Below are 72,089 nucleotides of genomic sequence, written 5' to 3'. Positions count from 1 at the left end.
AGTGTTTTTGTATTTTGGGGGGTGAACCCCCAATAGTGTGATTACTGTATCAGTTTCTCAAATTCCACATAGGCGTGAAATCATATGACATCTGTCTTTCTCTGACTGACTTATTTCACTTAGCGGAAGACCCTCCGGTTCTGGATCTCAGACATTTATTGATGCCTTCGCTGTGCAAAGCACCTGTGCCAGATTCTAAGAAGGTATTGAATTTCTTTTAACAAACAATCCTCCGTCAGCAACTGAACACTTGAGTCAAAGACTAATGGAGCCAGAAAGTGGCCTCAGGATAGTAGGGTGGCCCAGGCTTTATGCAGTCTGTGGCTCCATGTGACAGACTGGATTCTTACCAAACCCAGCCTGCATTCAAGACGGCAGAGGACGCGAGTCAGGGTAGTTTGTGCACAGCCGCGTTCGGGACTTAGCTCGTGAAAGCTCACAGGAACCAATGGTTAGCATCTCGTCCCCACTCTGCGTTCGGCGACGTCACTTTGGTGGCTTGACATCAGCCATGGTGGGAGTATTTGACACCATGGAAATCAGCAAATTACAAATCGGGGTTTGGTTTTGTTTCATCTGGAGATCCAGTCGCTAAGCGTTGACCGGCACGCAACTGGTTATATGAACTACCGTTCAAGACCATCTCAGTATCTCAGTTGACTTGATGTAATGGATTTTTCTTACTCACATCCCGTGTAATACCAGCTGATGGGGGACTCTGCTCCACGTAATAATTCAAGACTTCAACTCCTTTCGCTGTGGGGCTCCGCCATCTATATACGGCTTCATAGTTATCCTGGGACATTTGCTTACAGGCAGAGGGTGGGTAGTGAGAACACAGAGAAGGCCCCCCGCCTCTTAATGCCTCAACCCGAAAGTGACGCCTCACTTGCGTGCACTTCCAGTAATGAGAACTAGTCACAAAGGCCACACCTAGATGCGAGGGAGACGGCAAATTCTTGACAGTCGAGGGTAGCAAAGGAAGTGACACCTTAAAACATTTGGAGTCTGAGCTAATTACTTTTTTTTGGCGGGGCGGGGGGGAGGTGGGAGATTCAGGAAGACCTGAAGTACTCGTTACGTTAAACAAGTCCTGCTCATGTGATGTAAATTTGAAAGAAGTGTCAGCTCTTAAAAGGAAAGGGGACCAAGTCACATCGCAAAGGGGTGTGGACACATGTAGGCGCGGTTTTTAACAACTTGCCACAACACCCTGCCAGCAGGATCCCAGCCTGCTCTCTGTTCCGGAAGCCATTTTGTGACTTTGGCTCTCTGCGATGGTGGCCTTAGGGCTCACTTTAAACTAATTTGCCTGGTGCCTGTATAACACGGGGAGAACCCCCAGTCCTTCCCCAGCTTAAACCTGCCAACCCAGCCTTAGGTCTCTACTTTAACTCTGTTTTGTGTTCCAGCCATTTGCCTACTGGTCATTTCGTCTTTAATAGGCTACTTACTGACCTCCTGAAAGCAGGGCCTGGGGCTTACCCTCTGGGATATCTCCGATGGCACCAAGCACAACTTTATACCCACCAGACTTCAGTAAGTGTTGATTCAAATCGCCCATCCCAATTTTGGTCAACCTTTTCTGCATGATCTGCCCTGATAATTATTTCTGATGGTCATTCTGATCATGTTTCCAGAAAAGAAAGCAAATGAAGCAATTCTGAGGTCTCAGGGAGAATTTCTGAAACTTTGGTTTCCCGCCACCCTGTTTCTCACAGGCAAATGCCATCCTTCTTCTGCTATCTGTGCCTGTGATCGGGCTTCCAGGAGCATCCCACGGGAGGCCAAATACTAGGACCACAGAGAAAATGAGAATCAAAATTTGCCACAACTGGTCTTCGAAAAAGACACAACGAATGGAACCTCCATATTGTAAAGGGCTGTGAGGCCTGTGTGGGAAAGCGCCATACGAAACAACGAAAGGAAAAATAAGTTGCCTAGCATTGCCCAACCCCACACATACCTCTGTCCCCCTACTCCAGCCCGAAGTGATCGGAGATTATGGGGAAGCCACTGGGAAAATTATAGTAATTCCAATTATACTCTGCTTGATTCCAGTGTTCCTTCACGCCCCTGCCGGCCTAAAAATGGGAGTGAATAGACTCACTGTTAATTCTGCCGCCATCTTGGTCCTTGAAACGTGTTCATAGATCCTCCCTCCATTCTGGTGAGCACCTGTAAAAAACACAGATTTTTTTTTTTTTCCAGTGATTACCCAGCTTGAGTCAGATTTTGGGCCTTGCCCGTTCCTGCCAGCTGAGTGATGAGATGTTCCTGGAGGGGCTGCTCCCTCTACCCCAAGGTTCTCTCTGAGACAGAAGTGGCTCACTTTCCATCCTCCTCCCAGTGTATATTGTCTCGCTGACCTATGTTTTACTTTGTTATGTAATTTTTGTTTCTCTTTTTTTAAAAATATTTTTAAGTTTATTAATTAATTTATTTTTAAATTTTTAAAAATGTTTTTATTTATTTTTGAGAGAGAGAGAGAGAGAGAGAGAGACAGAGTCCAAAGCAGGCTCCAGGCTCTAAGCTGTCAGCACAGAGCCCGATGCGGGGCTTGCTTGAACCCACGAACCGTGAGATCATGACCTGAGCTGAACACAGACTACTGACTGACTGAGTCCTCCACGTGCCCCAGATTGCTGTATTTTTAATAGCTCTATTGAGGTATAATTCATATTAAATACGCTGCACGTATTTAAAGTACACATTTTGATAAGTTTTCGCGTATGTATAAACGTGTGAAGCCATCTTCACAGTCAAGATAATCAACATGTCCATCACCTCCAAAAATTTCCTCATGACCTTTTATAATCTCTCCCTCCCGTTCCTTATAGCTCTGCCTCCCCACACCCACTCCCAGACTGGGGAGACCAGGCACTATTCACTATTCCTGGCTCTGTAGGGACACGGGACACTGTTCTTTTCTGTATCTCTTGGGTGATTCTTTCCCCAGCCTCGTCTAGGTTCCTCATATGCTCATGTGGATTAGTAGTACTCTGTTCAGTACTCAAGGGGGACCTTCTGCCGCTCTACTGAGTTTTTTCTCTGTATGCTCTCTTCTCTATACACTGTCACCTCTAGTTGCCTTGATCTCCCCAGATTCTCAACTCTTTTACTTCAGCTCAAAGGGTCTTCTCCTCCCCTCTCTGGACTCCCCCTTCTTGCACTGTGGCCGAGACACCTTCTCCAGGCAGTAAGCAGAAGCAATCACGGGACTCACCTCCCTCGTTTCTTATCTTTTAGGGGTCACTGTCTTTGCTATCCAACGCCTTGATAACCGTTTTGTAGATTTTGTCCAATTCCTTCTTTGTCCAATTCCAATTCCTTGTCCAACTATTTTGTAGATTTTTGTCCAATTCCTTCTTTGTTTAAGAGGAGAGGATACATCTTCTACCTGTTATTCCATCTTGACCAGAGGAGGAAGTTGCTCAGAGTGCTGTCAGCACAGAGCCCGAGACGGGGCTCGAACTCGCGAGGTCATGACCTGAGCCAAAGTCGGAGCTTAACTGACAGAGCTACCCAGGGCTCCGTTGAAAATGGTTTTCATGGATTTAGTAAGCAGAGTTAGAAACCAAATTTAATCTCCCAGCTTCTTAGATTGTATTTAAGGGCAGGGGACATTAAGAAGATCAATATTCATTTTAACTGTGTTTGAAGGAAAAAGATGAGTTGGCTAAAAGATTAGAAGTGAATGAATGAATGAGGAGGCATGATTTCTGGTTTCCTTTCCCTTTTCTCCATTTTCTTACTGTACCTTCCCTCCAATGTCAGCCCAGGCTCCTACTACTCAACCCATCCATCTACCCACTAATTCATTTATCAGATGCTATTGAGTAGTACCAAGGATAAAATGAATTACAAGACAGGGACCCTTTTGCAAAGCAGTAAGTGAATTGTAAGCAGCTCTCTTCTACGGGGACCTTTTTACAAAGCACTCACGTAGAGCGGGTGAGAATTTCATTATTGCAGAGTGAACAAAATCCTGAGGCAACGTGAAGAGTAGGGTCATGACCTTCGGGTAGATCTGAGGAACCGGTCAAGGAAGGCCCTCTCCTGGGAGGACACATTTGAAATGGGTATTGAAGAATGAGTAGCATTTGGCTAGGCCAAGATGGGACGGGGGTGGCATTCGAGGGGGGGGGGGTGACCGAGCCAGAGAAAGCATGGAAAACAGGTTCGTTTTATTTTTAGGGCGGTGAAAAGCTGGCTACAGTCTGTGAGTACTGAGCCGAGGAGCCTGAGTTTTGATCTTCCAACAGCCTGAAGTTTCAGTTTCAGAGCAAGGAAGGTAGCATCCAAAAAAGGATAGGAGTCCCTGAACGCAGGCCGAGGGGATGTAGACTAGTCCGGGAGACATTCTTGCAAGAGACTCTGTAGTATATTGCACACTAAGCATGAATAAGAGGGAGACATCGAGAGCAAATAAATACACGCCTCTCCAATTTAGGAGAATTGACCATTATTGTGTCACTAGCTAAGACGGAGACAGAAGGCAGGCGAGGCTTGAATTCTCGTTCAGCCTCGCGGAGTCTGGGGTGGCTAAGAACCATTCCGTGTGAAAAGTTACAGCAGCCAGTTGGACCTTAAGAGAGGTCTGAGGGGCAATGGCATTATATCATAGTCAGAATGATCAAAATGGCTTTGACCATCATACATCAACGGACAAGAAAATAATCTGGCATTCTGGTTATCTGAAGAGTTTTGTACTTCAGATATCTATCAATCAAAAACATACATGCAGGTCCATTTCTGAGGATCTCAGTGCAGGGGATAAAATTCAGTGCAACCACCGGATCCAAAATTAACATACAGAAATCAGTTGCATTTCTATATGCTAATAACAAGCTTTCAGAAGGAGGAATTAAGAAAACGATCCCATTTACAATTACACCGGAAAGAATAAAATGCCTGGCGGTACTTACTTTAATCGAGGAAGTGAAAGGCCTGTAGTCTGAAAATGATAAGACCTTGATAAAATAAACTGGAGGCAATGCCAGATAGGACCATGAGCTCCTGGATTGGAAGAATTAATAGTTTTAAAGTCTTCATAGTGGCCAAAGCGATCTACAGATTCACTGCAATCCCCATCAAAATACCAACAGCACTGTCTGCAGAACTAGAACAAAGAATCCTAAAATCTGTATGGAACCACAAAAGACCCTGAGTAGCCAACGCAATCCTGAAACAGAAGAACAGGGCTGGCTTCAAACTCTACTACAAAGCTATAGTAATCAAAACAATATGCACAGATCAAGAGAACAGGACAGCGAGCCCAGAAATAACCCCACACATATATGGCCGATTGATCAATGACACAGGAGGCAATGGAGAACAATCTCTTCAATAAATGGTTAGGAAAACTGGACAGCTATGTGCAAAAGAATGAAACCGGACCTCTATCTTATACCCCATGCAAAACTTAATTCAAAATGGGCTGAAGACTTGAATGTGAGACACAAAGCTATGATAGTCCTAGGGAAAAAGAAAAAAACAAAACAAAACAAAAACACAGGCAGTAAGCTCTTTGACATTGGTCCTAGAAGAAAAAAATTTGGACCAGTCTCCTCAGGCAAGGATAACAAAAGCTAAAATAAATAAATGGGATTACATCGGACTAAAAATCTTTGGCATGGTAAAGGAAACCATTAACCAAATGAAAAGGCAACCTACTGAATGATCACACGTCTGAAAAAGGGTTAATATCCAAAATATATAAAGAGCTTACACAACTTACTATAAAAAAAACCCAAACAACCTGATTCAAAACTGGGCAGAGGACTTGAACAGACATTTTTCCAAAGAAGAAACAGAGTTGGCTAATAGGTACATGAAAAGATGCTCACCGTCACTAATCATCTGGGAAGTGCAAATCAAAGCCACAGTGAAATACCATCTCTCTCTCTCTCTCTCTCTCTTTCTCTCCTCTCTCCTTCTGACCCTCTCCCCCACTTGCATGTGTACCCTTTCTTTCTCAAGAAACAAAGACAGGTGTTGGCGAGGGTGTGGAGAAAAGGGAATCCTTGTACACTGTTGGAAGGAACGTAAATTGGTGCAGCCGCTACCGAAAACAGTATGGAGGTTCCTCAAAAAGCTAAAAATAGAGCTACCCTAGGATCCAGCACTTCTGGGTATCTATCTGAAGAAAACATCAACACCAATTCAAAGAGATATATGCCACCACTGCACTCATTGCAGCATTATTTACAATAGTCAAGGCATGGAAACAACCAGGGCGCCTGGGTGGCTCAGTCCATTGAGCGTCTGACTCTTGGTTTCAACTCCGGTCATGATCACAGGGTTTGTGACCTCGAGCCCCACGTGAGGCTGACGGTGCGGAGCCTGCTTGGGGGTCTCTTTCTCCCTCTCTCTGCCCCTTCCCTGCTTGTGCTGTCTCTCTCAAAATAAATAAACATTAAAAGAAAAAAGACATGGAAAAAAGACAAGTGTCCGTCAATAGATGAATGGATAAAGGAGATGCGGCATATATATACACAATGGAATATTTCTGAGCCATAAGAGAATGAAATCTTGCGTTTGCAACAACATGGATAGACCTAGAGGGTGTTATGCTAAGTGGAATAAATCAGAGAAAGAAAAGTACTTATATGTGGAGTATATAAAAATTCACTTATACGTGGAATCTGAAAAAGAAAACAAATGAACAAACAGAAGAGAAACAGACTCGTAGATACAGGAAGGAAACTGTTTGTTACCAGAGGAGGGAGGAGTTGGGGATGGGCAAAATAGGTGAAGGGAATTAAGAGGTACAAACCTCCGCTAATAAACTAAATAAGTCACAGGGATGTAATGTACAGCATAAGGAATATATCGCAATCTTGCAATAACGTTTATGGTGGCAGATGATAACTAGACTTATCGAGGAGATAATTTTGTAATTTATGAGAATATCAAATCACCATGATGTATACCTGAAACTTATAGGACATTGTATATCAATTATCCCTCAATAAAGTAGTTTCTTTCTTTCCTTTTTTTAAAAAAGTAAGCTCTACACCCAACATGGGGCTTGAATTCACGACCCCAAGGTCAAGAGTCATGTGCTCTACTGACTGAGCCAGCCAGGTGCCCCTGAATAAAATAATTTTTAAGATTTTATTATTTTTATTTTTTTAATGTTTATTTTCGAGACAGACAGAGTGTGAGTTGGGGAGGCGCAGAGAGGGAGAGGGAGGCACAAAACCCGAAGCAGGCTCCAGGCTCTGAGCTGTCAGCACAGAGCCCGATGTGGGGCTCGAACCCACGAACGGTGAGATGATGACCTGAGCCGAAGTTGGACGCTCAACCGAGCCACCCAGGCGCCCCCTGAATAAAATAATTTTTAGAAACTGAATCCCTTCAACCAAGAAAAAAAAAATCCTCCATTAACATTCTCTCAGTGAGCAAAAGGACTTAAGGTATTCTCATTAGCCCTCATGAATTTTAGCATTTGATGTAGCATAATGTTCATCAACGAAAATGAAAAGATCAGCCACAAGGGATATATCATCACGGACTTTCTAAGCAGCGATCGCGGGAATAGAAAAGTCAGAAGGGAGGCTACAGGAGGCCCTCAGGAGTCAGCACTGAGCCCTTTTTCAAAAAAGTTGCTATTTTAAGGTCAGCTCGGATTTAGATATTTCTGCTACTGAATAAACAGGGGAACTCGGGTAGGCCTGAGCCAGCTTCACACCCTCCACTGACTTCATCCACCGAGACACGTTCTAACCCGGCCATTTTATGAGACTGTGAAAGTGAGATCTATTTGAGGAAGAAGTGATTTGGTGTGACCTTCAAGCAGTGGAAAAGAAAACACTTGTCGCTTCAGGAGGACTTCCTCAGAGGAGGCTCTGCCTCAGACAGCAGAAAGCCACTGGAATTTCCCAGCCTCCTGAAATGTCAGAAATATTGGCTGTAAGGTTCGCATTCAGTTAGTCTGAAGCTCTTACCAAGCTCTTTCTGTCCTTAACTCTCACGGTCCAAAACGAGCATGTCGTGAGGAGGTTCCTGGACACTCCCGTCTCCAAAGCTCCAAGAGGTGGGCGAAGAGAATGAAGAACCCAGGTTTCCTCAGGCTTAGGCTAGTCACCCGGATGTGGCATGGCCCTATTACCCTATTCCAAAATCAGATATCCCACAGCAAAGTCACTCAGTCTTCAAACTGAGGCAAGATTTGGTGGTTTTGTGTCTTTCGGGGAAGTAGAACATCAAGAAACTTCTTGCTAGTCTAGTCCCACCTGGTATGAGTGATTCTTAGCCACGTCATAGATTCAAAATGGGCAAGATTCGCAAACAGGTACTTTTAAATACGTTCTCTTCTTCCTGTTACTGAAAGTAGCATCAGCAGATATAAAATACGCGACAGTAAAGGCATTTTGGGAACCTCTAGACTTGCGCACACGATCCCGAAAAGAGATCGTGCTGTCACCCATTCCAGAATAAGTGGAAGGTGTTTGATAAGGTAGAAGTTGATCTGCTAAGAGCTTAAAAACCTTTGGTAAGTGGAACCTGGCCTCGAATCCACGGCTTTCTGGCTTCAGGGAAAAGAATGCTTTAAAAAGATGGCGGGTGGGTAGCGATAAGACGTGAAAGATGCGCGGCTTATCGCTACCCATCCGCCATCTTTTACAATCACCTCTGACTGAAATGCACACAGTGCTCAATGGAGTAAAAGCCTTGAGTCATTTGTATCCAAATACACGCTGGGTGATGACGACTCACCTTAAGGATATGGTGCAAGAGGTTAGGGACCAAGAGTTTACACTCAAAAGTTCATCACCCTTGTCCCCAGCTGCTACTGATCCTTAATCTTCTACCACCAGTCACTCCCCACCTTCCCTCCTCTTGGGGTCTATGGAAGAAAAACAAGTGCCTGCTACCAGGAAGTGAATTAATTAACGGAACCGGTTCCCTAGTTAATGTCAGGACCGTTGGTCTCGTCTATGGCAAGTAAGCAAAACCTCTATGGTTTTGCCTACTTCTTATGTGGCTATCTTTGGGGGATCCCTGATGAGCGATTGCCTTAGAAGTGGGTGTACCCCATAATACACTGCTTTTCGTGGGCACTTGCTTAGGCGTTGACTATGTGCCACGTTTTGTGCTAAGCATTTAACGAACATTATTCTTATAAAAAATCTCGAGAAGTAGGTACGCCTATTTTACAGATAAGAAAACAGAGTCCCTGAGGTTAAGCGACGAAACCAAGGTCCCCGAGACTCAAACCTAGGTCTGTGTGACTCCTCTGCCCTGTTCTTCCTGGACTTTGTTACATCTCCAAGCAGCCCTAATGACGGTTTTCTCCATATTTAAGGGTAAAACTATGACCCCTCCTCAAATAGCGTTTAAATGGTTTTCCACTCCTCCATTATCAGCGCTCGACTCAGTTTCTGTCGAGGCCAACTCGTGCCCTTGTTCACCCGGACCTGCCTTTTGCTCAAGCCAAGTTAAAACATTTCATATCCTCACATACCCCCCCCCCCCCCCCCCCCCCCCCCCCCGCTTTCCAGTGTGTATTCTTTTGTAAGCGCAGAAAGAAGGGGATGGTGGGTAGAAGGAGCTGCACGGTGTCCATCGTCTGCTCAGGGTTGGGACAGGTAGAAGCTGAAGGTTTCGAGGATCCTGTGTCAGACATGAGGCACGTCTGTGTATGACCCTAGAAGGCAACAGGCCGCTCTCCCCATTTCTCCGTAGAATTAATACATCTTCAATGCCAAGAGTCAGAAGTGACTGTGATGCCTTCGCGGCCTCCACTGTGGCGGCTGTGGGGGCACGAGAGAAAAGCCTGGGCACATACCCCATGCTCACAGAGGGGGCGGTGGCTCCGCACAGTGGGCACGGCTGGGGGGCTTCCCCTTTTAGAGCACTGGCTAAAGGACAGAATGGAAGAATAAGAGAGGACAGTGCGCGAGCACATGTAAAACACCCCTTAAGGTCCTAGAGGTGACCGAAATGACTAAGAGGGGAGACAGTTCTGGGGCTGAGGCCCAATGTCGTCTAGAGTCCTAAAAAATACATATAGGTGACCACCATTTTGTGATCTCGCCCCGATTTGTACCGTCCAGGTGGCGGGGCTTGGACAAGGCTGAGGTATCGTTCACTCATTTGGGAAACACGTATCAAATGCCTAATACGTGCCAGACATTGTGCAAAGGTCTGAGGGTCCAAAACAAAGAAGACCAGGTCCCCGCTCTCTGAGGACTTACGTCACGATGGCAAGTCTACTCCACAAGAGGTTTTGTGCTGCATTTCTCTTAGACTTTTGCCCTAGGGTTGCCACCATGGCCACACAGATTGTGTTCTGCAGAGAGAATGTGACAGGAATTGTAACCCCTTGAATTGTCTATCACACGACCTCACGTGGCGGCCCGGTTGGCCCACATAATCCCCAGCTGACATGTCTTCCCCTGCAACTTTGCCCTCCCACTCCTTCCAGACGCATCTCGGATCTGAATTCTCCTCTCCATCCTCGAATCCTCTCTTGACCACGACCCCCAAGGTGTTCCCCTCACCTCAGGCCCCTTTTGGCGTGTTCTTTCTGTGATGGAACCTGAAAAGGAAACAGGGCGTCCATGGGCACTTTCTCAGCCGTAAGGGTAGAAAATGTATCATATCCTTCTTCGTCCCTCCCTACAGGACTTGCACAGAATTGGAATTCAATAGGACAAAAGAAGAAAGTGTTATGTAAAACGAGAGACCTTTTAAAGAGTGAAAGATGCCAGCTGAAATAGAGTGTCTGTGACAAAAATCTTCAGTCAATACGTTTTTCAAATTCCTTCAGTTGTTGACTCTCAAATATTTATGCTAATGACAACCAGGAAAAGCACAGATTTTGGAAATGGACCAAACCCAGGGCTAATTCTAGCCAACTAATTCCTCTCACCAAACTTTCTGCAAGAACATCTAACAAGAAGAGGCTCAGACACCACGGACCCCCTGCAAGTGTCCCCTGGGGGAGTCAAGCTTGATTTTTCTCAGGTTCGGACCATTAGTGGGAGGTCCGAAGTACGGTGATCTGAGGGTACAGGAGAAAGAGAGGAAGAAAAAAAAAAACCCCACAAAGGACCTGAAAATTAAAACATATAATTGTGGATGCAGAGCTTGGATTTAGAAATTTAGAAAAGATCAGTTAGAAGAGACCTTTAGAAAAGATCATTTAGAAATAAGGTTATTTCCCATTCATTACTCAAGTAATTTTATTCTTACAAAGAACAGCTGCTTTATCTATAGAAGACAGGAAGAAAGGAAGGGAGGGAGGGAAAAGAGAGAGAGAAAGAGAGGGAGAACGAAAGCAAGGGAGCAAGAGAACGAGAGAGAAAGAGAGAGAGAGAGAGATCGAGAGAGAGCAAAGCAGTAGGGGGAAAGGAGGACTGAATCTCCAAACAGACCATGTTTGCCTTTTGGTATTTTATTCAAGCTCTGTGTGCTTTACTTGACATAAGAATCTGGAAGGTGCTGAAACTCTGACTAAGGGGATGGCCTTCCTGGGTCATTTAAACTTCCTTTCTCATTCATAACCTCAACCACAAGGTTCAACTGGCACCCTGTTCCTTTTTAATTTCATGACTAAAAAATGCACTGAAAGCCATTACTCTAGCCAGGATGAGTGATATTTCCTCCAGATCGACTTTCTGACGAATAGCACATCCTAGACCAGGTAGCTGACTAAGTCCTTAGTCACAGAAACAGAAGTTTTTCATCTGAAGTCAGTATTTTTGTTCTCTGAGTTGGCCAGTCTGCCCCACCTGCTCTGGGACGCTGGAACCCCGTGAGTAAATTAGAAACCTAACTTGAGGGGAGTGGGATACTCAGAGAAAAACCCCAGCATCCTGTACACTCTGAACGTAGCCCCACACAAGGACATTTAAGAAAGAAAATGCAAATAGGTTTGACGTAAACTAAGAATCAGTAGCCTCTGTGGTCTGACGCTAGGGAGCCTGGGAAGACCCTAATGCCACCTCCCCCCCCCCCCCAACAGGGCTGTGGCCTTCTGAGGTTAAGGCTCTATCTGATCCCTCCTCAAAGGTCAAGTGATAAAGGCCCCTACAATGTTGTTAGTCACATCTGCGTGTGAATGTACAGCCTCAAAGAAGGTTTGGAGAGAAAGAGGAGAGAACGAGACGAAGAGTGTCGGTCAGTGGGTACACATAAGGTTCTAGAGCAGAATCTTGGAGGGCTGGGTGCCTTTGGCAAAGTTATTTTGCTTCTTCTCTGAGCACCGTATGTATGCACACGGCAGCGATCCAATTCAGTGATTTTAACCCCCCTCTGCCCTTCCTTCCTTCCTTCCTTTCTTCCGTTCTCCCTTTCCTTCCCTTCTCTTCTGCAAGTATCCGTTGAGCCCCCACTATGGCTTTGTTGTAGGCATCAGGAATAAAACTGTCAACAAAATAGGCTAAGTCACCATTCCTGTGTCGCTCACATTCTAGCGGGGGAAACAGAACCAGCAAATGGTCCTCCCTTTGCCTCGTTCTAACATGCATGAGTTTCAGTCACCGTGGTTTGGTTAATAACACTCCGCCAACAACCCAATTCAAATTTCGGTCACCGCCATGTATTAATTATGAGTTATTGCACAAGGTACAAATTTCACGGCCAGCTCTCCAGTCCACAAATTGTGACGATCCACAAACGACAGGTGCATGTTATGGTCGGTGACCGGTCACGTCTCTCCTCTTCAGAAGCAACCGGTGACCGGTCACCGCTCGTCTATTGTTCGGGTCACACAAAGGCAGTAAAGCGTGTAGCTCTAATGCCTTCTCATCTCCCAGTGGTGGAAAGGTACTACAGGCAAAAGAACTTAACTTTTATTCTTTTTTTTTTGAGATAGAGAACGCGAGTGGGGGGGAGGGGCAGAAGGGGAGACAGAGAAAATCCCAAGCAGGCTCCATGCTGAGTGTGGAGCCCAACATGGGGCTTGATCCCACAACCCTGGGATCAGGACTCGAGCGGAAATCAAGACTCGGATGCCACCAAGAATTTAACTTTTAAAGGACTTCTGCTGTTGGATAATGCTTTAGGTCACCCTGATTCTCTTGAATGAAAGTGTGAAAATTTGCCTTTTCTCACCCAACACAACTTCATCAGCCCATTCAACGGACCATGGAGTTATTTCAACTCTTAAACCCTATTGGATGGTCTTTCAGACAGGTTATCGATACTACAGCTTGGTGGCAACAGGCGGGGCAGGGGGGGAGGGAGAGAGAGGACAGGGAGGGAAGGAGGGCGAATTTCACGCAATTCCTTTAGCTGAGTTTTGAAAGAAATATGACATAAGGAATGCAATTGAAAGCATTCAAGAATACGGCAAGGAGCACGCACGCAGCATGTCAGGAGCCTTTACTGTGCTGTGTAAGTATATTTACAGGTTTCTAGTCAGAGGTAAATGGAGTTATAGACTTGCAGCCAGAGGAACTTAGCAAAGGCAAATACATGGGCACGCATGAAGAAAGGGCTGTGACGTGCGATGAGAACGATGACGATGTCCCGGAGGAAGGCACACCAGCGAAAAAATTCACATTTAGCGAATGCTTAGTGATTTTTCATGACATTGAAACTGCAAAGGGCAAACGGTTGGAAGCGGATCCAAACTTAGAAGGTACACCAAGGGATATAATTAATGTTGTCTCCATGTTAGGACAAAAACTTAGGAGTTTTACCATGAGAAGAAGGAGGCAAGCCCTGCTCAAACTACTCTTTATAAGTTTTTAAAGTGTAAAATGCGCATACCATAAAATTTATCATTGTAATTATAAAAAAAACTTTTTTAAAGTGTATTTATTTATTTTGAGAGAGAGAGAGAGACTGAGAGCGTGAGCGGGGGAAAGGGCAGAGAGAGAAGGAGAGAGAGAATCCCAAGCAGGCTCCAAGCTGTCAAGGCAGAGCCTGACAATGGGGCTCGAACCCACGGACCGTGAGATCATGACCTGAGCCAAAACCAAGAGTCGGACGCTTAACTGACTGAGCCACCCAGGCGCCCCTTCTTTTTAAAGGCTGAATAATATTCCACTGTATGTGCAGACCACAGTTTGTTTATCCACCTTGGGTCATTTCCACCTTTTGGTTATTATGAATAATGCTACTATGAGTACTGCTGTGGAAATATCTGCTTCTAATTCTCCTTGGTGTGCACCCTGGATGTGGAAGTGGAATTGTTGGGCTATAGGAAAATTCTATGCTTAGTTTTTTGAGGAACTGCTATGCTGTCTCCCTCGTGGTGGTCCCATTTTACACTCCTACCAACAATGCGCAAGAGTTCCGATTTCTCCACGTCCTCTCCAACACTTGTTATTTTCTATTTGTTTGGGGTTTTTTTTTTTTTTGACAATAGCCCTCCTGACGGATTTGAAACGGTATCTCATTGTGTGTTGATTTGTATTTCCACAATGGTTAGTGACGTTGGGCATCTCTTCGTGCACCTTTTGGCAATCTGTACATCTTCTTATGAGAAATACCCATTCAGCTGATGAGTTTTCTACCAAATAATAGAACATTTTATTTTTAACATCTTTTTATTTATTTATTTATTTTATTAAAAAAATTTTTTTTCAACGTTTATTCATTTTTGAGAGACAGAGAGACAGAGCGCAAGCGAGGGAGGGGCAGAGAGAGAGAGGGAGACACAAGAGCCGAAGCAGGCTCCAGGCTCTGAGCTGTCAGCACAGAGCCCGACATGGGCCTCGAACTCACGAACCATGAGATCATGACCTGAGCCGAAGTTGGTGCTCAACCGACTGAGCCAGCCAGGCGCCCCTTAACATCTTTTTAAAATAAACTCTACGCCGAACCTGGGGCTTGAACTCACGACCCCGAGGTCCAATCCCATGCTCTACCAACTGAGCCAGCCAGGTGCCCCAAGAATAAAACTCTGTTGTGCAAAGGGAAAAATTCTCAATATTATTAATGTGCAAAATTCTCAATATTATTCATGTGCAAAGGGTTTTAATTCTCAATATTATTGTTTTCAATCAACGTTCGTTTTGCAAGTTTTTTTTTTATTTTTAATTTTCCTATATGCGGATAACCAACAAGAGAAGAGTTTCTAATGGTTTGACCAAACCTTTTTAATGGTCATTCGTGGAGCAGTCATAATTTTCCTCATTTATTATTAAGGATGCTTTGCATGGTTTCAGCTCGCATGGCGGCTTTTATGGTCCCCCGCTATCATGCAAAATGCGGATTTCCTCTAGAGTGTTAGATTAGTGATAAGAAATAGGAGAATGAAGCAGGATGAGGGGCCAGAGAGAGGTGGCGTGTGATGGGAGAGTGGGCTATTTGTGCCAGTTGCCAGGAAATGCCGCTCCGGGAAAGTGAAATCTGAGCAAAAACAGACAGCATTTTGATGAAGGATTAACGTACATTTTCTTCGAGTTGACCTTTCCAAAAAGATCTACGGAAATTTTTGTGAGACTTAGAAATTGTACACGCGCAGAGCTTTCTTGCACGCCTAGGAAAGCTCCGTATTGACACCAATGTTTTAGTTTCACTTTCCTCTTTCTCATTTGTTTCAAAGAAAAGAGAAGTTTAAATGAGATTTGGTCATTCGGGGTTACGGTACGAGAGAAGGGAACACGGTATCAGCCGTGCGGTGTTGTCCTTTTAAGAGATTTTTGTGTAACCGATAAAGGCAATTGAGTCCATCGTTTCACTTGAAAACACAAAGTTTCGTATCTTAAAAAGAAACCCCCATGGTTGTTACTCTACTAAACTCGAAACGCCTGAAGAAGAACTTTTTTTTTTCTTTTTTTTACAGTACCTTAAACCAGTCTGTTACTCAGTGTTTGGTTAGAAGGAAATCTGCAGTGTATGTTTCTTCCAGAATCTTCGTTTGATGTAGATAATTACTCTCAAATTAAGTGGTCTCTTCTACGAATATCAGCATCGCGTCTGTTTGGTTGGCTTCTATAGCAATCAATGATGGCAAAGCTCAAGCTAATGATAAATAAAACCCATGTCCAGCCTCAGAAGTTGGGCAGCCCAGCTTCTCTTACAGGAATGGACCAAGAGGCCTACTTCTCACTTCTTCAGAGTAGCGCCAGGAAGGGACCTTGCTGTGTTTATTTTAGGGACACTTGAGAATCTACAGGGACCCGGAGAGGATCCGCTGTAATTTATCCAAGGACTCATGCCCACTTACATCCCGTTTCTGAGACGTTTGCTCCAGTGACAGGTTGAATTAACTGATCTTTAAGATCCCTCTTAAACCGAAGAGGCCACAACTCCACCTTTGAAACCCTCGCAGCTGTCGTTGTATTTAGTCGATGAATGAGTGCTGTGAGATGTTTTGTGCTTTCACAGAATTCTACTCACCGGGTAAAGGGAAAGGTGGTCATCTGTGCCACACCCTTCACAGAAGAGACATGGTGCTAGCATATGGCACCTTTCTTTCTTTCTTTCCTTCTTTCTTTCTTTCTTAAATATAATTTATTGTCAAGTTAGCTAACATACAGTGTATACAGTGTGCTCTCGGTTTTGGGGGGTAGATTCCCGTGATTCATCACTTATGGACAACACCCACTTACAGCACGTTTCTTTAGAAGAAAACTCCGGGGCGCCTGGGTGGCTCAGTCGGTTGGGTGCCGGACTTCGGCTCAGGTCACGATCTCACGGTCTGTGGGTTCGAGCCCAAAGTCGGGCTCTGTGCTGACGGCTCGGAGCCTGGAGCCTGCTTCCGATCCTGTGTCTCCCACTCTCTGTCTGCCCCTCCCCGACTCTCACTTTGTCTCACTCTGTCTCTCAAAAAATAAATAAATGTAAAAAAATTAAAAATAAACAAATAAAGAACTCAGATACCTTTGCGTACAGCTAGAGTTAGTTTTTGATTTTGTCCTTTTTTCCCTTTGCACAACAGAGTCCTAGGACATTGGAAGTGACAACTACCAACCTGATGTCGTAGAAGAAGTCAAACTAGGAGGAACGAGTGTGTAGGAGAAAAAGATTCTCTACAACATCTGAATGAATCAGTGCGCAACACTGCTTGCCAATTTAAGGAACCAAGTCATGAGGCCAAAGGTCAGGCCAACTGTACGAGTTTCCTATTGCCACAAATTACCGCCAACCTAGTGGCCCCAAACAATATTAATGTCCCGTCTTACAGTATGGGCGGCCAAAAGCCCCAAATCGGTCAAACTGGACTGAAGTTGAGGCGTCAGCAGGGATGGTTTCCTTTGGGGGCTCAGAAGGCAGAATCTATTCCCTTGCCTCTTTTGGTGATTCTAGAGCTGCCTGCATTCCTCGGCTCATGGCCGCTTCCTCCATCTTCAAAGCCAGCAATGGTGGGGTAAGTCCTATTCATATGAATTCACTCGGGCACTAACTCTCCTGCCTGTCTTATAAGGATGCTTGTGACTACATCGGACCCACCTGGATAATCCAGCACGATCTCCCTAACTCCAGATATTAAATTGAATCACATCTGCAGAACCCCTTTTGCCATGTAAGATACCATATTCATAGGTTCCCAGGATCGGGAGGGATGTGGACATCTCTGGGGGCTATCACACTACCCACCAAACTAGCCACACTACAAATTTCAGTGGGCTCTAGAGGATGGCAGTTTAGCAAGTAAACATTATGATTTCCTTTAAAGCATCAAGTTTAGGGGCACCATGGCTGGCTTGGTCAGGGGAACATGCAACTCTTGATCTCAGCATCGTGAGTTTGAACCCCACCTTGGGTGTAGACATTACTTAAAAACAAAATCTTTAACAAAAGGAAGTACCAAAATTGGGGCAACTTCTGGGGACTGCTGAGTTACCTTGGCTTCCTGTTATGCGTCCCCATGTAGGGCCAATCTTGTTTTACATATGAGGAAACAGAAGCCCGAAAAGCAAAACGATTATCTCCAACAGCCCTCCGGTGGGAGCAAGGCAGGAGTAAATCTGGAACATGGGCTCTTGATGCCCGGCTGGCAAATTTCTCACCGGTCTCCAGTGCCTCTGCCAGGAAGTATGTCCTAAAGAAATGTTGGAGTGAGTCTGGCACCATGTTGGGTAGCATCGGGCAGGGTGGGGGTTGAGGTAGGTAAAGGAAGGGAAATGGCGTGCTACCCATTGGAAGTGGACAAAGCCGCCATGCAGCAACTGTATTCCCAGGCACTGCTCTCCACTCTTACTTAGACTTTTAAGGAATGTCCCTTTCATCGTACCTTCTAGACTTCAAGTTGGATGACGATACTAGGCGTGCTTCATTTTATGTGTGTACAACAAGGTATTTGAAGCCACCTGGTTCCTTGGTATATAGCAATGGAGTACAACATTTGAGAATTGGAACTAGTTCTGGGGTCAGACCCGGGGAGGCTCATGCCCCAGCTCTAGCATGAAGCAGCGGCTATGTGCCCACTGGAAATAGCACCAACCTCCTGAAACTAGATGTGATAAGAAGCTAACCCACAGAAAGTGGTTAGCGTGGTGCAAGGGTATAATGATGCTTACTGAGCTATTATTACTATTATTGCATCAGCTGGCCCCTGCCACCTCCCCAGCCTCGTCTCCCACCATTCTCTCCCCTCATCCACTGTGTTCCGATCACACCGGCCTTCTTTCTGACCCTCAAGCAGGCTGTGAGAGTCTTTGCATTTGCTGTTCTTCTAATGTGGAACTCTTCCCCCAGATATTTACAAAGCTACCCGCATCTCATTGTTCAGAACTTAGCTCAGATATCACATCCTAGAAAGTTCTTCTCTGACCACCCCAACTATAGTAGCTGTTTCCATCCTTCCTAGTCATACCCTGTACTACTGTTTTCTTTTATTCCGTTAGGTTTCGACCATGATTAAACTCTGAAATTGCCTTCCTTTCCCCTCTCTGCCGTTCTCTTTCTCCATAGGCTTGATCATCATGAACATCATGTTCATTGATTTATATCCAGCACCTAGAACAGTGCCTGGAACATGACAGGGGTTTTAGTTGGCCAGCTGACTAACTGATAATAGACTACCATCAGAATACAGATCTTAGGTTAGCGTATGAATTTGAAATTTTTGTTTTCTAGAAGAATTTACCTCTTGGGATCCATGCCCCTCCCCCTGCCCCCACCTTGTTACTTTCACCCCCCCCCTCTGATGTTTCTTCATCCCTTCCCAGCTCTTCCTCCTCTTCACCTCATTCCATCAGGGCCATAACGTGAGCTTCTCCTTCCTTCCAAGTACTTTAAAAAATTATGATACAGCACTCTTAAAGTCTGAGAAACTTACAAGACAAAAAAATGAATCATTACAAGGGAAACCTCACAGGCCATTGTCGGTTGATAAGGAGCCATTTTTGATCCCTTTACCTCCTTGATCTACAACACAAGTGCACAGTTGCTCATGGGCTCATGTAGGTCAAGGTCTTGCCCAAGTCTGTCTTGTTCCCAGTGTTTGACATGGTGACTTAAGCATACAACAAGCACTCAAAAATGCATGTGACATGAATGGGGTCTTCGCCTACCTATTCACAAAATCATTTGAAAGAAATGCAAATCAGTAACAATCAGGGAAGAATGCAAGAAACCTACCTTGGGTCCTGGCAGACCTCTTCACCCTTCTCAGAATGAGGCTGGGGCCAGCTGATCTACCAGTGGAGAGAGGGTCCAGTGAGTGGGGTGGATGAGTGCCCTGTTCCCAGGCTCCGTCTCCTACGACTTGGGGCTTGGCAGAGCAACTGGGGTCCCCAGGTCACAGTCAAGAATTGTCAATAAGAACAGGCAATAATACATCTTGGTGTCTCTTTGAAAAGAGGAAGAGAAGCTCCATGGCGGTAGTCAAAAAACTTGGGGCCATAGAATTTCAAACTTGGAAGTGTCTTCAGAAGTCATCTGATCCATTTTCCCATGTTCAATTAAATCACTAGCTTACAACAACCCAGTCGTGGAGCTGGGAATATAACTCAGGACTGACGCCCATTGCCTTATTGCGAGGAATGAAAAAAGAGACAGAACACGTAGGGCAATCGTCTCGTTCTCCATCATGATGCATGAAAACTCTCAGAGAACAAATATAAGGCTATGTAAATAGATAGGCACACCATTCTTTATTTCATACTATATACATATATATATGTGTGTGTGTGTATATATGTATATATACACACATATATGTGTGTATATATATATATATATATATACACACATATATACATAGCATTCATAAAAATTTCACCTTAACATAGCTGGAAAACAGAAAAATATGTTTAAGTTTCTAATCTCAAAATCCTTACCCTCAAAATAAACCCTTATTTACCATACGGGCAAATGTTTATAGCGAATTAATATTCTGGGGGCTTTTTCACTCCAGTAAACAGTATTTTTTTTAATGAGTGCTGGGGTTATACATTGTAATATACAAATTGGTACACATTCATACTTGGGGCTGCTATGGGGCAGCCTAGAGCACCTTTCGGAAAGACAAAATATTACTGGCAATTATACCCTTTCTTCTCTTCATTCTTCCCTCTCCTCTCCTCTCTTCTGCTCCAAATTCGTCCTTTCCACAAACATCTCTTTAGAGACACAGGGAATGCTGTCACCCTGGGCAATGTATCAGCACTGATTTTTAGCTACCTACAAAATGTAAACCTTTTAAGACCACCTTGAGTAATGAGGGGTGCCTGAGTGGCTCACTCGGCTGAGCGTCCGACTTCGGCTCAGGTCATGATCTCACGGTTTGTGAGTTCGAGCCCCGCGTCGGGCTCTGTGCTGACGGCTCAGAGCCTGAAGCCTGTTTTGCATTCTGTGTCTCCCTCTCTCTCTGCCTCTCCCCTGCTGACACTCTGTCTCTCCCTCTCTCTCAAAAATAAATAAACATAAAAAGATTTTTTAAAAAAACCACCTTGAGTAATAAAACATTAGCTTTGCAAAGTTGCTGCACATTTCTTTCCTTCAAAATCTGAACATTTTAAGAAAAACTTTGAGACAAAAATGCTTAAAAAATCAATCCCCTTTTCATAAATCATGTATTTATTTTCCAGAGCTGTGGAGGGTGGGGGTGATGGCATTGTTTCTCTGTCTGGGTATTAATTTTCAGAATTTTCAGTGTGTCATTGTGTGTGTGTGTGTGTGTGTGTGTGTGTGTGTGTGTGTTTCTCCCTTTGGAAAAACAAAAGACGGGTTTCCTTGCCCACCATGGAAAAAAATATGACATATAACTAAATCCCTTCCTGGGAGCACAGACAACCAAAAGCAGGCAGCTTAGATCAGGGTGGTGAGGAAGTGTCGTCATTTCCAGAAGGAAGCATGAGTCATAGTGTGCGACATTTTGGGAGGCCTGAATCAGAGCTGTCGAGGAAGTCAGGTCTCAGACAGTTGAACTTAGAACCACAGTGTAATTCAATTTAACGTCTTCAGTATCTTGTCTTTCTCCAAGATGGCTGTTGACATAGATGTCCTGATGATTTCCCTTCCAGAACGAGAATAATGCAACAGATGAAGAATTCCACTAATCTACTTCTGAGGCAAACAGGTCTGGAAAATATAATTAATATATAACATTTAGGAAGGAGGAAAGAGAGCAGGTAAGAGAGGGAGAGAGGACACTGCTCTAAAATCTATTAATAAACGAAGAAGGGCCAAGTTTATATTGTTAGAAAAAAAATTAATTATTATAGGTAAGCAAGCATTTTAACAAGCATCCTTTTCCTCTTTGAGCCAAAATGTACTCGAGAAAAAAAATCTTTCCACATATTCACATTTCATACTCTATAAGAATCTGATCTTTTTTGCAAAGACTTAATACCCAGAAAGGTTCCAGAATGCTAAAGAACACCCCATATAAGCATTCCAAAGATGATCGTGGGTGGGGTTTAGGATGAGAAGAAATGTTGCTCTTTGGGGCGGGGAGAGGAGTGGTCCTGGGATTGGGGTGAGAGCAAGCAAGCGAAGAAGTATAGAGACAGCAAGATGGGCTGCCTTTCCAAGATTGGTTTGCAACCATTACTAAGAGGTTTGGGGTACAATAAACAAGCGTTTTTAAATTAGAGGTGAAGAGCACAGAGTAATCTTGCTATGTTATGGTGTCAGGGTCCTGATGATTCAGAGGCCCAATAATATTAATTATAACATGCTTATAATCGAATAGATTTGGAGTGAATTCAGATAGACAATTTGGAGTTCTGCCCTGCTCCCAATCTCCGCCATTATCTCCTTGAGGCCCGAGAGCCGAGAAGGGCGTAACTTTAGTATGATAACTTCCTGTGGTTGGTTTCACTCTCAGCTAACCACTTAGCGGTCGCCAGCTGCTGTTAGGCCTGGGAAAATTTGCTTGGGGGCAATTACAGCTTCTAGCAACCCAATGAACATGAGCATAGATGGGAAAAGAAGAAAGAGAACATATGTTACATAATCTAGTAATTAGGACACACACACACACACACACACACACACAAAGGCATGTGGCCCTGAGATCCATTTGGGATATCAAATGATGGCAAGAACACTAAACTTGATAGTAGCAGAAAACCTGTCCTCCTGATCTCTATATATAGGTTGAAAAGAGACATTATTAATATCAGAACCTAAAAGACCTTTATAAAAGTTTCCCTCTGAGTCAGGCTTAAACTGGGCTGGTGTAATTAAATATTCTAGTGTGTGGATAGATAGATATCGATAGATAGATATAGATATATCTTCTTTATCCATTCATCCATCGATGGATACAATTTGACTTCTTCCTTTCTGATTTGGATGCCATTTATTTCTTTTTCTAGCTTGTCTTGTTCCTGATCTTACAGGAAAAGCTTTCAGTTTTTCACTAGTGAGTATGATGTTAACTGTGGTCTTGTCATATATGGCCTTTATTATGTTGAGGTACATCATTCCTTCTGTACCTAGTTTGCTGAGAGCTTTTATTATGAAAGGAGATTGCATTTTATCAAGCGCTTTTTCTGCATCTATTGAAATAATCATATGATTTTTATCCTTCATTCTGTGAATGCGATATGTCATATTGAATGATTTACAGATGTTGAGACATTTTTGCATCCCAGGGATAAATTTCACTCGATTGTGGTGTATAATTCTTTTAATGTGCTGTTGAATTCACTTTGCTAATATATTTGTTGAGGACTTTTGCACCTATACTCATGAAAGATACTGCTGGCCTGTAATTTTCCTTTCTTGTAGTGTTCTTTTCTTGTTTGGCTATCAGGGTAATGCTGGCTTTAGAGTGTTTCTTACTTTTCAATTTTTTAGGAAGAGTTTGAGAAGGATTCATATTAATCCTTCTTTAAATGGTTGGTAGAATTTACCAGCAAAGCCACTTGGTGTGGGTTTTACTTTATTGGGAGGTTTTTGATTACTGATTCAATCTCCTTACTCATTATTGGTCTATTTCTTCATGATTCAGTCTTGGTAAATTATATGTTTCTAGGAATTTATCTATGTCTTCTAGGTTATCCGATTAGTTGACATGTAATTATTCATAGTAGTCTCTTCTGATCCTTCGTATTTCTGTGGTGTCGGTTGTAATGTCACCTTTTTCATTTCTGATTTTAATATGTGTAACTCTTTTTTCTGAAGTCCAGCTGTGAGCCAGAGCTAGTAACTTTGCTGACATCTTCAATGACAATCTTTATCAGGCAAACTGGCCAAGATCAGGACTAGCGGCTGACCCAAAAGGCTCTGAGAGTATGCTCTCTCAGTGAACCAAGGACTTATGAGCACACTTTACCTCCACTATCTTCCTCCAGTAGCACTCTTAGACATAGGTAACTTCCACCCTGCTCCATAGAAAGACCTGCTTTGACCCTTCTCTAGCCCAGCCTCTGTCTATGTGATGACAAGTCCATGAATCCAAGGAGATGTGCCCATTCAGAGGCTTGATCCTTCTTTTATATGAGGCTCTGGGTAGCTAGGACCCTGAGATTCCTTGCCCAGATGACCCCAAGCTGGCTTCTAGAACCCATGTAGTCCTCTTCCCTGGCTCTTTCTTCCTGAAGACAGATAAACCACAGGGGTGTTTCTCCTGAGAGTAGTGCTATAGATGGAGGGAGGACATGGAATCTAGAATGTGTTGTGTCTACATAGGTGTGTGCATGGTCCCTCACAGTGTATAGTTGTATTAGAGATGAGAAGAGAAGGACTGGCCACAGGCCTAGGACCTCACTGGTCCTTTTGTCCCAAATCCCACAAATGTTAAGGATGGATCCACTTTTTTCCATCCAAGGCTGAAAGCTAGGTTCATTGGAATCTCGCTCCATTCATAAGAATCTGATCTAAACCTCTGGTTTTGCTTCTCTCTGATCATAAGTTAATAGGTCGGGTCATAAGGTTGGTCACTGTCCGTGGCTGGGTGAGGATAGTATCAAGGGTGCACGAGCTCCCGGTCAAAATGGATTTGGCTCTATCAAGAGACCTCGGCAAGGCCAAATGCGGCCTTGAGCTGCATTGACTGAAGTGAGCCATAGCGAAGCTTCTGCCTTGGTGGAAATTGCTTTCATGAGGATCCTTACACTAGGCCCCCAAACACCTTTCTTTTAACTCTTCAAGGGCAAGGGCTGTGTCTTAGCCTATGTGGCGTCCCTTTCCCTTAGCATCACATCTAGGTCTCAGCAAATACACAACAAATGCATATTGAATCCTAGCGACTCTGCCTAGAAACTACCAAGTGGGACATTATCATGCTCACGTTAGCAGCAAAGAACAGGCTTCCCAGCTCTCAGGTAAAATAAAACAGAAGCTGTGGCCCCATTAACAGAGATACCATTCCTGGAGCACCTGTCAACCGTAACAGGCATTTGACAGAATATATGGAAGGAAAACCAATTCCAACATTAACAGATCTTTGTGATGGCTAGAGCTACAGCAATGCATTCAAGGAGGTCTCCATAGCACTTGTCATTAAGCCATGGTTCTCAAATTTTAGGGTTCATCAAAATTACCTGGAGGGTTTAAAAATTTTTTTTCAACGTGTATTCATTTTTTCGAGAGACAGAGACAGAGCACGAGCGGAGGAGGGGTGGAGAGAGAGGGAGACACAGAATCTGAAGCAGGCTCCAGGCTCTGAGCTGTCAGCCCAGAGCCCAATGCAGGGCTCCAACCCACCAACGGTGAGATCATGACCTGAGCCGAAGTGGGGAGCTTAACTGAGCCACCCAGGCGCCCCTGAAGGTTTTTTTTTTCTTTTTTGAAAAAAAAACAAGTATTCCTTGGCTGCTCTCCCAGAATATGTAATTCGGTAGCCTCTGGTGGGATCTGAAAATCTGCATTTCTAACAAGTTCCCAGGTGATGTTGATGGTGCTGGTCTGGACACCACACTTCAGAACCACTGTTTTAAACAAATGAAGAAAGGTGCTTAAATTAGCAAATAAAGAGCTTAACACAAACCAGTGTGAGCTACAGAACAGTTTGGTAGATGAGCCAAACCAGGATCGTGAAAGTAAAGGAGAATCCAGGTTGAACAAATGAGAGCCATTACACAAGGCTTAGGAACCAACTTCAAAGAGGCTCCTGCTGGCCAAAGGCTGGACAATTCGAGCTTCAAAATGGATAATAATTGCAATTGCAATCCACTAAGTACATTGAAATCCATTTGTTCTTAACATTTAAAAAAATTAATTGGTCACTACCAGAGGATAATAAAGAGAAAATAATCAGGCACTTATCCTGCTTTTCCTACGTGAACTCTCTTACTGAGTCACAGTTATAAATGAGAAGTAATGTCTCTTATAAAAGTATTTTAACTAATAAAAATAGGAAACAATAGAATTAGAAAATCACCATTTTACAGCCTCCAGTGAATTAGTGGATCCAGGCATTAAACGTCGACACTTGATAATATCATAATGGGAGAGACCATCAGATGTTATGAAATCTTATGAATGAAAGAACAGAGCACCCCCTTGCCAAAATGATTGACTACAATTCCGATTGAGACTGTGGATCCAGCTGCCAATTCGCCTGAAGTACAAGGGACAGAGGAATATGCTGTACGTCATTACCACTGCACATGCAATTAACAAAATTCAAACCAGGACAGGAGCCTGGGTGGCTTAATCGGTTGAGCGACCGACTTCGGCTCAGGTCACGATCTCACGGTTCGTGGGTTCGAGACCTGTGTGGGGTTCTGGCCTGACAGCTCAGAGCCTGGAGCCTGCTTGAGATTCTGTGCCTCCCTCTCTCTGCCCCCCCCCCCAATAAATAAACATTAAAAAAATTCAAACTGTGGGAAATTCTGTAGGTCAAATGGTCCCAGTTCTTCAACAGGTAAATAAAAAAAAGAAAGAGATGGAAAAGGAAATTGTTAATTAAGGCTGCATTTTTTAATGGGTAAGATTAAACCAAAATACGTAGAAATGCACCGTTGGGTGAGAAGACTGTAAAGAGAGGCAAATCAGGATAGTGGTTGTTTTGTGGTGAAGGAAGGGGTTGGGATTGAAGGCAGGGAACTGAGAAGTTTCTAGAATGGCTAGCAAAGTTTTCTTTCTTGACCTGGGTGATGATTTCAAAGACCTAACTCCATTGTGTGGTGGGATTTTTTGTATCCCTGTTTTATTTCACAATAAAAAAGTTTTTAAAAAGTCAATTACTATTGGAGACAAAGCAAAAGAGTGAGTACTGTTTGGGGATATGTCCCATGTGAAAATATTTACTTTATAGAGACCAAGATGCTTAAATATATTTTTTTACAGACCTATGTCCGCCTTGTCTTACGAGGTAGGTGGTGGAGAAGGATGAATCATAACCATTCAGGCCAAGCAGAGGGCTTCTTTCCGTTTTGTGCACTGTAGAAACTACTGGCAACATTAGAGCAAAATATCCCGACTTAATCTTTTATACTTGCAAGTAAATGATAAATAAATATGACTTCAGAAGACCAGGTATAGAGAGCTATAAAAACAAAACAAACTCTCGAGGTTGTGTTTCCAATTTGAGAAGGAAAATGTTGAATACTGGTTCGAGTTGCCATATTGTCAGCGAAGGGTATGTATTCTTTGTTGAGCCCCACTCGATACACACTTTGGGACCGCTGATTTGCCTCTGTGCTGTTGATGCTCTGGGAGTTCATCTGACTTTTTGTGCTGCCCAACAAGTTTAAGACAAGTGGATCAGCCCCTTGGTCTGATGGGCTCTAAATTTGGAGAGACCCTCCCACCTTGCTGTACCATTAGTCTTAGTATGGTCCACACACATCACAGAAGCTAAGAGTCTGTCAGTCGAAAATGAATGCCCTTCACGCTGGCCTCATTTCTACTGTTCATAGAAGTTGACTCTCTCGGAAATATTGTCAAGACCATGCTTACAGAATTGTACCACATAATTCATGTCCTAAAATCATCTTGGTTTGTAGCGAAAGGGTAAAAACTCAGTATTTAACAACAGAAATAAAAGAAAAACTGAAGTCCCCAACATAAAACATGATGCACGTTCTGGGGCACCTGGGTGGCTCAGTCGGTTAAGTGTTCGACTTCAGCTTGGGTCATGATCTCACAGTCCGTGAGTTCGAGCCCTGTGTCGGGCTCTGTGCTGATGGCTCAGAGCCAGGAGCCTGCTTCGGATTCTGTGTCTCCCTCTCTCTCTGCCCCTCCCCTACTCATACTTTGTCTCTCTCTCTCTCAAAAATAAGCAAACATTTAAAAAATGGAAAAAATCTATGATGCACTCTCCTATGTGTTCTTTTCTGGAAGCATGGGCATAAATGCCTTAATGATTATAGCTAATGCTTATTGAAAGGCAAATATGTGGCCAGGTAATTCCAGGACGTTGTACATATATTAACCTATTTCACCTTCATCACAGCCCTATGAGGAAGCGACTGTTCATCACCACGTTTCGCCGGTGAAGAAACTGAGACCCACAGAGGATGCATAAGCTGTCCAAGGTCACACATCCTCCCTGGCCCCTCTTCAGGCTCTTCATCAGGTGGCAGCCAGAGTGATTTTTCTAACAACAGAACACAAGCTATCAACGACTTCTGGCTACTTTTAAGGGCAAAGTCCAAACCAAAGCCCTAAAATGGCTGCTGGTGCCCCTTATCTCTCATCAGTATCTTTCAGCCACCCCTGCCTCCTCACTCTCTGTCCTTGAACAACTTCATTCACGTCCTTTAACATGTCTATCCCTCTTGCACCCCCACCCTTTCTCACCGGAACCCCTTTTCTCCATCTCCTTGGGTATCTAATGCCTGCTTTTTGTGGATATTCTCTCTACCATGCCGCAAATACAAACCAGGTTAGGACCCTGTAGTGCGAACTCCTCTTACATATCTGATGCCCCTCGGTTCGTGTGACTGCTTGTTTCCTTATATGGGTTTCCTGCTAGATTGTAAGTTATGTGAGGTCGGGGACCTTGATTATCTTTTATCACTGTCCCTCCAAAATGGAGCCCCGTTTTCTGGTAAGTAGCAGGCACTGTATAAATATCTATTGGACTCTGCTTATGGTCAATGGGTTTTTGAGACTTGGGCCAGAAATGTTAAATTTGTGATGCAATCATAGAAACAAGAGCTTACTCGTGTCAAAGCTACACTACAAATTTGCTTCTGTCCAGATTCTACATGCAGGGCCAACATAGACCAGCCTGGGTTGTATGAGCTGGGCTAGGGATTCAAAGAAGAAAGTCCAGGATAAGGCAGAATAAAATGATCACTAGAATTTTCGTTTGTGTGTGTATTGGAGGGATGGACAAGAGTTGGAAATCATGTACATCAGAATACTGACAGAGAAACGAATTCAATTGCTTTGCTGGTTCTGGGTCTGTTCAAGTTTTCTATTTATTCCTGCTTCAGTGTTGGTAATTTATCTGCTTCTAGGAACTTATTCATTTCTTCTAGGTCATCCAGTTGGTTGGCATATAGTTTTTCACAATATTCTCTTATAACTGTTTGTAAAATAGTGACATAAAAACTAACCACTATATATATATATATATATATATATATATATATATATATACAATGGAGTATTACTCGGGAATCAAAAAGAATGAAATCTTGCCATCTGCAACTACGTGGATGGAACTGGACGGTATTATGCTAAGTGAAATTAGTCAGAGAAAGACAAAAATCATATGACTTCACTCATATGAGGACTCTAAGAGACAAAACAGATGAACATAAGGGAAGGGACACAAAAATAATATGAAAACAGGGAGGGGGACAAAACAGAAGAGACTCATAAATATGGAGAACAAACTGAGGGTTACGGGAGGGGTTGTGGGAGGGGGGACGGGCTAAATGGGTAAGGGGCACTAAGGAATCTACTCCTGAAATCATGGTTTCACTATATGCTAAGTAATTTGAATGTAAATTTTAAAAAATTAAAACATTAAAAAAATAAAAACTAACCACAGGAGAACGGGGAAGGGATCTTGATAAGAAAGAAGATGATGGACGTAGGGAGAAGGAATGGCATAAACTAAGGTTTGGGGACAAGAAAAGGTGTAACTTGTCCAGGGATGCAGGAAAGCTTCATAAACTGTAATGCAACTGAATTCTGAATGCTATAGCATTTTACTTAGCATCTCAGCACAAGACGGTGATCCAAGATGCAGATTAATTGTGGATTAACACACAGAGGTACTCATGGTAGACACCAACTCTGGATGACGAGCATCGAGTGGGTTCTGGTGTTCTCAAAATCAGTCCTGGTTTTACCGGGGAAAAGCTTGCATCAGCATTTATAGCGTCCTTCTCCATAAGAGAGACGACCTGATTAAAGACAGTTGAGCAATTTCTTTGGTGGAGAAGGTGTCTTTAGTCTGAGGGATGCATGAATTTCAGACAAACTTGGCCCAATACCATGCAACCCCGGACTCATCAACGCCCTTTGTCTGGAGTCTATATTATGCTTTGGCTATGGTCCGGCCTCCCATGGAGGGCTGCCTACAGGAAGAGAATACGCTGGTCAGGGAGGCGGAATAATCCCCATTCCTATGATTCTGATATCCAAAAGCACATTAAGGGTTGATGAGAAACTGTCTCGGAGAGACAAACCCACTTTCAGGAGGTTGTTGAGTCCGATTTCTGAGCTGCCAGTGATGAAGTTCAGTCCTCCGACCGCACCGGTGATCCAAGGCACTGAATAAAGGCCCGGTGTTGTCGTGGCTAGGCGTGCTGACCCTCGAGCTGATGGCCCAGTTCCGCCATCGTGGTAGCAACTTCCCCCAGGTCTCAGCTTTCTCGTCTGTGAAATGGGGATAATGACAGAACCTCCCACACAGGATCATCGCGAGGATTGGTAAGTTAATGAAAATGAAACCCCGGCGTCCAAGAGTGTAAGCTATTTGTATTGTTCAGCCAGATCATTGAAAACGGCAGCGTGTCCCCATCTATATATTATTAGCAGGTGTGGGGATAAATATTTTCAGCAGTCATGCTCTGGCTTTCTTGGAGGTAATAAGGTAAAATAGGAGGATGCCTACACCTAAGCATAATTTTTGGAGCCGAGAAAGATGGGGAGGGGGGGCGGGGAAAGAGACATAAGCACTGGGCAGAAATAAGAGTCCTCTGGCTCAAAACAACATGTGTAGAGCTGATCCCATATTCTTGCTCTGAGCGATGCCATCTGCTTTGGGCGCAAGGACGGGGAGGTGCGTAAGACGGGAATAACGGCGTAATGGCAACAGGAAGCCCGGCCACCCCCAGCATCTCATTTGTGTTCTACACATCCTTTTTTTTCCACAGTGGTCTTCCTTTTTCCTCCAGGACAGCCGGCGTCCTCAAGCCTTCTCGCCCCTGCGCAGTTTATCAGAACTCCTTCTCAGCTGCGGAACTTACAGCCTCACCCACACTGGGGAATATATGGCGAATAAGCCGCCCGTGGTGGCTTTGCCAAAAAGCGTGCCTTAAAAAAAGTGATGATTTGCTTTTGTGTTTCGATATGTTGATAATTTCAGATGTACAGAAAAGTTGCAACAATACAGCCCTATGCTTGGAGTCACCGATTGTTTACGTTCTGCCTCATTTGCTTTCTTCTTCTCCTTCTCCCCTCCTCCCTCCTCCCTCTCTTCTTTCTCCCCCTCCTCTTCCTTCTCTTCCTCCTCCTCCCCCTCCTCCTCCTCCTCTTCCTCCTCTTTCTCTTCCTTCTCTTCTTCCTCCTCCTCCTCCCCCTCCTCTTTCTCCCCCTCCTCCTCCCCCTCCTCCTCTTCCTCCTCTTCCTTCTCTTCCTTCTCCTCCTTCTCCCCCTCATCTTCCTCCTTCTCTTCCTCCTCCTCCTCCTCCTCCTCTCTCTCTCTAGCTTATTTGTTAATTTTGGGGGGAAACATTTGAGAGTAAGTTGCTGACATCAACCCCTTTTCCAAATACTTCAGCGTGCATTTCCTAAGAACACAGACACATTCTTACATATCCACCGCACAGCGATCAGAATCGGGAAATTTAACGCCGACACAATGCTATTGTCTAATCCCTGCTCCGCATTCAGATTTCACCATTGTCCCGATGTGCTTTAGACCTATTTTGTCTCTGCTGATTCAGAATTCGATTCAGGATCATGCATTGCCTTTGGTTGTCATGTAACCCCAACCTCCCTTAAACTGGAACGATCTGTCAGCATTTCCTTGTCTCTTTTGGCCTTAGCATTTTTGCAGAGTACAAACTATTTTGTAGAATGTCCCTCGGCTTGGCTCCGGCTGGTGTTGCCACGTGAGCAGATCCTCTGAAAGGACCACCACAGAAGTGAGGTTGCGCTTTCCCAGTGCATCATAGCAGGAGGCACACAGCGTTATTTTGTCATAATATCGGTGATGTTAAATTTGATCCCTTTGTTTAAAAGGGTGTCTGCTGGGCTTCTCCATCATGTAATTATTATTTTCCCATGGTAATTAATAAGTGCTGTGGGGAGATTCTGTGAAACAATGTAAATATGTTCTTCATCCAATTTCTACTCATGAGATTTAGCATCTGTTGATGATTTTCTAACTCCATTATGCCTTCCACATTTATTGGTTGACATTCTACTCTCAGGGAAAGCTTTCCCCTTTCCCCCTGTTTATTGATAACAGTATACATTCCTAAGACTTTATTATATTCGTTGGATGAGAATCTATTACTGTAGTTATTTATTTTAATCTCAAATTATCCAAGATTTTACCAGTGGGAGCTCCTCCAAGCTGGGTTCTGTGAAGTCCCCTCTATTCTTCGAGCACTTCCTTATTTTCCAGCATAACAAGATATTTCAGGATCATCTTCTGCTTTCTATGCCGCAGCCCTGGAATCACACATTTCGCCAAGGAACCCGGGTTCCGTCGAATGGAGAATGGTATTTAGAAAACAAGATATGGCACTAGACATATTCGTTGTTCCTGATGTGTCCGTGTTTCTAGAGCCTCTCAGAGAATAGAGCTAAGACATATAGGCATGTAGGTGGGCATCCAGGCACACGCAAGGACACACACATATGTACACAGAAGATTGCGATTTGGGCTTAAGCCAAAAGGATGAAGCATTAGTTCAAATTTTGTTTTGTACCACGGTGAATGGAAGACGGCATTTTAAGGAGCAGGACAAGCCTTTTGCACCTGGGAAGGAGTTGGAGGCAAGCGTGACAAACGGAGGCTTTGTCTTTGGAAGTAGGAAGAAGGGAAGGAAGGGCAGGCGCCTGTAAAACTCACGGAGCCTAAAGTTAGAAATCTGATCTCAAAGGACGAAGAAAAACGTGGAGGGATGGTATGGAAGTATTTTAGAAACAAGACTGTGCCGACATCAGAGCGAAGCTGCTGATGAGTTGAAGAAGCCACCTGTGTAGAAGTGAGGTCACATTTCTCCTGAGATAGGAGATCACGTATCTTTGTGTGTGTTTATTATTTTCTTTGATTACCTGAGGACAAGTGGTCACCGTGTGTTGCTCAACCCTGTACCCCTGAAGCACTTACTACCTTATAGTTGTTCAAGAAATGTCTGCTAAAAGTTTCTTACTTTGATTTCCATGGAATGTCTAAAGTGTCCTTAATTGGCATGCGTCACTTTTTTCTTTAATGTTTATTTTTGATAGACAGATGGACGGAGACAGAGCATGAACGGGGAAGGAGCAGAGAGAGAGGGAGACACAGAATCCAAAACAGGCTCCAGGCTCTGAGCTTTCAGCACAGAGCCCGATGCGGGTTTGGAACTCAAGAACTGCGAGATCATGACTTGAGCCGAAGTTGGCGCTTAACAGACTGAGCCACCCAGGCGCCCCCGGCCCGTATAACTTTTGAAGCGACAATTGTAATTTAATTTTATTAGAAACCTTTAGTTTTGTTAATGACAATATATCTAGGAAAAAGAATGATTATAATATCTTAGACCCATGGGCTGCCTTTGGAAAAAGAAACGCACTGAGTGAGATAAATATTAAGTTCTACACTCAAAACACCTTCCCACTGGGGCACCTGGGTGGCTCAGTAAGTTGAGCATCCGACTTTTAATTTCAGCTCAGTTGATGATCCCAGGGTTGTAGGGTGAAGCCCTGCACTGGGCTCTGGGCTGAGTATGGAGCCTGCTTAAGATTCCCTCTCTCCCTCTGCCCCTCAACTCCACTGGTGTGCTCTCTCTCTCTCTAAAACAAAAACAAAAACAAAAACAAAAACAAACAACAACAACAAACCCATTTTCCCACTTAAAAATAGTCCAGTTGCAGAGGGAGGCTGCCATGCGATCATCGTGCAAGCTGCACAGTGGAAGTCAATGTCATCTGCCCAGTAGCTCATAACTGCATGATCTTGGATAGATTCCATGACCTCTGGAACTCAACTTCCTTTTCTGTAAAATGGAAGCAACAATACCTGACTACTATAGCCTGAATGTGGCTCCCCAAAATTCATACATTGAAATCCTGCTGCCCACGTTGATGGTATTAGGAGGCGGGGTCTTTGGGAGGTGCATAGTTCATGAGAGTGGAGCCCTCATAAAGGAGAGTAGTGCCTTAGAAAGATTTTATTTTTAAGTAATCTCTGCACCCGATGCGGGGCTCAAACTTACAACCCTGAGATCAGGAGCTGCATGTTCTACTGACTGAGTCAGTCTGGTGCCCCAAGAGTAGTGCCTTATAAAAGAGACCCAAAAGAGATCCCTAGCCCCTTCCCTGTGAAGACACAGGAAAAAGGAGTTTGCTATGAAATAGAAAGAAAGGTCTCATCAGAATGTGACCATGCTGGAGCCTTGATCTTGGAATTCCCAGTCTCAGAACGGTGAGGTATAAATCTCTGTTGTTTATTTTTTATTTTTTTTTAATTTTTTTAAGCTTATTTTTTGAGAGACAGAGAGAGACAGAACATGAGCAGGGGAGGGGCAGAGAGAGAGAGAGAGAGAGAGAGTCACAGAGTCCGAAGCAGGCTCCAGGTTCTGAGCTGGCAGCACAGAGCCTGATGTGGGGCTTGAACTCGTGAACTGTGAGATCATGACCTGAGCCAAAGTCAGACGCTTAACCAACCAAGCCACCCAGGCACCCCTAAATCTCTGTTGTTTAAAAGCTACCCGGCCAGTGCAGTGTTTTGTCATGGCAACTTGGCAGATTGAGACACACTGATTTATAGGGTAGTTATGGGAATTAAGTGGGCTAATGTGTGCTGGAGATATTGCATGTCTCTTTAACGTCCTCCAGGTTCAGTTGGAAGGGGTGCTGAAGGCGATGGGAGGAAAAGGTAGGGGGTAGATTCTTGGGATGGGCTTGGCCATTGCAAAGGAAACTTGCCCGACTATACAGATGTCCCTAGACATGTTGGAGTCTGTATTTTTCATGTTAGAGGGAATTAGTTTTCTAGGGCTGCCATTGTAAAGTGTCACAAACTAGGTTGTTCAGAATAAAAGAAATGTATTGGCTCACAGTTCTGGAATCCAGAAGTCTGAAATCAAGGTATTGGCAGGGCAATGATCCCTTTGAAGGCTCTAGGAAAGGATCTGTCCCAAGTTTTTCTCCTAGCTTCTGGTCACCGCAGACATTCCTTGGTTTGTAGAATGGGTATCTTCTCCCTTTGTCTGTTTACATTGGGCATGTCTGCCTCTGTGTCCAAATTTCCCATTTCTGAAGACACTAGTAACATTGGATTAGGACCCACACTCAACATCTCTAAAGACCTAATTTTAAATAAAGTTACATTCTGAGGCATTAAGAGTTAACACTTTAACATCTATTTGTTGGAGGACACAATTCAACCCATAACAGAGGGGAAATGGAAAGTCAAGTCTGATCCAGGTGGCTGGATATTTAAGGCATTTGGAAGTGTGTTCTACATGAGAGAAAGGGTGAATGAAAGGAGGCATGCAAAGCAATGGGAAGCTTTCCGCAGGGAAGATTCTTGCTGTCAATCCAACGTGCTGGATGAAAAATGGCCACAAATTCTCTGGCAGTTCTTTCATGGAGAAGTGAGGTCTGCTGACTCTTGGCTGAACTGTGATTGCTTTGACTAATAGAATATGGCAGAAGTGATGCTCTGTCACTTCCAGATGTAGCCTTTAAGAGGACTGACATATTTTTTTTTGCTTCCTTCCTTTTGAAGCCCCGAGACATCAGTTAAGAAATCTGACTACCCTGAGGCTACCATGCTGTGAGGAAGCCCAAGCTAGCTTGTGGAGCGTTCATGTGAGAGGAGAGACATAGACAGAGAACAGAAAGATAGCGACTCAGCCGGTCTCCCACCATTGTATCCACTAGATGTACAAATTGAGGGTCCAGACTTTATAGAGCCATAATAAGCTTCCTCTCTGTGTCCTGTCTGGATTCTTGACCCAGTATGAGCTATAACAATAAGTTGTTGTTTAAAGCCACATAAGTTGTGTTTAAAACAACATAAGTTGTTGTTTAAAGTCTGGAATAGTTTGCTGAGTAGGAATAGATAACTGGAGCAGCCAGTCACGGATCTCAGAAATGGAGATATTCAGGGGCGCCTGGGTAGCTCAGTTAAGCGTCGAACTCGGTTTCGGCTCTCACGGTTTCACGAGTTCAAGTCCCGCAATGGGCTGTCAGCACAGAGCCTGTTTGGAGTTCTCTCTCTCTCTCCCTCTCTCTCTGTCCCTCCCCTACTCACACTTTCTCTGTCTCTCTCATAATAAGTAAATAAACTTAAAAAAAGTGTTTTAAAAGAGAAATGGAGATATTCAGTGGATGTGAAAGTAAAGATGGGGGGTCTGGACATTGTTTTTTGAGGAAAGGGTCCTGACAGTGTGAGTTTCTCTTTGGCCTATGGACTGGGAGGCAAGTCTTCGCTGCTCAAAGCTGGAAGGGTGTGGGTGGAGGGATGGAGGGATGTCTACTGGGCTGGGAAATGGAAGGCCGGGGGGTTTCCTGGGACAGGAGGGGGCTGCAGACCTTACTCTTGCACTTCAGGGAAAATAGAAGGAAGGAGATCTAATGGTGCCCCGGAAACACATGCAGAGGAATGGTTCTTCAGCCTGTCATTCAAGCTGTCTTTAACCTGGCACCCACCTGCCTTTTCTACATTGCTCTCCAGGGTTGTCTTCATGCCTGCCGTGTTTTCTGTATATGACACCCACTTCCTTACTTTGATGCTTTCACTCAAAATGGAACTTTCCCCCCCCAGCATCACACGTCTGGACCTTGGATTCCTACAAGAGGCCCTTGGAATGCCACATGAAGACCGTCTCTGATCCCTCAGTGTGGAGGTAACCATGTACTTTCTGAACTTCTAGGATGCGTTGTCTATACACTGTATGGATAAGAAAGTCTTGCCTTGTCCTTCCTTAGAGCCCAGAGACTTGGAAACAGACCTCATATCACTTCTGAGACTGCTCAAATGCTATGACCCTCACATCAATCCAAGGTCAAATAAACCCTCAGAACATTTTATCGAGTTGGTGGTGGGAAGTAAATGTCCCGACATTTAAAAGGCCCTGATATTTTAAAAAATGGAAATATTTTAGAACTCAAACAACTCTCCCATGTCCATACAGCTAGGGAGGATAGTTCTAGGATGCAAACCCAGGGTGTGGGGCTCCAGAGCCAATGCTCTGAAACTCTGTCCTGTCTATCCGGAAAATATCTTATTTTGACCGCGGATGATTAAATTAGCTGAACCAGTTAAAAGCGATCACGCCCATTATAAGTTCTATCTGGTTAACCTTGACTTTCATTCATTTGCAAACTATGTGCAAGATGGGTGGGATGGCTCTGCCCTCAAAGATATTATACTCGAATGTGCCTGCAGAGGCCCATGCTGAATCATAGTTCTAATTTCTGGTGTGGGAAAAAAAAACCCTCATCTGATTCAACCTGCTTTACTGCAGCTGTTAACAGCTTGCCCGTCTCTGAAAATTGGCTGTGTCCATTTTTCCTCTTTGGAGACCCTCTAGACTACCCGGTTTGAGATGCCTGGACCCTATCTCAAGTCTCTCTGCATCACTGTTATTATTGAGGGGTATGGCTGGAAGCAAAAGAGAGACCAGGTAGAGGCTTTAATCTTTCCACAAAACCCATCTGGGGTAGGAGCTCCGCGTCCAGGGGGGAAAGGGAAGATGGAAGTAGACAAGAGCAAGTACAGGTGAGAAGATAAAAGAAAGAGCAGCAAAGACAAATGATTGAAGAAGGGAGCCCAATGAAAGAAAGATTAGAGATGGAGAAAAAATGGAAATAAAACAAAGTAGAGGGTAAGGGAGAAAGCGCTTTGGAAACAAAATGAGAAGACTGAAAGGTAAGCCGACAGGCAACAACAACAACATTGAGAGTCAAGTGTGGTTTATTCATAGCAGTGTTGCCCAAATGTAACTGTCCATTTGTTCACTATCTTGACTTCGTGAGATAATGTGCTTGCATCATCCCCAAAGTGTTTGCACTTAGATGAATGGGTCCTCCCTACAAAATGTTTCCACGTCTCTGGATTTGACTATTCTAGGCACCTCATATAGGTGGAATCATACAGTACTTGTCTTTTTGTGTCCAGGTTATTCACTTCGGATGACATCTTCAAGGTTCATCCACATTTTCACATGTAGCACAATTTTATTCCTTTTTTAAAAGTTTTTTTTAATGTTTATGTATTTCTGAGACAGAGAGAGACAGAGCATGTGTGGGGGAGGGGCAGAGAGAGAGGGAGACACAGAATCCGATGCAGGCTCCGGGCTCCGGGCCATCAGCACAGAGCCCGACGCGGGTCTCGAACTCACGGACCGTGAGATCGTGACCTGAGCTGAAGTTGGTCGCTCAACCGACTGAGCCACCCAGGCGTCCCACAATTTTATTCCTTTTTAAGGCTTCACGATATTTCATGTATGTATAGACCACATGTTGTGTATCTATTCATCCAGTCACGTACACTTGAGTTGTTTCCACTTTTTGGCTGTTGTCAGTAATGCTGCTGTGAACGTTGCTCTACAGGATGGCTTTCTGCCCTAGTGAAGTGGTAACTTGTAAACTTAGGAAAGAGATGCAAAGTGGGCTTTTAGGAAGCTTTGGTTCTAGAACATTGAAGCTAACTTGGCTTGGGTAAATGAGCCATCTGTGGAATCCAGCCTATTATCAGAGCTTCCTTCACATTTGGGTTTGGAAGCAAAATGCTAGTTCGTAATCAAGTTTTACTGAGTCTCACTTTGCAAGTGTTTTTGTTTCTATCTTCTGAGATCCTTGCAAGGATGAAAGACAGATGAGTTGAAACAATGTCCTTGGATCTCTAGCCCAACACCATCGTATCATGCCTTTGTCGTATTCCATCGTAGCCCCAACTGCAGGGTCTTTCTGGAGCCAATAACTGCCCTTCTAGAAAGAAAAAGATGATTTTGACATCTACTCTAATATGTATTTTTTCGTAGAAAACAATGGATCGGACCCCGGCCCACCAAATTGGAATTGTGCGTCTACCAGATTTGGCCATTGTTGTGGGGAAAGGTTCTTTATTGGTGTGTGGGGTTTTCTTGTTGTTGTTGTTCCCAGCGTTTCCTAGGATTTGGGTAATTTATTCAAAAGAAAGGTGGGCCACTCATAATCTAGAGAGCTCCTGTTGAAGTGAATTTTCAAATTTCATCCATCCATAACAACCCAGGAGTGATTCTCTCTTAGGTTGAATTGGGTCTCCCTTCCCGGTACCGCTGCAAATTCTTATGTTGAGGTCTTAACCCCCAGGGGACATCTGACTTTCACCTGGCCAGAGCTATCAGGAGCACCTAGTGCTTGAGGATTCTCAAACATGAGCTTGTATCTCTATGTTTATTGGAAAACGCCTAGCCTGCGCCTTCTCTTAAAAATTTTAATATTCTGGGGGCGCCTGGGTGGCGCAGTCGGTTAAGCGTCCGACTTCAGCCAGGTCACGATCTCGCGGTCCGTGAGTTCGAGCCCCGCGTCAGGCTCTGGGCTGATGGCTCGGAGCCTGGAGCCTGTTTCCGATTCTGTGTCTCCCTCTCTCTCTGCCCCTCCCCTGTTCATGCTCTGTCTCTCTCTGTCCCAAAAATAAATAAACGTTGAAAAAAATTTTTTTTTAATTTTAATATTCTGTGTGACACAGTGAGAAATACGCACAAAGCACTTCTGTCCACTAACATGTGATAGTTGTCTGAAGAACAAGTAGTTGTACAATTGAGTCGTGAGCTGAACTAGCTGCCTTTTTCATGGAGGACCATTTTCACTTGAACAAATAACTGAGAGACAAATCACGGTTATTCGGACTTGGGTATTTGGCAGATACATTTTTTTTTTTTGACAATGAACAAAGTGAGTCTGTTATTTCAAGGAAAACAACTGACGATGTTTGTTGCCAAAGATAAAATTCCAACTTTCAAGAGAAAATTAAAATTTTGGAAAGCTTACATCCATCACCATGTGCCTGGCAGCTTCCCAAACTTTAAAGACGTTTGCTGTTGAGATTAGTGTTGATATTAACAAATACGATTTAAAAGTTTTTGTGTCATGAAATGTGTCAACATTTGCAATATCTGCATAACTTGGTGCACCAATATCTTCTAAATGACCAGTTCATAGTTTTCTAAAAGTATGCACGGGGGAAAAAAATGTATTCCACGCGCGAGACGTCCCGACGAATTTTAATGTGATAGAGAATGAAAAGCTCACTGACGGTGGTCTCAGATTCCATGTTGCAACGAACCTTTACAGGACTCTACACTTTGTTGCATTTTGGTGTAGTATCTAAAACAGCTATGAAAATACTCCCTCCCTTTTCCAACTAACTACATGTCTGCGTGAGCTGGATTTTGTTCATATGTATGCTTCCATCAAAACAACATATTGCAACAGCTAGAATGCAGAAGCAAATATGAGAACCCATCTGTCTTCTATTAAGCCAGATGATAAAGAGATTTGAAAACAAAATAATGCCACTTTTCTCACTGATCTTCTTGGTTTGGGAAGAGAAAAAAAAGTTATTTTTCACGAAAATATTTTACTCGTGTTAAATTGTAAAACGGGTATTGTTGTTATTTCAAAGATGATTTCTAAATAGATATTTACAATATTTCTCGGCTCTAATTTTTAATATGGTAAGAGTCAACAGATATAATCCACATAAGCCAAGGCTCATTGGGGTCCTAAATAATTTTTTGACCCTGTCAGGGGATTCTGGGCTCCAAAAATTTAAGAGGTGTTGGCCTAGGTGACCCAGGACAATGGTTCCCAAAGTAAGGTCAGGGAACTCTTTGTATCAGAGCCATCTTGTCCCAGATTGAATTGGGCTTCTTAAAGGGCCAGCCTGTATTTGTTTTCACATATTTACCTTTCCAAACAAAACGAAACTTGGGTTGAATCAAGTTAGTGTGGCCAGTTTTTCCAAGATCCTATACAACCAAACTGAACACAATACTTGTTCGACCAGAATTCCAAACCTCAGGACTTAACGGCCACCCTTGTGCAAAGGCAGTGATGGGAATTCATTAGGATAATATTTTCTGCAGAGATGACTTAGATATGGAGAGAGAGTGACATATGGCAGTGGCATGCATTTGACACATTTTCTCCAGCTTGTTGTGGAGCCAAATATGTATTCCTTTTCCTTCTTTCTGTTCCAGTATTGAAGCCAACCACTGTGGTGGCCATTGAGATGAGACGGGGCGGGGTGGGGGGGATGTGCAATGAGGCCGAGTTAAGCCCAGAAGAGTGGATCTTGGCAACTAAGACACACAGAAGCCAAGCTAAGGAATGTGTTTTTCTGAAAAGCCACATCTGGACCCCTGGTTAACATCCCGACTAATCTTTTGCCTCAGACAACAGGCCAACCACAGAAAAACAGAATATGGGGATTGGTCCACTCCTTTGATTTGTCACATAGAGTAACATGAATCCAAAGCACTTTGGCCATAGTCATGAAGAAGCGTGTGCATGTATGTGTTGGAAGCTTCAATATTCAACTGGGAAACACGTTTTCTTGTAATCTGCTTCCTGGATCAAACCCAATCTCTTCCTTTATGAACTCTCAAAACAGACAATGCGGCAGGCTCTTGTCGTTGGAATAGCCAAGCAACGGTACCGGCTAGAAGCTAGGGCCTGAAGGTCTGTTGTTGGTCCGTGGTACAGGATTTCTCTTGCTTTTTTCAATGACCGTTTTTGTCATTGCACTGGAGCATGTTTACAGGGCGAAGCTTCTGACATGTGATTCTATCACACTCGATTCACTTGTCCTTTTCCTTTGTCTTACTCGTGGATGTTTATCTCCCAGTCCTTCCTTGACCCTACACTCCTGTCCCTGCGTAGACCTCTAAAGTTGGTTTCATTCTGATCAAGGTTTCTCCTCTCAAAGTTCGCCTGCATCCTGCACAGCACAAAGCGTAAGAGGTTCGGTTGGCTTTATTTTTTCCATAAAGCAAAAAATGTGGCTGGCAAGTCACTTACGTGTTACAGACGCAAGGGACGCGGGCAGGGAACATTGATTTGAGCGAAGAAATCCAGAAAACAGAGTCCATAGCGGCCAAACGTGTTGGAAAGATGAATTAGACTCGTGCAAGCTTAGGATGCGGGTCAGTATAACAGGCTGCGTTTGTGGGTTATTATCATAGTGCTTGCTTCTCCTTTAATACAGTATCCCCTCTGTACTGGCGGGACTGCTGGCCAGAGAATGATATCTCTGGCTGCTCATGGCTTCCTCCTGCCTTCCCACCCTTGTTACCCCTCCTCTGAGAGGTGCTGTGTGGCCACCCCCCATGCCTCTACCACTGCAGAACTGCCTCTGAGCTCCAGAACAGCTTTCCTTCTTCCCTCCAGGTTAAACTTTTACTTAAGGACAATCTCTTCTGGGCCGGACGTTTGGTGTGTGTTACTTGACTTGGTTCTCACCGCAATCCCATTAGTAGCCCCTTTCTACAAGTAGGGAAAAGTGAGGTTACGACACCTAGTGAGTATCAAAGAATTCTGGGTGTTCATTCCACTGGACGACCTTATCCACACCCACCTGGACACCTTCCCCTTTTCTCATCCCCTAAATGGATGCAATGAGCTAGCATGATCTAAGCAGCTAGTGAGTGATGAGTTCTCAATGTGCTTCCCACAAGGGTGACTTTGCATTTTTTTTAAATTTAAATTTAAGTTAGTTAGCATACAGCCTAGTATGTTCTGTGGCTTCAGAAGTAAAACCCAGTGATTCTTCTCGTACATACGACACCCAGTGCTCATCCCCCAGAGTGCTCTCCTTAATGCCCATGATCCATTTAACCCATCTCCCCGCCCACCTCCCCTCCATCCAGCCTCAGTTTGTTCTCTGTATTTAAGAGTCTCTTATTAATGAAGCAGCAAAAAGAGATATCAAGGAATCGATCCCATTTACAACTGCACCAAAAACCATAAGGAACCGAGGAATAAATCTAACCAAAGAGGTAGAAGGTCTCCACACGGAAAGCGACAGAAAGCTTATGAAAGAAATAGAAGAAGACATGAAACAATGGAAAAACATTCCATGCTCCTGGATAGGAAGAACACATATTGTTAAAATGTCGATGCTACCCAAAGCAATGTACACATTCAGTGCAATCCCTATCAAAGTAACACCAGCATTCTTCCCAGAGCTAGAACAAACGATCCTAAAATTTGTATGGAACCAGAAAAGACCCAGAACAAGCAAAGTAATGTTTAAAAAGAAAACCAAAGCTGGAGACATCACAATTCCGGACTTCAAGCTGTATTACAAAGCTGTAATCATCAAGACAGTATGGTACTGGCACAAAAACAGACACATAGATCAATGGGATGGAATAGAGGCCCCAGAATTGGACCCACACACGTATGGCCAACTAATCTTTGACAAAGCAGGGAAGAGTATCCAATGGAAAACAGACAGTCTCTTCAGCAAATGGCGCTGGGAACACCGGACAGCGACATGCAGAAGAATGAACTTGGACCACTTTCTTAGACCGTACGCAAGAATAAACTCAAGATGGATGAAAGACCTCAATGTGAGACAGGAAACCATCCAAACGGAGAAAACAGGCAGAAGCGTCTTTGACCTCAGCCGCAGCAACTTCGTACTTGACACGACTCCAGAGACAAGGGAAATAAAAGCAACAATGAACCCTCGGGACCTCATCAAGACAACAAGCGTCTGCACAATGATGGAAACAATCAGCAAAACTAAAAGACGTCAGATGGAATGGGTGGCTTTGCACCTTGAAAGAAAGGTCGTAGAGCTGGGAAAGACTGCTGCAGACTTCCGGGGGAGTAGCATATGGTAGGGCACACTTTTGGGGTCCGAAGAAACCTCTCCGGGAAACTGAAGTTGTACCATATAGCGGACGGTCCCAATCCTTGGTCCGTGGCTGGCAAACATTTTATTTGACCCACACGGTGTTTTTAAAAACTTGAATATCTGCCAACATTTCAAAACTAGGCGATTCAACCTAGAAAGCTAGCTTTGTACTTTCTCCTGAAAAATCGGAGGACCTAACATCACCGTATCCATATTCTTTGGTGACGGCAACCTCCTGGAGCTGCCCTCTGGTGAGATCCAAGCTCTCCTGTCATCCCAAGCCCTACAGGTTTTCTGGTCTATTTTGCTCACGTCTGGGCTGCCGTAGGCATCTGAGTCGAAGGCCTCTGAAGTACATGACGGTCTCTTCTGCCCATGGGAGGGGCACCATCCTTGAAGGTTAAGTCTATGAAGAGACCTGGAGGCCAAAATACTGTTTGCTTTCTCTTCCATTTTCCTTCCAGAGAGCAGAGAATAAGTACATCAACCCTCATATTCCAAGGCTGGGAAATCTCTGACAAAGTAAGGGCCCCGTGAAATAAAAAGCGCCCCAGACTTGTGGGCAGGGCTCTGCAGTCTGATGAGGCTGTGTTCTCATTAAGAGTCAGACCTTTGTCTCAATCATAATTAAGGTGCTGAGGCCACGGAGAGCTGGCAGCTAGCTACATTCACCACTACAATTTAGCTGAGAGAATTGAAAAGTATCCAGGCCCACGAAAATGGCAATAGGCCCATAAAACTCACAGGACCTTACCCACTTTTGTAGGCATTCTTTCTCCCCTAACTTGGTCGTCGCGATGTCCACTCATGGGGAAACCTACTCCCTCTGTTGATCCTTAACTAATCATAATGCATTTCCAATCGAGGGGGTCACCTAGGAAAAGTCATCAAAATTCATGCTATATTGTAATAATCACAACTGCAATTGTAGCTCAAATTCATCCAACTTCTAGTTTATAACCAGGCGCTGTGCTGAGCTCTTCTAATGCCATATCTCATTTGATCCTTGCAACGATCTCAGAACTAATCATCATTACTATTCCCTGTCTACGGATAAACAAACTGAGACCAAAGGGGTTGAGCCATTTGCCAAAGGTCGCACAGTTAAAAAGTCTTGGAGTCAGAATTCAGGACCAATTACCAGGGATGGGTACCCTTCCCATGGGCAAAGACGGTCTCCATCTACACTATTAACTTTGGAAATCTTTCATTAAAAACCCACACTAACTAGAGAAGACATGAGACCAGGCTAATTCTGTCGGCTTCCTTTCGGCAGCCAGTGCCTGATGCTTCTATCCTACTTTGTATTCTTCTTTGCACATGGCTGGTCATCGAGCCGCCAGAGTCCTAATCATATCTTGGAAATTTCTTTGAGCGCTTTTTGACTGAAGATTGCAAAAGCTGTTCCCATTCTTTTGCTCATTACCACTTGTGCTCAATTTGGCTCTGTGCTCGATCTCAGCGATCAAAGACCTCACCTCACTGCAAGTACACTTCGTTTTATATGCACCACATTAGGAAGCCTTTTCAATCAGAGTTTGATATGTGCTGAGAATTTAGGAGTGAGTGGGAGAACTTGAGCAGATCTGTTGAAGTCGAGACAGTACCAATGATTTCCCCTTTAACGGGAAATGCCTTAAACTTTATATCCATGGAATATGGTGCTCGCGTGTGCCTGGATAATTTTATGTCTCGGAGCGACGTAAACATGGCCATTATTCTACCAGCCACCATTCTTCTGTTTTATGTGGGGCTTCACAGAATGGAGCAGTTCCATTCTCCTATTCTCAGAAGGTTGTTATTTTTTTCTCCCCTGCCCAGAAGAAAAATATGGAGTGTGCTGAGTTATGTTTAGGTGGTAGCAAAGAACAAAGGTGCAAATGACAGTTTGAAAAATTTTGGTGTTGAGTGGGCAGCTCTAAAATGTCATAGAAATAAACTCAGCTAGATCTTTGGCTGGAAACCATCAAAATGGATTATCACTGCTTAGGCTGGCTTCTTATAGCCTGAAACAACGTGGCACAGAAAGGGTATTCAAAGGCATTGGTTGTAGGAAAATTGCTACCCCAAGCAGGGCTTGGGCAGGGTGAGTTTTGGGGATGGAGGAAAAAGAAACCTCTTTGTATATGGGCCAGAAGTTAAAAAGGAGACGGTGATAAAACCGAGACAGCACTTTTCTGTATCAAAGCACAGACTTCACCTCTGAATTAGCAAGCAGGTGCCCTGAGCAGGTGGCCTGTGCGTCCACCATCAATCTCTATTGAGCTCTGCAAAGCGTGAGGGGAGCGCGAAGGGTGCGAGAAGGGCCAAGTTTCAGAGTGAGTTAAGGCATGCGGAAAGCACAAAGAACACAAAAAGGGCTCATTTAGTCATACACAAAAGAAATGCAAGGAAGGGAGCTGTTCACCAAACGGGAGCAGGTCACGGGATAAAAGCAAAATGCCTCAACTTTTTTTTTTTTTTTTTTTTTTGCCTTCACAATTGAGAAAAAGGATCTTCAACCTCCCAAATATATAGTCAACAATACACGGAGGGACAAAGGCGCCAGAGAATTAGAGAGCTATAAAGAGCTCTTACCCAATAAAATAGATTTAAATTATACCCTGGACACTGAAAGAGGGTGTGAGAGGCTCCCGAAGAATGGGGATGGTCCTATGAGTCTAGTTCCCTGGGAAACAGACTCTGAGTCAGAGACTCACATTAGGGTGTGCCTTCAGGACCAACGCTGGTGAAGAAAGAGGGGAAGCAGAACAGGAAAGAGAGAGAGAAACTGAATGGAAATTCAGTTACAACAAAGACCTGGGTTGATCCCACGGTGGGCTCTGAGGCAAGAGAACCAGGTCTTTATAAACTCACTTCCACCAGTTGACAAATATGAAGATTAACCACCCCCTCCCCCCACCCAGGAGCGGGAGGTGGCCTTAGGAGAGGTGGCTTCTCTTTAGCAGGGGGCAGTGCCCAGAGAAGGATGCAGCTATAAGCTGTCAATAACCTAACTCCCAGAGGTTGGAGAAATGAGTTCCTTGGTCTTAATGGGGTATCCAGCCGTGCACCGTCAGAGTATCCCGATTTACGAAAGGAAGAGAAATTTAGATTCCAGAAACTATATACTGGTAGTCTTGATATTGTACCTCAACCAAATTGTAGAAGGATTATCAGATAGATGGTCTTGGGGCCTTTACAAAAGGAAGTGGGGACCACTAAGAACCTAGGTGGGATCGGGGTGCCTGGGTGGCTCAGTCGGTTGAGTGACTGACTCTTGATTTTGGCTCGGGTCATGATCTCATGGTTCATGAGATCAAGCCCCGCATCGGGCTCTGTGCTGAGAGTGTGGTACGTGCTTGGGATTCTCTCTTTCTCATCCTATGCCCCTATCCCTCATGTTCTCTCTCTCTCTCTCTCTCTCTCTCACTCAAAATAAATAAACTAAAAAAAAAAAAAAAGAGAGAACCTAGGTGGGATCATTGGGAACAGTGTTACATGCATGAATTTATTATTGTCCATCATGGTGACAGCCCTCCAGACTCCACTTAGCTTTGCCATTTTCAGCATTTTAAGTCAAATGCCTGGCGGAATACATATAAGACACATTTGTCAAATCTGCAGGTGACCTAGAGTTTGAAGGCTAGCCAAACCCAAAACACGTATAACGTATTTTTTTTAAACCATGTCCAAAACATCAACAGAATGAAATTTAGGAAGAATGAATGTAAAGTAACTCCCTGAGGTCCAAAAGTGCAAGAAGGAACAGATTTGACATAACAGTAGCTCATAATGAAAGGTGACGTTGGCTTTCATATAATTTCAATCAGCGGCGTGACATGATTGCCAAGAAGGTTAATGCGGTATTGGGATTCACCAAGAGAGATATGATGTCCAAAGCAATTGAAGTAAATCCCAATTTATCAGCAGCTCTATTAGAGAGAGTGCTCTATGAGAGATTAAGTATGTGAGGTTTTTCATGTCTTTAGAGAGAGACCTTCTAAGATCATCACCATGGAGGCAGAAGCAAGGAACCTGCCTCAGAAGGAGTGGTGGCCTTGGAATCCCTGAAAGCAAACTTTCTTATCATGGTGGGACTGAGAACCTTAGAAAAAGGGTGCCAGATAGGCTTTAAGGTGGTGCCTATGATCCCAACCTTCTAGGATTCACACCTTTCTATGATCCCCTCCCCTTGAATGTAGGCAGGACCTGAGACTTCCCTCTAACTAATAGAACCCTAGCAAAGGTGATGGAATGCAATTCCTGTGGTTGTATTTGGTTATATACCATTCCATCTTGCTAGCGGACTCACTCCCTTCCTCCGTTTCTGACTCTGGAGAAGCAAACCGCCATGTTGTTGGGGTGCCTAGGGAGAGAGCCACGCGGCCTTCAGGAACGGTGGGAAGTCTCTGGGAGTCCAGGGCTGCCTCCAGCTGGCAGCCAGCAAGAACCAAAGCCTGGAACGGATTCGGACAACTTGAGGGAGCCTCTCAATAATAACAGATCCGAGCCTGACAGAGGATTCAGCTAAGCCAGGCTCAGACTCCTGACTGACCTCCATAAACTGATACTTTAAGCTGCTACACTCACGGCAAATTTGCTTCGCTCAGCAGTCAATAATACAGAAGGGAAAGCAGGGTGGAGGAAAGAAAGAGAGGTTGGGTTGGTCGGCTCTGTGTTTGCGAGGTAACAGATGCCCGATCATGTGCCCATACTTGATCCAATCAGTGTAGCCACAGAAGGTGACACTCGGATTGATCAGGCCTGTGTCCTGTAACTACCCTGAACACAGAGTCTCGGAGGGCAGGTAGCGGGCCCTGTTAATGCCTTTTCCCTCAGCCCATCTTTAGTCCACTGGTAGCTGAAGTTTTTCAACCTCAAATTCCTGAGCCTTTCTGCTTTTTTTTTTTTTTTTTTTTTTTGCCTGAGAGCTTGCTCAGCCTTCCAGTAGGGCAAGCCAGAACTATTAGCCATGTCACACCCCCCCCGGGGCCACCTCCAGCTGCTGAGGGATGGGAGTCAACAGATAAATGCTGCGGCCTCCCTCGCCCTTGATGGAACAATTGTGAGGCATGTTTGACACAATTCCTGTGAGGGTCACAGTGGGATTGAGCAAACTACCCATTAACACACCCTTTATTGACTTTCCTCTCTTCCTGTCTCACGTGTGCTTCTGGGACCATCTCCCAAATCAACTACCTACACCCAAGTCCTTGTTTCACTGCATTTGGAGAAGCCCAAAGTAAGACAGAGGATCAAACCCACTGGCATCACCTAAATTGACGGGAGGTGGTGTTGAAGAAAAGCAGAGAAAACGCATTCAGAGCAAACCTGAATACCAGATTTCATGGCAGGATTGATTTCAGGCATTTTGTTGACTTCTCTGTTCCTATTCCATAGGGAATGCCAGCATCAGTTTCCTGTACTTCTAACCCTGGCCATTCCCTTTACTGGAGAAGGCCACTGGCGACTAGAGAGGCCAAGTTAGAGTGCGGGATGGGTTGGAGAAAGCCCATTTTTTCACCTCAAAATGCAAAAAGTCAAGGGGCGCCTGGGTGGCGCAGTCGGTTAAGCGTCCGACTTCAGCCAGGTCACGATCTCGCGGTCCGTGAGTTCGAGCCCCGCGTCGGGCTCTGGGCTGATGGCTCAGAGCCTGGAGCCTGTTTCCGATTCTGTGTCTCCCTCTCTCTCTGCCCCTCCCCCGTTCATGCTCTGTCTCTCTCTGTCCCAAAAAAAATAAATAAACGTTGAAAAAAAAATTTAAAAAATAAACAAAAATGCAAAAAGTCAAAATACGGGTTTAATAGACAGTAGCTCAATGGTATCATCTTTTTATCCTTAAAGGTGAAATTTACAGTCAGTTTTCTGAGGTTGAGGCAAATTTTAACAAAGTGTGAAGATAATGTTATCTTGCGTACGTATACATACAGATTATCTTATTTTTAATGCTTTTTTATTTGTTTTTGAGAGAGAGAGCACACACAAGCAGGGCAGGGGCAGAGAGAGAGAGAGAGAGGATTGAGAGAGGGAGACACAGAATTCACAGCAGGCTCCCGGCTCCGAGCTGTCAGCACAGATCCTGCCCGATGCGGGGCTTGAACTCACAAGCTGTGAGATCATGACCTGAACCGAAGTCGGATGCTCAACTGACTGAGCCGCCCAGGTGCCCCCAGAATATCTTATTTTGATGCCAATAACAAAATTTAGACAACATGTTCATGTCCCCTTGCTTTTATAAAATAATCCAGTGGGATTTAGAATTCAATACTCAGAAGACTGTACTGTTGATTACTAGGCATATTATAGGAGAGATAATAACCATTCTTGCCTTCTTTTACCTACTGGAACCCTGTATTAATGGAAGCAACTATGTACCTGGCTAAATGCTACCATCTGTTACAGATAGGGGCCGCCGATAAGGGGTGCTGATATAATTGGGAAATGTACCTTTCCCCCTCTTCCCCTTTCCTTCCTTTCTGATGCGAGATTGTTGGAGCTCTAGAACCATCTCTAATGATGAGAGAGTCTTAACAAAGGGAGCCGTGTGTTAGGATGAGTTAGAGCCATGTGTTAGAGTCAAGGGACTAAAGGGACGTTGGTCTCTGACATCTGTAGACCTGTTATACCAGTTCTAGAGAGCTTATCATCACAGTATAATGTGGGCAAGAAATTGGTGTTGGGTCTAAAACATTGTTAGTTGGCTTCCGTGGTACCTTCAACCAACCTTGATCCTAGCTGCTACATATACCCGCACATAAAGTCAGAAGACAACAGTTGAAAGGCTAGTTTAAAATTATCAAGAGGGAAGATGGTTCATTAATATCAGCGATGGGTATGCTTGCACAATGCAAGAATAGTTCCACTGCAAACCGAATTATGATGTGCACAAACATATCCACAAACATAGGCACGGTTGGATAACGCCGTTGTTTGGGAGTATGGTCGAATTCAACAGCAGGATGTTGAGAAAGGGGACCTGTTCTGGACAAAATGTCTGTGTCTCCTCCAAATTCATATGTTGAAGCCCTGGCCCTCAGTGTGATGGCATTCAAAGGTGGGGTCTTTGGCGGGTCATTAGGGTTGGTTGAGGTCATGAGGGTGGGCCCCTCGTGATGGGATTCATGCCTTTGGAAGAGACCAGAGTCAGTTCTTTCTCCTTCTGCCATGAAAGGACACAGCAAGAAGGCAGCTTTCAGTAAGCCAGGAAGGGACTTTCATAGGAACTGATCTGCCAGCACCTCGACCTTGGACTTCCCATCCTCCGAAACTGTGAGAAAATAAATGTCTGTTATTTAAGCCGCCCAGTCTGTGGTCGGGTATAGCAGCCTGAGTTACACCACAAGAACGTGTGTGTTTTCAATTTTTCCCTTCCCCTTGATTATCCGAGACTCAGAGATCTTATATAGCTTCATGTAAACTCAAGCATCTCTTTTAACCCCGTCCCTTTCGAAACGAGAGAGCCAAAGTTGCCCCCTCCAGTCCCTCTGTTACCAAGTTGCGCAAACCTTTCTTTGACACACGGCAGATTTATCTTCTCTTTCTTGTGTCTTCTCCTCACATATCAAACCAGCTCTCACCGCTTCACTTGGGAGAGTCCACTACCCCCTCACTGAACCTCCCTGTCTACGGTCTCCCCTTCCTTCAGTTAATTCTATGCCTTTCTCCTGTGCCAACGATCCTCACAAAACCCTACTTTTGCCCAGCGACTTCCCTTTTAGAGCACCTCCGACGGTCTTCAGTGGGCTAATCAACCCACCACCGTGGGTCCTGCTTTTCCCCAGCTCTAAATTTTATTCTTTCGCATTCGACTGTGCCCAGAGAAAGCGTTTACATCAATCTTTACTGTTTCAATGGGCTCATTCATCAGTCTCAATAACGGATCCATCAGATTTAGCTGCCCCGCTGCACACTCAGGCATTGGTTTGACTTGCAAACAGGCAGAGGCAGGTTGAGACAGAAAGCAAGGACAAGGAACGGAAGCAGTGTGTGCAAGGACTGCCGCGTCCACAGGGAAATGGGATTCACCACCTTGCCTTTGATCGTGCTTTGCCGACCCGGTGCTCCTTTCTTCTCTCCGACCATTCAAATTCTGTGACATCCACCCAGAGGAGTCAAGTCCCCCTCCTCTCTCTACGACTGTTGGAGGCATTTGGCTGGGGATTTTGTTTTATTTTCCAGCTTATTATATAGCCTTGTTTGGCAGTAGCATTGTCTGAGATATGCAAGGCCCATCTCTCCCAAATAATGTTTCCAAATAATGAGAACTAGTGGTATGTTGTCGTAGATAGATAGTAGATGATAGATAGATGATAGATAGATAGATGATAGATGATAGATAGATGATAGATTGATAGATAGACGATGGATTGATAGATAGATGATAGATAGATAGATGATAGATTGATAGATGATAGATAGATACATAGATAGATGATAGATAGGTAGATGATAGATTGATAGATAGATGATAAATAGATAGATAGATGATAGATAGATGATAGATTGATAGATGATAGATGATAGATACATAGATGATAGATATAGATATATAGATATACATATACATATACATATACATATACATATACATATACATATACATATATTATCACAACAGGGCTTGGCATATAGAAAGTACCAAAGAGATTGACTGAGATTATCTGAATGTCGACAAGATATATTTAACATATATAAATATGTACAATTGAGAAAATTTTCTTCAATATAACATATTCTCTTCAATATAATACAAGTAAATTTGATTTGTATAATATTTTACTAATAAAATTGAACATTCTGTAGTCATTAAAGCTCATTAAAGTCATTAAAGCTATACACACCCCGGAGGCACCTGAGTGGCTCAGTTGGTTGAGCGTCCGACTTCGGCTCGGGTCATGATCTTACAGTTCGTGAGTTCGAGCCCCACGTCGGACTCTGTGGTGACAGCTTGGAGCCTGGAGCCTGCTTCGGATTCTGTGTCTCCCTCTCTCTCTCTGTTCCTCCCCCACTCACGCTCTCTCTCTCTCTCAAAAATAAATGAAGATTAAAAACTAAAAAAAAATATGTAGACACCCCAATTCTTTAAATCGGCAGAAATTACATTCAACATGTTTCTCACCGTTAGATTGACAGGGACTTAGGGACTCTGATCACACAGATTTCTTTTTCATGAAAATTTACTATATATACACCAGCAGAGCAATTTCAACCTGGATGGTTAATCAGATCATGAAAATAGGCTCGTTATGTAGTTATGACAGTTCAGTGGTACTCATTAAGATCAGATTCCGCCTATAATATTACATTTTATAACATCAACAATAGAACATTTTCTCTGCACAACAGAGAAATACAACGTCTGTGAAAGCATATTCCATGGACTGATGATGTTAATGGGTCTTACGTTTAAAAAAGAGGTTCCTTAGTCCAACAAGCTCGGGAAAGCTAAACTGACATCTCGGTGCCTTTTAGATAGTAATGTGCTTTTTGAGTCTCCAAAAAGAAATACGTAGCTATGCCAGCTATCCAAGAACAGGCATCAGACGTGTGGATAATGAAGTCATCTGAGACGCCCCAGCTCTAGCAAACGTCATGTGGAGAAGAATCCAGGAACTCGACCAACAGGTAGAGCCGTGATGGCTTTCTCCAGCTATTCAATCTACTCTAGCTAAGACCTTAGTTATTGTGGAGTAGAGGCGAGACCGCCCCACCGTGCCCTGTCTGAATTCCTGGCCCCAAAGGCTGTGAGATGAATACAGTTGCTGTTCTGTGACCCTAAAGTGTAGGCTAATTTGGTAGGCAGCAGCAGATTCCTGGGCAGTTTTGGTGACATGAGTACAAACGTGAGGTTTACCTTGATATTTGGCATAAAATGGATGTTGACTAACATGAGTTTCTTTCCTTTTTTTCCTCCAGAGGCCTTCCATCATGTGGCCCACATGCCCATGGTTGACTCTATTCTTATGTAGGTCGTGATGCTGAAAGAGAATAAAGGTGATGACAGGACAAAAGTCAAGATTCCAGATACCGAAAACACTGAAAATGTGGATATCCGTGGGGGTGAATATCTGGGCGAAAGAAGGTCTGTCTTAAGGTTGACCGGCACTCGGTCATTCTCCACAAGGAATGTAAATTGTCCTCCTCTACTTTCTGGTGTATTTGCAGTGATTTTTAAATATGTCTGCAAATTTTTTGACTCTCACCACATTGAGAGGTTGGATCTAGATCCCCACCCATTGAAAATGGGTGGGATTTTGTGACTGGGTTGACCAAACAGAGTATGACAGAATTAATGTTATGCGACTCTCAAGGCTAGTCATAAAGACGATTCAGTTTCTACCTTGTGAGCTGGAATATTTGCTCTTTTTTTTAATGTTTGTTATTTTTGAGAGAGAGAGAGGGGGAGAGAGAGAGAGAACGTGAGCAGGGGAGGGGCAGAGAGAGAAGGAGACACAGAATCCAGATCAGGCTCCAAGCTCCGAGCTGTCAGCACAGAGCCCAATGCGGGACTCAAACCCATGAACCGTGAGATCATGACCCGAACGGAAGTTGGACGCTTAACCAACTGAGCCACCCAGGAGCCCCTGGAGTATTTGCTGCTGAAGCTTTCGGCAACCATCAAGCAGTCTGATAGTTACAACGAAATCCGAAGTAGCCCGTGTAGAGAGACCACATGGAGAGTCCCAGAGACTCCTGGAAGAGAGATACCTGAACAGCCCCCCCTGTTTCCAATCCAGTCATTGCCCGGCTGCAACCACATGAGAAAACCAGAGCCAGAACCATTCTGATGAGCTCTTTCCCAACTCTCCTCTAAATTCCCGTCATACAGAAACCATTAGCAATAATAAAATAATTGTTCCCTTAGGCGGCTAACTTTTGTGGTGGCATGGGCTAATAGCCAATTGGAACTGTACCCTTTCGGGGCGCCTGGGTGGCTCAGTCGGTTGGGCGTCCGACTTCGGCTCAGGTCACGATCTCACGGCCCGTGGGTTCGAGCCCCGCGTCGGGCTCTGTGCTGACAGCTCAGAGCCTGGAGCCTGTTTCGGATTCTGCGTCTCCCTCTTTCTCTGACCCTCCCCTGTTCATGCTCTCTCTCTGTCTCAAAAATAAATAAATGTTAAAAAAAAATTAAAAAGAAAAAAGAAACTGTATCCTTTCAAATACATTAGTAAAGTGTTAGACTCTTGTTAAATTATGATCACCAGGTGGTGCCCATTTTCCTTTGTGTGTGTGTGATTCTATTAAATTTGGTACTTTTTTTTTTCTAACCACTCAACTATCTGTGAGCAAATGATATATTTACCCGTGAGCGGAAAGCCTCCATTCGTTAAGCTAACTCAAACTGCAAAAAACAGTTCTGACCTATGAAATAAAAAGTTACGGTGCGGGGGTGCCTGGGTGGCTTGGTCGGTTAAGCATCTGACTCTTTTTATGCGTTTTTTTTTTTTTTTTAAATTTTTGAGAGAGAGAGAGAGTGAGAGCGTGCATGTGAGAGATGGGTAGGGGCAGAGAGAGCAGAGGGCAGTGGATCTGAGGCACCCCTGACTCTTGGTTTCAGCTGAGGTCCTGATCTCACGTGGGATCGAGGGATCAAGCCCCCACTCTGGGCTCAGTGCCGACAGTACGGAGCCTGCTTGGGGTTCTCTCTCTCTCTCTCTCTGCCCCTTTCTTGCTCACCAACACGCGTGTGCTCTCCCTTCCTCTCTCTCTCTCTCTCTCACACACACACAATAAATAAATCAGCCTGAAAAAAGTTCAAGCGCATAATTGCTTTTTACATTTTCAAACGCTCCAATCATTCTGTCTTCCAGTGGGCGCATACTTCCCCTGGGTATTAAGATTTCTGGCAGACCAGAGTCCAGAGTTTGTGGACACAAGAAAAAGCATTGAGGACGGTGTTACTCAGACTTCTTTTCTTTGATTCCTATTCAGGAGGACATGAATAAAAGGACTATTTTTACTCCTCTCTGGGCCATCTCTTATCAGTCTACTCTGTATGGCGAGTGAGACGTGAATATTTTAGAGGGGAAGAAATTTCAAGGAAGGATGCACAAACTCTTAAGGGCTCAGCTAACACAGATCTCCCCTCTTACTATCACATTGAAAACTGCATAGCTTCTCCGTAACACTAATCACTGTTTGGCTCATTTGACAGGGACCCCAAGTCCACAGCCTTGGCAAAACTCAGATTTTTAATTGCTTCTGAGCTGTACTTTCAAATGCGCCTCTCCGCTTTCCACATGATTGAAAGTGAAAAGACCGGCTGGCTTCTTTACCTGTTTTCACAGAAAATCACCTCCCAACTACGATGACCAAGAGTTCAGCAACTTTGCTGTAGATCTTAAAGGCCGTGGAGGGTTGTGAAGTCACAGAGGACAAGGTGTTCTTTCTCTCCACTGGCTCTCACCCTCTTTCTCCTTATGTCGCTAGATTATCTTCTCTCCTTTTCACATGTACTGGTTTCTTCTCACCCAAAAGCGCTTTTGGATTTTAATTTTTGAAAGTATGCCTTAAAAACTATAAATGGAGGGGCGCCTGGGTGGCTCAGTCGGTTAGGCGTCCGACTTCGGCTCAGGTCATGAGCTCACAGTCCGTGAGTTCGAGCCCCGCGTCGGGCTCTGTGCTGACAACTCGGAACCTGGAGCCTGCTTCAGATTCTATGTCTCCCTCTCTCTCTGCCCCTTCCCCACTCGGGTTCTGTTTCTCTCTCTGTCTCTCAAAACTAAATAAACATTTAAAAAAATGTAAAACTATAAATCCAACTACAAACTAAAACTTTTGGCGTCTGGAGAGAAATATATAGCCTTAAATGCTTAAGCTGAAAAAGAAGAAAAGAAAAATAATTAACGGGATAAGCATCCGACTTAATAGAGGGTTTATAAAACCAATAGTGAATTCTTTGAAAAGACTCATATATGTGCAAACTTGTGGTAAGATTGATCAAGAAAAAAAGCAAAAATACAAAAATACTAAGAATGACAAAGGATACAGGGGTGCCTGGGTGACTCAGTCGATTAGGCACCTGACTCTTGATTTCAGCTCAGATCATGATCTTACGATTTCTGAGTTCGAGCCCCACATCAGGCTCTGCACTGACAGTGTGGAGCCTGCTTGGGATTCTCTCTCTCCCTCCCTCTCTGCCCCTTTCTCTCTCTCTTTCTCTTTCTTTCTCTCAAATTAAATAAATTAAATAAAAACTTTGAAAAAAAGAATGAGAAAGGATACAGGCATTAAAAAGAACTTTGTCCAGGAACCTATGGGGGAGGGGAAGGAAAAAAAAGAAAAGAGAGAGGTTAGAGTGGGAGGGAGCCAAAGCATAAGAGACTCTTAAAAACTGAGAACAAACTGAGGGCTGATGGGGGTGGGAGGGAGGGGAGGGTGGGTGATGGGTATTGAGGAGGGCACCTTTTGGGATGAGCACTGGGTGTTGTATGGCAACCAATTTGACAATAAATTTCATATATTTAGAACAAAACAAAACAAAACAAAATCAGGAAATTATTCTGAATAAAGTATGCATTTTAATTAATAAAAAAAAAGAACTTTGTCCATACACTAAAAATTTCAGGCAAAAAATTAAAAATATGACCCAGCAATAGCACTGCTAGGAATTTACCCAAGGGATACAGGAGTGCTGATGCATAGGGGCACTTGTACCCCAATGTTTATAGCAGCACTCTCAACAATAGCCAAATTATGGAAAGAGCCTAAATGTCCATCAACTGATGAGTGGATAAAGAAATTGTGGTTTATATACACAATGGAGTACTACGTGGCAATGAGAAAGAACGAAATATGGCCCTTTGTAGCCACGTGGATGGAACTGGAGAGTGTGATGCTAAGTGAAATAAGCCATACAGAGAAAGACAGATACCATATGTTTTCACTCTTATGTGGATCCTGACAAACTTAACAGAAGACCATGGGGGAGGGGAAGGAAAAAAAAGAGAGGGAGGGGGCCAAATCATAAGAGACTCTTAAAAACCGGGAACAAACTGAGGGTTGATGGGGGGGTGGGTGATGGGTATTGAGGAGGGCACCTGTTGGGATGAGCACTGGGTGTTGTATGGGAACCAGTCGGACAATAAATTTCATATTTAAAAAATAAATAAAAATATGTACAAGAAAATTTCAGGAAAATGCTCAAATTCCTAGAAAAATATAAAATTAACTCAAGATGAAATAAAGTGTCTAAAATACTACTTTAAAAACTCCTTTCACAAGGAGGACACGTACAAAGAACATACACATTTCTATAAGTGATCCCAGAGGGGAATTGCCCAACTCTTTTTATGAGACCAGCATAAACTGGATGTCAAAACCCACCTTCGACAGTATGAGAAAGGAGAATCATAGGCTATCTGAATGGTTGATGTAATGCGAAATACTAAATCAAATACTACCCAATAGGACAGTGTAATGTAAAATAAAAGTAATACATCATGACAATATTGGGTTTATCCCGGCAATGGAAGCTTGGATGAAATAGAAAATCATCTGAATACACGCAAATGTGTTTAATGAACTATTAAACAATTCCGAGCAAGATTCATACTTAATGTAAGAACGGTAAAAGCGTTTCCTTAAAGAGCAGGAACAAAAGACAATGGACTGTGTTATCAGAAGTTCTATATCTACAATTGTCATAATGAGCACAGTAAGGAGAGAAATCAAAGATGCGAGGGCTCAAAAACAAGAAATAGTAAACTGCTGTTTTTCAAGAGTGAGATTATTGTCTCTATTGAAAACCCAATTTATTAGAATTTGTAAAAAGTTGAGCCCGATGCGGGGGAGGGGGGAGTCGTATTCAAGAATGGATTGCCCTCGACAATAGTTTCTTAATGGATAAATAATATAAAAAGGTGCGAATGGTGACATCCAAAGCATAAAAAGGTGGAGACTCAAAGGGTAGAGTGATCCAAGTTAAGTTGCTATCAGCTTAAAATAAACCATTATGTCTATAAACAGTGTTATGTAAGCTGCACGGGAACCAAAAAGAAAAAGCCTACAGTAGATACACAGAAGATAAAGAGAAGGGAACTAAAGCATATCACTACAAAAAATCAATTCACAGGAGCGCCTGGGTGGCTCAGTCGGTTGAGCGGTGACTTCGGCTCCCGTCGGGACCTCACGGGTTCGTGAGTTCGAGCCCCATGTCCGGCTCTGTGCTGACAGCTCGGAGCCTGGAGCCTGCTTCGGATTCCCTGTCTCCCTCTCTCTCTGCCCCTCCCCCACTTGCACTCTGTCTCTCTCTCTCTCAAAAATAAAAGAAACATTACAAGATTTTTAAAAAATCAAGTCACAAAAGAAGACATGAAGAGAGGAAGAAAAGAAAAAGCAGGCAGGGAATAATGAATAAGTGGCATTAATAAGTCCTTACCTATCAATAATTACTTTAAATGCACATAAATGCCTTCAGTTCTCCAAACAAAAGACAAAACTCAGCTATATACTGCCTACAAGAGACTCGCTTCTGTTCTAAGGACACATTTGTTAACGTATCTGAAGGGAGAAATCAGCAGTGGTACAACAGTGTAGGACTTCAGTACCTCACTTTCAACAACGAATGAATCTTCCAGAGAGAAAAGCAATGCAAAGATGTTGGACGTGAACTGTACATTAAACCGGAAGGACCTAACAGACATACACAGAACATTCCATCCAACGGCAACAGATACACGCTCTTCTCAGAAGCACACATGAAGTATTCGCCAGGATAGGTCATGTTACATCACAAAACAAGCCTTAGCAAATTTGAGAAGATTAAAATCACACCAAGTATCTTGTCTGACCACAATAATATAAAGCTAGACATAAGTAGCAGGAGGAAGATAAGACAATTGATAAAGATGTGGAAATTAAACACCACGCTCCTAAACAGCCAATGGACCAGGGAAGAAATCAAAAAGAGAATAAAAAAACATCTTGAAAGAAGTGATCACGGAAACAGAGCATACCAATACTTACGGGATGTAGCAAAAGCAGTTCTAAGAAGGAGAGTTATAGTGATAAACACCTACATTAGGAAAAAAGAAAGATCTCAAATCAATAACCTAACGTTACACCTCAAGGAACTAGAAAAAAAGCAAACTAAGCCCAGAGTTAGCAGAAGGTAGGAAATAACAAAGATCAGAGCAGAAATAAATGAAATGGAGACCAGAGGACAATAAAAAAAAAAAAAAAAGATTAACAACATGAAGGGCTTTTTAAAAAACACACACACATACACACAAACCAAATTGACAATGCTCTAGCTAGACTAATTAAAAAAGGGAGAGGACTCCAACATATAAAATCATAAATGAAAGAGGAGAGATTACAACTAAAATAAATGTGTGTGTCTATAATTAACCAAATCGAGGGTTTCCGGGCCATTACTTTGTTGTTATAAATTTGTATTAGATTAAGAATCATTTTAGAAACGAGCAGAGCCAAGGTAGCAAGAAGTCAGCACCTGTGAAGGCAGTCGGGCTCACTGGATGGGCTGAGGACCAAGAAAAGGACAATCCTCCCTGTGAAAAGAAACCTTAACCTCTCATTCCTTAACGACCCCCTAGGCCCCCCCCAGGCCAGTCCCTGAAACAGCTACTCCCCAAAAAAACCCCAGGCCTGATCCCCACCTGTCTTGTCAACAGACCTTAGACCAACCCCTAGCAAAACCCACAACTGCAAATCCCACTGGAGGGCAACGCATTCCAATGCACCTGCAACTTTTTACTCCTTGGAATTCTTGCCACTGACCCCTCTCTTGATCGATAGTACTATTTTTATCCCCACTGGCCACTCTCTTGGTCAATAGTACTATTTTTATCCCCAGCAGCAGGCCAAAGTTCCCTAAAGGTTCTACCTTATAGATTCCCTTATGCGGGCACTTCCTTGAATTCTGACACTATTAAATTTTCGCTAATTCTTCAAACTCTTTCTTCCTGACATCACGTACCCATGATTTTTCTCCTACTTCTATGTAGGAGGGTCATCCTCCTCTGGAGGCCCATCAATAGATTTTCTCAAGACTCGGTTTGTTTGAGGCCCCTTTTCCCTCTCTCTCTCTCTCTCTCTCTCTCTGTAACTCTTCCTATGAGGCAAAGTCATCCACATCCAAGGATGATTGTTATTTTTTTAAACATTTATTTTTATTTTGGAGAGAGAGAGAGCACAAGTGGGGAAGGGGCAGAGGGAGATTGAGAGAGAGAGAGAATCTCAAGCAGTCTCCACCCTCAGCACGGAGCCCGATGCAGGGCTCAATCCCATGACCCTGGGATCACGACCTGTGCCGAAATCAAGAGTTGGACCCTCAAGCTCCTGAGCCACCCAGGTGCCCCCACAGGTGATTATTAAAAACGGTATAACCCCATCCCAAATCTCCCCTCTGAGATTCAGACCAGTGCATCCAACGTCAGACACCCCAATTCAACGGGTCCACGTTGGACTTTACGCTTTCTCTCCAATGTCTGATCCTCTCTTAGTGCCCCTTACTGTTTTGATTGTTTCCAGTAGGCTCCATGCTGGGTGTGTCAAAGCTCAGATCAAACTTCATTTCCTGAAGGAAGCCAGGTAGAAATGCTTTTCTACCCGCACCAGAGTACAGGCCAAAGGAGGCCTCCAGGGCAGGAAAGGAAGGCATTTGTAGAACCTTGTTTTCTCATTCTTCCCTACATCTGTTTTATATATTGGTAACTTGGGAGCTCTATTTTCCAAAACTCCCTGCATCTCCTCATATCGCCACAAGGTCACAGCCGTGTTTCCCTGGGAAACACGGGTCCATGGTTTTGCATCATGGCCAACTTGGCAGTTGACAACTGACTCAACTTGATATTAAGGACAAAAAAAAATCCATCCTTTCCTTGTCCCCATTGATCTTGAGATCAAGGAGCTGTTATTCTTATTAGGCACTAAGGAGCAGAAACCAAGAACTTCCCTTTTTCAGCCCGGATGGACACAGATCTCCAACAGTTCAAGATTGGGTCTAAATTTAGAATTGCTAACGTTGGAGTGTTTGCTTAGTCCGACAAGTACGCTATTCTCCTGAGTCTAATATTTAAAGCCTACCTATTTGTTTTTCCCATTCACGAATCGCTACAGACTGTGACTGCTAGTCAGCTGGGAGTTCTAATCGTAACCCTTAAAAATGCTCAAGTCATTCTGACTTGGACCCTCTTCACCCTAAGACATAACCAACGTATTTTACTTTAGCAAAACGTACTTACCATTTTCCCCATGCGAGTCTGTCTTACATGTCTCCTGGTTTCTCCCCAGAATTTAGTAGTGAAACTGCCATTTATGGGAACACATTTTGCTAGTTGTCCCAATTTGGAGGAGTCACAGGAGCCACATTGCTAAGTTGTGATGACACATTGGGCTGTGGCTGAACTGCCCCAAACAGGAAAATATAAACTGTAACAATCTACTCCAGAAATGGGAGAATGGGCCACCTCCTTAGATTTGATTAGATATTAATCGTGTCAATCATTTAGGGGCCCCCGCCCATTTTTCAATCATTTAGGCACCCCCCCCCCTGTTTTTTCCAGCTTTCTGGAGATGTAATTGACATATGACGTTGTGTGAGTTTAAGGTGTACAATGTCGTGATTTTATATATGTATATATTGCGAAATGATTACCACGATAAGGTGAATTACCTCACCTCCATCACTTCACATAGTTATAATTTGTGTGTGTGTGTGTGGTAGGAACTTTTACATTCTGCTTCATTAGCGACTTCCAAATACACAATATGGTATTGTTGTCATGCTGTCGATTACATCCCCTGAACTTAATCACCTTATAACTAGACGTTTGTACCATTTGACTACTTTCATCCATTTCCCCCACTCTACACTCCTCGCCTCTGGCAACCGCCAATCTGTCCTCTGTTTCTAGGAGTTCAAGTGTTTTAGGTTCCACGTATACGTAAGATCGTACAGTATTGGTCTGTCTCTGTCTGATTTATTTCCGATTTAGTTCTCTGATTTCTTTAGCATGACGCCCTCAAGTTTCATCCACGCTTTTGCAAATGGCAAGATTGCATGAGTTTTTTTTTTTTATGGCTGAATATAAATACGAAGAGTATATCCAGGGGCGCCTGGGTGGCTCAGTCGGTTGAGCGTCCGACTTCGGCCCAGGTCATGATCTTGCAGTTCGTGAGTTCAAGCCCCGCGTCGGGCTCTGTGCTGACGGCTCGGAGCCTGGAGCCTGCTTCGGAGTCTGCGTTTCCCTCTCTCTGTGCCCCTCCCCCGCTCACACTCTGTCTCTCAAAAATAAATGTTTAAAAAAATTTAAAAATGAATACATATATATATATATATATATATATAGTCTTTATCCATTCATCCAGTGATTGATGGACACTCAGTTTGTTTTCATGTGTTGGCTTTTGTAAATAATGCCGCTATGAATATGAGTTTGCAGGTATCTCTTTGATATGATGATTTCATTTCCTTTGCATATACACCCATAAGAGGAATTGCTGGGTCGTAGGGTAGTTCTATTTTTAACTTTTTGAGGACCCTCCGTACTGTTTTCCGCAGTGGCTGCATCAGTTGGCATGCCCACCAGCGCCGCACCAGGGTTCCTTCTCTGTACACCCTCCCGAGCACTTGTTACGTCTTTTTGATAATAGCCGTTCTAACAGGTGTGAGGTGATGCCTCGTTGTGGTTTTGATTTGTATTTCCCTGCCGATGGGTGATGTTGAGTGCATTTTCGTGTCCTTGCTGTCCATTTGAGTAACTTCTTGGTTGTGACAGTTTCTATCGAATTTCTCAGTGAACTCGTTGCATTTCTCAGCTCTTGGATTTCAGTTTGGTTTTTTTATGGTTTCTATTCCTTTGCTGAGCTTCTCATTATGTCCCTGCATCGTTTTCCTAATTTTGGTGTCTGCCTGTGTGTCCTTGTCGTTCGCTGAACATCTTTATGAGGGTTATTCTGAATTCCTTATCAGAATTCCTTGGCGGTTGATAGATCTCTCTTTCCTCACCGTCAGTTATCGGAGCTTCGTTAGTATCTTTGGCGATGTCACGTTTACCTGATTTTTTTTCCATGATCTTCGATCCCTTGCATTGGTCTCTATTCATCTGAATAAGGGGTCTCCTCCTGTAGACATTACAGATTCACCTGGGCGGGGATAGTTCTGCACCACTCGGCTCAGCCTGGCGCCCAGGATGGGTCAGTCAGTGCCATCCTTGGGAAGGCGGAGCTTCCTTTTGGGGGTCTCTATTTGGGCAACACGCCGCAGCCTTGGGTGTGGGGTCTCACACGCTGTGATCCCCAACGGTGCTCTGCGATGAGGCAAGGATTCGCGCCATGCCCCGGAGTCTGGCTGGGCTGTAGGCTGGGCTTCGTGATCAGGTAGGCCCCTGGTTGTGCTCGGTTGCTGGTCGGGCTCACTGGCCAGACCCTTCGGTCAGGAGGAGCGTCCAGTTGTGTCTTGCAGTTGGGTAGGGCCAAAGACTTGGCTCCACAGTTGGGTGGGGTCACTTTTCCCGGGCTTTTTGTGGTCGTTGTTGTGGGGAGGGGCCGCAGGGAATGCGTCATGACTGGACTGCATCACTGGCTGGGCTCTGGGGCTGGCGGGGGGGGGGGGGACTGTGGACTAGCTTCTGAGGCCGTCCAGTGTCACTGTTAAGGCTTTCCGGTTATTCAGAGCCAGAGGCTCTATTCTTCACTGTTGGGCTGCACCACTGGCTTCATTTCCTGCCCAAGCATGGCTATCAGATGGGCTCTGTAGCTGCCCAGATTCTCTTGGCAGGTGACACTCCAGGTGGCAGTTGGGGCTTCACGTTGGCTTTCCTGCCCGTGTGGCTCTGAACCAGGCAGAACTGCCCACTATGCTCCCCGGTCATACGGGGGCCACTAGCTCAGCTCTGGGGCAGAGTTGCTGGCCGGAAGCCCTTCTGGAGCACAGCCGGGGCCTTATTGCCATGATGGTGCACGTATCATCCGTCCTGTGCCGGAAGGCTTCGACTTGCTGGTCCATAGATGCTAATGTACTCAGGCCAGATTCACTCACAAAGCCACACAGGCATTCCCGCAACACCACACTGCCAAACACACCAACTTGCGCGTGGTGGGGCATTATCCGTGTCTTTTGGTTGACTGCGGTTATTTTAGGGAAGGCCCACCGACAACTTTGCAGCTTGCTACAGTGTAGGGCCTGAATCCGTAGGTCATACTCACACGCAGCCTGAAAGGGCACGACTGGATTGGAGAAAAGAACCTGTCCCGATCAAACGGTTAAAGTCCCAAGAGCTTGGCAGAAGAGAGGAAGGAATCATGGGTGGCATCTTCTCAAGACTGGGTTTTCCGCTTGCCGGGTAATCATACACAGGTGAGGGCAATACAAATACATTTTTTCCTGAAAGGTAAGCTACGGTTACCAACGCCAAGGTAGAAAACAAGACGGGAATTGTTGTGACAAACAAAGAGCCATAAGCAATCGCAGCACCGCTAAACCCAGAGATCGCGCCAAGCTTCAGGTTATAGGGATGACTCCCTAAGGCCGGAAAGGGTGTGTTATTACTTTAGGTTCAAGTTCTGAGCGCAGTTTTTTCAAAACCAGAAATAACATCCTTTGCAGAATTCAATTTCAACTTGGCAGTGGAGTCACTTTGTTTTCGTGCTGATTCACCCAGAACATGCCGAAGAAAGTACCAGCAACGATGTTCATGAAGTTCTTGATAAAGCAGGAGACAGAGCGAGTGGTCTTTGAGGCTTTTCTGAATGGTTTCTCTAAATTCTTCTTGAATTTGAAAGACGAATCTGCACTCCTTCAGGCTCTGAAGGTCAGGCTAGACCAGTTACGACTTTTCCAGGAAATGAGTCATAGTAGGACCAGGGGACTCATTTCTAGAAGCCGGGAGGGACGTTTCATCCAGAGCCTGTAGGTGGGGTTTTCCCTCACAAAAGACTTCAGGGAGTTCCAGAGGCGTGTGCAAACTTGAGATGGGAATAGTCAACCTGACACAAGCTTGCCCTGGGGATTCTGCCAACTCTCTTAACTCTTGCCTTGGTTTTCCCCACCCGGCACGGCTGGTCCTTCCCATTCCTTCTCATTCTTCTCTCATTTTCAGCTCACTGTCCAACATTCCTCCCTACAAATTCCAAATCTTAAAACCTGAGAATTCTTAAATAAGCATCATTTAGAATTCTCTCTTCCTGGAAGACATGGGAGGAGGCTGCGACAGCCATGGAGAATTCCTAAGAATCATCGCTGGGTGGCGGACAGGAGTAGGGGGTTGTGCATTCATAATTCTTTTGAAATTTGTCTTCTCTATAGAGTGAAATTTATAGTTTTTGTGTTAACATTCAGTTAAGTGGCTTCACCTCCTTCCTTCCTTCACCGAAAATGTATTATGCGCCTACTGTATGCCAGGTGTGGTGGCTGGGAGATCCCGCGATAGAAGACACAGTCGCTACCCACGACGATTTTTATGGCGTGGTGAAGAAGGTAAGAAACATGATAATGATAATTACCCAATTCCTGGAGCCCTGAAAGATGAGTAGTAGTTAATGAGGAGGTGATGTGTATGCATGTGTGCGCTCTCCTTTCAGTTGTTCAATGTCTCTCCTTCTCATTAGGTTGTGATACTCAACACTGACATCATTGTTTCCAAGCAAAGCCTTGGGCTCAGGAGTCTCCATACGAGGATAGAGCAAACCGATAAGTCATGCTCTCCCCAGAAAAGGGTGAGGAGACAGCGGAGAGATCACAAGGAGGGGAGCTACTGGGATTTTCAAATGTGAGGAACTTCTGGGGTTGCTCAGTTTTACAAAGGCTCAAGTTATCACCCAAAGTCACTTTCTAAAGCTTATGACATGGCAGTAGGATTCTGTAGGCAGAAGAGTGAAGTGGACCAAGCTTTCCTCAGTCTACCTTTTCGTCTCTCTGGTACCCCCAAGTTTTCTTCTCCCTTCCCCTGCTTTCTTCCCAATGTTCAGGAAAGAAGCAGCAGGTTCAACTCTTCTTTGGGTTGTGTTTTATTGCTTACCCCTCACAGGGACATATGCACCTCAGTAAATGGCAGTGTCTTCATTCAAAGTCGAACTCTGTAACGGAATGTATTTGGAAATCAAGGGGTAGGTGGGAGGGAACCCTTCTGGTGTCTTAACCATTGCCCTGGTAGGCAAACACCTCTTCTGCCCATCCTGCCCATTTCTTGAAGGAATGATCTTGGCACTTAATGGCACTGAGGAGCAAAAGGGAAACCTATCCTACACACCTTCAACTGTAGGTCAGGGTCCATCAAGGTGAATTCCAATGGCTGCCCAAATTCTGTAGCTCTATTGGAATATAGTTGCATCTAGTGTTAGGCAAACTGAGTAAACTTTGCACTAGTTTAGAAATAGCTGATGTCGCGGGACAGATGATCTCTCCAGCTCCAAAGTGCCACAAATTCTATGAATTGTATCCCTATTAAGTTCTAGTTGTGACCTGGGGATAAGGCTAACAGAATAAAATTAAAAGCTTAAGTTTGCCTTTTTTCATCTAAGTTTGTGTGATGAAGCCATGCACAATAATGTTAAAAAGTCCACCCTCTGATGAAGATACAAAATGTGAACTAAATCTCCCTGCCACTCCTGGTTTCTCTACCCAGAGTCAAACACCGTTAATATTCTCTTGTAGATCTGCTCAGATATTTTCTGCGCATGCACAAAAATCTTAGTCTTTTTAAGAGAAGAATTTTTCCATTATGCAGGACTGCTAGAAACAGACACAATGAATAATATATTTTCTATTTTAGTGTATTTAACTTATTACTCTTTCTACTGTTTCTCGTGTTAAAATTCTTGTTCTTAAAATGATTTTCTTAAAAAACGCATACATATAGGCAGCATAATATTCTCGGATCATTTACATAAACTGGAGAATTTGGGAAACATTCGATTTTACTGGTAGTTGAGTTCTTTTTCAAAACACACTTACATAACCTCAGATATATTTACACTTAAGTTAAAAGTGAGCAAATTCATGTCAAGCATATATTTTTAATCTGTCTTCAGAAAGGATCACACGTGGGGGTGTCTGGGTGGCTTAGTCGGTTAAGCGTCTGACTTTGGCTCAGGTCATGATCTCATGGTTCATGGGTTCGAACCCCGTGACGGGCTCTGTGCTGACAGCTCGGAGCCTGGAGCCTGGAGCCTGCTTCAGATTCTGTGTCTCCCTCTCTCTCTCTCTCTGCCCCTTCCCCTGCTCGCACTCTGTCCCTCTCACGCTCTCAAAAATAAATGTTGAAAAAAAAATTAAAAAAGAAAGGACCACACACGTCAGGTGGTTTGTATTCAAATGCTGATGTCTCATTCATGGATCCATATTACTTTATAAAATATATAGTTTCAAAAATTCTGTCAGTGTGCCTTCTCGAAACTGTGACTGTTTGACACATTCGTAACTTCCTGGCATGAGGCTTTTTTGAAGGAACCACCCTAGCTCTATTCTAGGTCTTACGAATGACATATTAGATGATATCGGGAAAACACGACAGCATAGTTAATAGCAATTATCAGATAAGATGTGCGTGATTTTTGTTTTGTGGATTTCTAAAGAGAAGAATCCCAGGGAAGTGATTGTTTAGCTTCCTGAAATGCCTTTTAAACAAGGTTTTTTTTTTTTTTTTTTTTGTTTTGTTTTTTAGCTTTGTGGAAAGCCTAGACGCCGAGCTCTTTATTGTTACTAAATGCTAAACTCTGTACCTCCGGCCAGAACTCCTGCTGCCTGAATTGATCCTATTAACCAGATGGTTGCTAGGTTTCCATTTCAACCTGAAATGACTCCCCCAGAGATGAGGGAGGGGGTATTTTGAGATGAAAACCCCAGCCCCTGGATACAGTTTTTATATCAGCAACAAGGTATGTCCCTGAAGAGAGTGTGAAACAGCTCGTACGAATGAACAGCGGTTTGTCGCTTTGGCTTTCAGAATGCGTGTAGGCTGTCGGCTGGGGCCCTGGGGGTTTCCCTGCACCCACACGCCCCCTAGATGGCTCCAGCTGGATAGAAAACTCGAAACTTCTCCTTCCAGCATCAAGAGGCAGGTGATGAGCATTTGCTGAGGCGTGTGACACAGAAGAAGCGCTTGAACGTTAGGCGAGGACAGCCACCCTTGTTCTGTTCCCAGTAGGACGTAAAGGGAAAGCCCCACAAAATAGCAAGATCAGACCTGTGGAAACACCGAGCGGCTATAGCTGCAAACCTTATGTAAGTGCCTCTCAGGGATGCACCAACGGAGAAAAGAGATGGGGAAAGAGAGCAGACTAAGTAAGGGAAGCCTAAGGAAAGGTACTGACATTTTTGTGGGGTGGGGAATAGTACTTGGAATCCGAAGGGATCAGAACGTTAGCGTGTTCAAGTAGTGTATTGGATCCAGGAAGACGAGGGGCCAAGTCAACAGTTAGGGAGAACTACAACAGAAGGGGAAAATTTGTCTACAGCGCTTTTTTTTTGGGGGGGGGGGCGGTTGAAGACAAAGGAATTCGACCTGTGATGGCGTATGCTGATTCTGAGGAAAATCTGGAACCATGGTGGGGTAGACTGTTCCGTTGATGGGCTCCAATGAAACACACCTCACGGCATTCATACCTTGTGTAGTCTTCTTCCGAACGGACTTAGGTTTGCCCATCTGACTGGCTTTGGCCAACGGAACGTGAGCAAGCAAGATGACAAGGAGGCTGGATGAACCCTCTACGTTGGAACTTGCCCTATGGGAAGACTGCATCTTGGGGTGGAAAAAGGACACAGGGAGAGAGACCGTCGATGGCGAGAGGCCACTTTACATGGTACTGCCCCAGCCAAACTCCTAACGGAACGCAGCTCCCTGAGTGACCTCAGCGATACTACGTAGAGCAAAAGAACCTTCCGGCTAATACCAGCGAACCCACAGGGTTAGGAGAATACTGAATTGTCATTTTAAGACACTAAGTTTTGGTGGCTTACGATCCGGCAGCAGATATCTGAAACAAATAGTCATGGGAATGCCCTCCTTTTCCGAAGGGGAACCTGGGACAGAAAACGGCCAAGGAATTTGCCCAAAGTCCTGCAACTAGTTAGCGAAAGAATGGGGACTAGAACTCAGATCTCTTGACCAATCCAGTACCCAAAACACTACTATCGATATCTAACACTCCGTAAAGAATTTCTGCATGCCAGGCACTACGGGAAGCATTTTATATTCACTGAGGCAGATACTACCATTATCCCCACTTTATAAGCCAGGGAACCAACGTTTAGAGAATAATTTGCCTGAAGTCACACAGCAGGTAAATGATAGAGCTTAGGCTTCTAAGCCTGCGCTCTGGCTTCACAGATTTGTCTGAAGCAAGTCATTCTTTGCTTAAGATAAATTATAGGTTAAGTCTGAGTAAAATAAAACAGCCTATAACAACAGCTCATTTCATCCATGTCTGTCTTATTCGTCAACTCATTTGAATTAAAAAGGAGTTGATCCCCACTAACTACTGTTGTTGAGGATTAAATCAGCTGGGCCTTGATCCTGTTCAGATATATGGTCTGCCACTTTGGGGATTTGGAAACCAACATTAACACCTTGTCACTATTTAAATGTTTGGCAAAATTCTAAGTTCATATAGAACTTAAACCCGTGGGTTTTTTTTTTTTTTTTTTTTGCAATAAAAGTATCCATATGGTATTTTCTCGGTTACATTTGAATGATTGATATGTTATTTAGCAAGAACTGTTTGCTTCATAAGGAGCCTTAAAAATGCATATCTTTTATGCCTGAAAAATGTTTTTGGCAACTGAAGTAAGGCATTTAAGTCTACCTCTTCTATAAAGCCTTTCTTGGCAAATCCTGGTCCTTAATGGCTCACTCCTTTATCCATTCTCCTTGTTCAGTATATATTAAAGCGTTCTGGTGTGAATATACTAGACACAGGGGCACACAAATGAACAAAACAGAGCCCTGGTTTCACAAGTTCAGGGTAATGGCAATATATGTGGACATGTCCCGTAACAAAGGTTCGGGTGAAGTCTTCTTCATTGTTCATGAAGCCAATTTTGATTAAGTGCTGACCTTGGGCCAGATAGAGAGCAGATAGATAGACACAGCTCCTGTCTTCAAGATCCCACAGCCCAACGGGGGAGGCCGCTCGTGGTCTGGTAGACACATTGAGAGAAGTGACGGGAACAAAAATGAGGAGGCTGCTGGAATCAGCTGGGGAGAGAGAGCTGGAGAGGGAGTATTGCTAAGAAAGGAAGATGGGGGAAGATCTCGGGCATGGTAACATTTAAACAGCCAGATGTGTGAAGGAGGGGAGAGGGGAGGAGACGCATTACAGAGCCAACTGAAAGTGCAAAGGTGCCGGGGAAGAGGCGGCCCTGGGACTGGGGCCTGGTGAGCTCAAGTACTGGGCAGCGGTAGAGGACGAGCAAGACAGGGAGTAGATCACGTAGGCCTTGAAAACCACGGTAAGAATTGTACTGTCAGTGGGATGAACGGCCCAGAGGGGGACGGCATGGGGACGGTGTGATGCCGAGATCAAGGACTCCGGAGCCATGCTGTCTTGGTAGTGAATGCGCTCTCTTGGGTAAGCAACTTAACCTTTCCGTGCCTCATCGTGTTCATCTGTAAAGTGAGAAGAGGAATACATACTGTTGTGAATATTTAAGGCGTCAATAGACACAGGGCGCTTAGGAGTGCACCTGACATGAAGCATTTGGTCTGTTGTAGCAATTCAGCAAGGAAGGGGCCTGATCCGAGGCACGCTTTTTCAAGATCATTCTTCCTGCAGCGTGACGTCGAAATGTCCACCGACTGACGAATGGATCATGAAGATGTGGTTTGTATACACGAGGGAGTACTACCCGGCAATGAGAAAGAATGACATCTGGCCATTTGCAGCAACGTGGATGGAACTGGAGGGTCTTCTGCTAAAGTGAAATAAGTCAAGCAGAGAAAGACAGATACCGTATGGTTTCACTCACAGGTGGATCCTGAGAAACTTAACGGAAGACCATGGGGGAGGGGAACAGGGGGAAAAAAGTTACAGAGAGGGAAGGAGGCAAACCATAAACCATTCTCTTAAAAACTGAGAATAAACTGAGGGTTGATGGGGGGTGGGAGGGAGGGGAAAGTGGGTGAGGGGCACGGAGGAGGGCGCCTGTTGGGATGAGCACTGGGTGTTGTACGGAAAACAATTTCACAATACATTGTACTTAATTTTCAAAAAGGAAAGAAAAGAGGAGGTTGGGGGAGAAAGAGAAGAGACCTACCTTTGCTATTTATCTGAACTGGAGAGAGGACTTGGACTGGGCTTGGACTCTTAACTGCTCTGCTCTCGTATTAGACCATATTGTGTCTCCAGCCATATGAGGTCACTTGACAGGTAGCTGAAAGGAGATTGACTCAGCATGGTCAGAAATGGACTTTGGTTGAGTTAGAACAAGCCAGACGCATATCCACCAGGAAGGTTAGTGAAAACAGAAAGATCTCTGAGATAGTAAATCATCCAGGGAGATGGGACTGGTATCTAGAACCAGAGGGACGCCTGGGTGGCTCAGTCAGTTAAGCATCTGACTTCAGCTCAGGTCACGATCCCGCGGTCCGTGAGGTCGAGCCCCGCGTCGGGCTCCGGGCCGACAGCTCGGAGC

The 72,089-nt window shown here is 44.2% G+C and overlaps 1 long non-coding RNA gene across 1 annotated transcript; it reads right to left on the bottom strand.

Annotated features, from left to right (window-relative positions):
• Window positions 1–21,355: 21,355 nt before the first annotated feature.
• LOC115507583 lies at window positions 21,356–61,791 on the bottom strand. The gene is made up of 3 exons (XR_003966728.1): window positions 61,702–61,791; window positions 53,349–53,472; window positions 21,356–21,438 (listed from the first exon to the last, which is right to left on the bottom strand). It is a non-coding gene; the product is annotated as an uncharacterized LOC115507583 (long non-coding RNA).
• Between the last annotated feature and the right edge of the window lie 10,298 nt (window positions 61,792–72,089).

Source organism: Lynx canadensis, chromosome X, assembly GCF_007474595.2.
Source record: "Lynx canadensis isolate LIC74 chromosome X, mLynCan4.pri.v2, whole genome shotgun sequence".
Taxonomy (NCBI): domain Eukaryota; kingdom Metazoa; phylum Chordata; class Mammalia; order Carnivora; family Felidae; genus Lynx; species Lynx canadensis.
This window is presented reverse-complemented; position numbering and strand designations above follow the sequence as displayed.